Genomic DNA, 72089 nt, shown 5'->3' on the forward strand with positions numbered 1-72089 from the left:
GCACCAGTTAGCCGCCCACGCCATCATGGGCCATGGTGACAGCCTTGGCATGGTAAATGCTAGCGAGCTCTTTTTCCTGTGGTGTATGGTCACCGGGCAGCGCTGCAGCATCGGCTTCTTTTTATGTAACCACCTCTACCGCCTCTATCATCAGCCTACCAGGCACATCGTCCTTGGTGGCCTCATCACAACCATCGCCCTCCACTTTGAATTCATCCCAGGACATCATAGGCTATGCTCCATCAATGGAACATCAAGAATCGATCAAACCATCTGCATATCAATGGGGATATGTAAGAAGGTCGGCAACACTTACTACCTACTTGATTCCGAAGGGAATGCCATCCCTCAGAGGGACGAAGCACAAAAAGAATTTGGCGAGACCTCGCAGCCACAGGCAGAAGCCTAAGAGCCATTGTTTCATAAGTCCCCCACTCGAGCGCCTCCATACACACCACCACCCACAGACCCGGTCCTCGCTTACCTATAGTGTATGGAGACCACCATCAACAACAGGATGCGAGCAATCGAGAAGAGCCTCCAGGAAGCCCACAATAAGCTAGACATGCTAATGGAGAAGCTCAATGAAGAGGAGCCATCATCGCCATCATCACCATTAGAGACCTTTTAGAGCTAGGACTATAGGATAGGCTCTTTATTGTAAAATCTTACATACCTTAGTCCTAAATTGCAATCATAGGTCTCTTTTATTTGCTTTTTGTCCAACCTTTCCATGCTTAATACATAATATGCTTTCTTATTATTTTTGTATGATTTTCTCTAATTTTGCATATTATGTTGACATTGAGAAAAATGTCCGATTCGAGTTTGGAGGGATACAAGTGCATTTCATGTCTTGCATATCATTACATTCATGTCAAAGGATTCAATTTTGAGCCACCAAGAATTGAATCAGGGCATTCCTAGGTGCATTTCATTCATTTATTTTACAAGAGTTGCTGAAGGAGTACATAATCAACACTTGATCTTGAATTCCTTTCACTAGTCCCACCAATGCTCTTGACCTCCTTGATCTTCTTGCAATCCAATTACATTGTAATCCTTGGCATACCAAGGCGAATTTACAAGAATATGGACTTTAAAGTCCTCAAATAAATTAAATTACAACCCAAAATTATTACAACACTTATAATACATGTCACCAAAAATAAAATTAATTATTTTACAACCTAAAGAAAAATAAAAGAAATAATTCCAATCACATTGGTCTTTTATTGTCCATGATCATCCATCATGCATATTACCATTTAATAATTAAATAAAATATACATACTAAAATTAAATTGAATGTCTCATATTCAACTAAAAAATTCATATTTCAATCTCATTCAAATAAATTTAAAAATTCATATTTGAATCTCATTCAAACAAATTTAAAAATTTAGATTTGAATCTCATTCAAACAAATTTAATCAAAATTTAATTGTGTGATTAAAATTCTTAATTAAACAATTTAATTAAGTGTGGGCCTTAATTCATATACAACAATTGTATAAAGAATCACCAAGTAACCATGCGCACCATTGGTGCACAAAGCATACCGCCACATATATCATTCTAACCAGCAATGAATCAATCAAAATTTGGTTAAATCACACAATTAAATCTCATATTAAGCAATCTAAATGGCAAATATAGTGGCTCTGATACCAATTGAAGGAGTGGAAGCATGTAGATTTTTAGATTAGAGCATTGAATTTAAAAATTTCTTATAGGGTTTCATGCATCATGCCACATCCATTATGTACCTAATTAATTTCAATGCTCAATTGCATATTAAAACACTTTTAATATGTATTAGGATTTACATTTTCCATTTAAGATTTTTGAATTAACAAATTAATTTAATTGAACCCTAGTTTAAAAGAAGAATATGTGCACTAACCTTTTGATGCACTATTGATGTAATTGGTACCTTTAGGAAGCACCTGGGACCTCAAATGTTATCCCTCTAGCTTGTCCACACCAAGATCACCAATGGGCAGTCCCCAATCTTGCTTCTCAAGCCTTGCCAATCAATTATAAATTGCGTTTTTGCCTTTAGAGAGGTTGTATGTGTGTATAGGACACTAGAAACAATTTATAGCAATTTTAATTCAAAGAAAACAATTGATTTCTCTTTGAATTGATGAGAAAAGATGAAGTGAGGGGAGGGAGGAAGAGGTGCCACCACACATAAGAGAGAATAAGAGTGAGTGTTTCTTCTTTTCTTTTCCCTTTTATAATTAGGTAATCACTTAAACCCTATGCCACATGTCACCTCCACATTGCATCTTATTTTTAATTGACCTAATCACATTAAGCCAAGTGTCAAAGCTAAACTTAATCTTGACTTTGATCATCTTACATGATAAGAAGACAAATGGCAAGCTAATATGGTACCATGTGTCACAATCTCATGGTACCACATGTCACCCTGTGAAATGATCAAATTATCCTTATGTTTTAATTTTGAGTTCTCAACCCAAAATCATTATTTCTTCTCTTCAAATCAATTTATATCAAATATAAATTAATTAATTAATCTCTATTAATTAATTTCTCACAATTAAATTCATATTTAAACACTTTAAATATACATTTAACTTGTACTATACATTTAACTTGTACTATACATCCATTAACCTAGATTTGGTTTCAAGCCATGCTGGAGACTTTGCAATCTTATTGCAAACCAAACCTATTTAATTAATCAATTAAACTCTTTAATTAATCAATTAAATCATATTTAACTTGGTGATTAATGATAAGTGCATAATTTATTAATTTTACTCCCATCACATTTAGAATTTTTAGTGTGTTTTTATGTTTAATTCAGTTGATTAAAATATATTTATCATTTAGGCATATTTTTAGATAGTTGTGGAATAATTGTGTTAAATGAAGAAATTTTTAGCATTTGACCTTTGCAGCATTTTTTAGGTGTTTCTAAAGTTGTGGGTCTCCAAATTGAGTGTTGTTTAATCCATTGAAAAGCTAAGATAGAGCACTTCAAAAGATAAAGAGGGACTAAAGCCAAATTTGTAACACCCTCCCGGTAGCAACTCAGTACATTCTACTGTTCCGGTGACCGGTGTCGGTCCGGACAGCTAGAACGTTCGGAAAAATATTTAAACTAAAGTGAGGAACCATAAATAACTCAAATATTGATAAGAAAAATTTATTAAAAATTTTAGAAATAAAATACAAACAAGTCAAATGAGCCGGTGCCCAAGCGATGGGTAACCGGAGGGAAGTTGCGGTTCTCGCAACGAGGAGCCCTAGACCCCGGAGGAAAAATTATAAAATAATTTTTGGGACTCTAGAGAAGGGTCATTGAGGTTCCTATGACATTAGAATGCCAAGAAAATATTTAAAAAAATTTTCAATCGGTACAGACAATTTTGACCCGTTAAGCCAAACGGAGGGCATTTTGGTCATTTCACCTTCAGAGGTGATTTTTGGCCGACTTGTCCAGTTGAGTAAATAATTATTATGATCTAAAATATGAATAAATATTGCTAAAAATTAAATTGAAAATGAGTAGAGAAGAGAAGAAAAGAAAATGAAAGAAAATGCTAATTATGACATCATATGATGTCATTTAAATTTCCTCCACCAATCACAATTTGTTAAACTTATTAAAAGAGATAAAAGAGACCAAAAATATGAAAAACCAATCTGCATCTTCAACCTTGGGCAGCCTAAAAAACGTTGAGAGAGAGAGAGAGAAGAGGTTCCACCATTAAAGCTCCTTTAAGCTTCATTTCTCTCTTGTTTCCACTACTAAACCCTAACCCCTTTCATTAAACCTTGACCATATCACTTGGGGAAGCTTTTGGCAGCCAAGAAGAAGAAGGAAAGTGAAGTTTTAGCTTGAAGAAATCTGCCCTACAAGAGGTTAAAGTGAGGTTAGTGCTATCCTTTCACTCACACTCCTTTAATCCTTGTTAGAGCATCATTTTAAGTTAAGAAATTGTAAGAATTTGAAGTAAATTATATGTGTTAGGGCATCTTCAATTTTTGGCAGCCCTAAGGAAGGATGAGGTTGATTGTTTTAATGAATTTAGAATGGATAGAAATGATGTTTAAGGTATGAATATGCATGGATGTTGAATTAGTGTGCTAATTGAGGTTTATGGATAATTTAAATTGGACATTAGGGTTTTGAGAAGTGAAACTTGGATTTAGCTTATGGAATTGTGAAAGAACATTATAAGGGTCAATTAGTGACCATTTTAGGTATGTTGACCATGAATTGGACTGAAAAATAGTATAGCCAAGTGAATGTGTAGGCTGCCTTGTTAGTGCAGCAGAGGGATTGAAAATTCAGTCCACTTGCACTGCCATAACTTTGGCTGTGTAGGTCTAATTGGTGTTTGGTCAATTGGACATGAAACTAGGCTTATAATGACACATTTTTGCTGAAGAAACCATGCCCAAAAGACCAAAGCAAGTGGACCAAAACTTGGCCCCAATCCGTATACTCTGCAAACAGCCCCTGCAGAAATGACCAAATGAACAGTAACTGTTCATTTGGCCATAACTCACTGTAGATATGGTCAATTGACCTGAAAGTTTTACAGAAACAAGTTAAGACATAGACAAACAACTTTCATGAAGAAACCTGCCCCAAATTATGACCAGAACCTAACCCAAATGGCAGTCACAGTTACTGTTCAAACCTGCAACTCTGCAGATTTTCATTTGAGCAGCAATGTTTGGAGGACTATAACTCTCTCTAGAAAACTCGGATTTAGGCGATTCTTGAACCGATGGAAACCTAAGGTATGGTAGAACATTTCATAAGAAGAAAGTTAGACCAAATTATAAACTTAACTTGATCAAATTACTGACCAAAGTTGGACCAAAAATCTGTCAGACCCAAAATCTCAGCATGAACAGTGCACGTGAACAATAAACTTATTTTGGCCATAAATTGAGCTAAAAAACTCCAAATGGAGTGATTCAAAAAAGGAAATTCAACTAGACAAAATAAGGAACAACTTTCATGTTTACCATTTCCTCAAATTCCCACTGTAAAAATAACAAATGGAACAGTAAAGATGAAGCATGAAAACTGAAAATTTTGCTCAATTAGCATTAAGCTTAAAAATGGTATTGGCAACCAATACCAACAAGTTTGAAATACAAAATGTGGTATGTTTGAGGTGTTAAGACCAATACACCTATTTTCTATCCAAAAGTCAACATTTTAGTTGACTAATGAAATGAATAGTGACACCAAAACTTGAAATTCAAAATTTGAAATTAGAAATGCATCTAGGGGACTTTAAATTGCAATTGGCAATTAATACTAGTAAATGTAAAACTCAAAATGTGGGATCTTGGTGTAATTAGAATTAATATATCCACTAAGTATAAAAAAGTCAACATTTTGGTTGACTAGTAAGGTGAATAGTAATAAAAATGATTAGTAAATTAAGATGAAAACCTAGAACCAATTCTAAGCTTAAATGCTTAGAATTGTATGAAAAATGTAGACTATGCATCCTAGTCAAAATTGTTAAAAAGGAATTAAGGCCATAAATTTGAAATCCATGAAATGTTTATGGATTTCTTGAAACATGAAAAATAAGTCACCTAATTGATGTGAATAGATAGTTAGGGCTTATATGCCCATCACAAATGGAATTCATAAAATATTAGAAACTCAACTTGAAATATAAAATTTGTAATTACATAAGTAGATTCTTGAATGTATAAATGAGAAAGGAAAAATGTTTTGAATATAATGGTACATGTGAACAATTGTTTAGAATTGCGATCAATATGAATAACATAATGAATGGATAAATAAACCATATTAATGTATGAATGAGACATTAGTTCTCATTATTGTAAAGAGGAGAAGTATTTTGAGTACAATGGTATAAAAGAATAATTGATGTGAATTGTGATCATATAAATGATCCAATGAATGTATGAATTATGATTGAAATTTTTCATGAAAAAATGAAGTCATAAAGCACAATATATTAACATTTTAAAATATCAAATGCCCTAGTATACCTAACAAGATTGGTTTGGATAGTTTGGCATGCCAATAGGGTATTGTGTTAGAAGTACTGCGAAAGGCTTTATGCCTGTATTCATGGCTTTATGCCCGTATTCATGGCTTTTATGCCCGTATTCATGGCTTTTATGCCCGATTATGTGATATCATGGCTTTTTAGCCATACTGACTGCATACATGGTTGATGTTCTGCGTCCCATGGTATGACGGCGAGGCACGCGGTGTCCAAGTGCCAACGACCCGTTATCGATCGATCGCCTAGTATAGGTTACTTGGCGATCAATTAAAGTATTATTCAATTCGAGCTAAGTTAAGTTAAATATAATGAAAATCGATACAATTAAATTAAGTATTGAATGAATAAGCAAAAGAGATTAGCAAAAGAAACATAACAAAAATATAAATTGCGAGCAAATGCAGGACTTGAAATACAATACGAGATAGAATAAATTATATACCGCTAGTATTACTGAAAAGTTATAAACTAAGCACTTCCAAAGAGGAACAAACTAGTATATAAGATCGTTGATACTAGAAATACCATACCAAATTAAATTGACTCTGAGTATCTGAATTATCATTTATTTCTTTCTTTACTTGTATATATTATTTAGTTATATTATTGCACCACTAAGCGAAATGCTTAGCGCGATGGAATTGCTTCCTCATGCAGTCTTCAAGGTAAAACCAGATGGTATCGATTGAGATTTTGGAGTCGGATCTGCGAAGTGTCGTAAGAGTTCAAGATTGTCACCTCCTCAGCAATGCATGTAGATAGGGCTCATTTTATACATGTTATGTATATTGTTCATTCCTAGCACATTGTAAATTATTTGTATATCTTGTACAAAATAAACTCATGTAATTAACCTATGAATTATGGAAGCTATTCAAAGTAAGTATTTTAGTATGTGAATTGAATTTGAGTTATAATGAGATTATACTTGTGAATATTGAGATATTGAAAATCTAATGAGATTTCTGAGAAATCTGGATACTGTATTGAGATACAATATGTTTGAAATTTTTTGAGACTATTAAGTTTGAGAAATTGAGTATATATTGAAATTGTCTTTGTGAGTTCGAAGAATGTTAGTCCAAATTACAGCCGACACTTTGTCGGATTATCGTTAAAATTTTTGAAATTTCCAATTTAGTTAGATTTTGATAAAAGTAAAAATAGCCTAAATCTTCAATAAAGTTTTTGAATAAATAAATCAATGACTATAATGAAATCAGATAAAATAGAGTGCTCCGGCACACTGAGTGGCATAACTTGCTCGGCTACACTGTAGTCGGGTAAGGGGTGTCACAAAATTAGTCTCCAAAGTTGACAAAATGAGCCATTGATCTATTGCAAAAGCCTAGACTTGATGTGTCATGACTAGTTTCTGTAACACCCCTATTTGTATAGCCTGGTATATTTCACTGTTCCGGTGACCGGTGTCGGTCCGGACAATTAAGAGGATTAGAACCATACTTAAGACAACTAGAGAAACCATAAACACAAATAATTAGTAATGTTCAATTAGTTAAGTATAAATAAGAAAAACAGAACATAAGAAGTTAAACGAGCCGAGAGTCACAGCGATGGGTGACCTCCTCGGGAATGACTGCGAAGTCATTTTAAACTCAAATTTTGAACCGTAAAATGTGACGCTGCGGTCCTTAGGACCCTTATGAACACAGTGGAAAAGAGAAAATCACGAAAAAGAACTGTTAAGCCAGTCAAATAATTAGGTCAGGGAGCCAGAAGAAATATGGAATTATTTGCAAACCGGGATGAACTGGCGAGGGACAATTTGGTCAATTGACCCCTAGAGCTGACTCCTGACCTAACTCTCAAATAAAATCGGAGACAAGAAAATTTCGGAATCGAGAATTAAATTAAAGAACTAATAGAAAAAAATAAATAAAAAATAAAAAAGAAAAAATGGAAAAGTAAAAAGGTGATGACATCATGCATGACCTCATGCATGATGCCATAAAGGAATTAATTAAATTATTTATTAATTTAGATTTTGTGGTCTTCCATAAGCCAAAATTAGATAAAATAAAAGAAAAGAAAAAAAAAAAAAAACATTTAGTCATCTTCCACCTCTCTTTGCCGCCTCACTCTTCCCAAATTCCTCCATGAAAGTTCTTCATTTAAGCTTGCACTTAAGCTTAATTTTCCTCCACTCAACCTTCATAACTCCCCTAAAAACCTTACTAGAGCTTGTTATTGCAACTTAAGAAGAAGATTACAAGAAGAAAGAAGAGCAAAAGATAGAGAATTGAAGTTTTAGGAGAGGTTAGTATGTTAACTTGTTATTTTCCTTTTTAAATGCATAATTAGTTGTTGAAATGAGCTTAGAAACTAATGAAATGAAATAAAAATATGGGGAGAGGACAAAACTGAATTTTCAGCCAGCTTGAAGGGGAGTATGATTTTGTATGGTTTGATGGATTTGAATGAGTTTAAAAACCTTATTTAGTTGAATGGTTAAGATTGAAATGCTTAAATGAGATTGAATGCAACAATTTAGTGTGATTAGGGTTTGGAGGCCTAGGGTTTTGAGGAAAAAATTTGGATAAATAAGTAAATGATGTATTTGACTTATTGTGAAGTGAAAAATGGTCATTTGTGACCAAATGAGTTGTGTTTGAATTGTTGGAATTGAAGCTAAATTCGGAGAGTCAACTTTGAAGGACCAAAACTGAAATTTTACAAGTCCAATTGATATGGCACCAATTGGGGATGAAAATAGACATAAAATGACACAATTTTCATTCAGGAACCATGCTCAAAAAGTGACCAAAACCTAGTGAACAAATTGACCAAAATTGGATAAGTGCAGTCTGCCACTGTACAAACTGACCAAATGAACAGTGTTTGTTTATTTAGTCATAACTCGAGCTAGACAAGTCCAAATGACCTGAAATTTTACCAGTGGTTATATGAGATATAGACCTAAAACTTTCATGAAAAACACAAGTCCAAATTCTGCCAGAAACCAAGCCATTTGGCCACCCCAAGTTGGTGACCCAAAACTGCCAGCACCACAAATTGCCCAGAAAATCTGGGTTGTGTCCAATCCGGCAGCCCAGGTTCAAATAGCCATAACTTGAGCTACAAAACTCCAATTGGGGTGATTCAAAAATGAGAATAAACTTAAGACAATAAGGAACATTTTCTATGAAGGAAGTTTTGTCAAATTCCAACAGTAGATTGACCAATGGAACAGTGCAATTAGGGACACCAAAACTGAAATTTGACAATTTTGCCAAAAGGACTTAAGCTTTGAGAAAATGACCAAAATCAACAAATTTAATGACCAAAATGTGGTATGTGGGTGAAGTTGGAGTTCCCATACCTATTAAGCCTTAAAAAGTCAACAATTTGACTTGAATAGTGTAGTGAATAGTAACCTGAAACACAAAAACTTCGAGAACGTCGAAAAAAGCTAGGTAAAAATGAAGTGAAATTTATTTTTAGATTTATGCTAAGTTATGGTACTGAAACACTGTGAAACTGTGTGTTTCAGCTGAAAAAGACTTGGAAGCTCTGAGAGACTGAGTCAAGGCCTAGAGGCGACTCACGTCAGGTCTGTGCACAGTAATTGTTGTTTAAATATATGATTCTTGAAAATTTGATTTTTTTTGAGTTAATTATGAATTGTGTTTCCATTTATGATTGTGAATATGACTTTGAAAATTTACCAGAATTCCAATAAATTATTTGCATAAATTTTTTTGAATTGATTTTATGTTCACACTTAGCATTACAGTATCACATTATTCCTCCTCCATTTATGGGGTTGAGATCGTTTATTTTCCTCCCTCTCTGGCTTGCTAGTTGAGGTTGAGATCGGATCTAGCTAGCCACCTCCCTCATTGATTTTGATTAATGGGGTTGTAGATTGCTTTGTCGTGGTGTACAACACGGCATTGATCAGAAATTTTGTGTCATGACTTAAGTGTATATAATTTTGGCAACACTGTGTTTAATAAATTATTTGACTAAATGGTGTTGTTATGAGCTTTGATATTTGTGAAATGTGATTAAGAATTATTCAAATTGTGTTTCATCAATGAACAATTTATGTATTGCATTTTAAATTTTTATTGTGCACCACTGAGTATTTTTATACTCAGCGATAGCTTATTTTGCTGTCGCAGATAAGAGCAAGGAGAAAGCAGCAGAGTGAGCTGCTATCGAATTGTGGACCACATCGATCATTTTGTACGGGTATTATTTTATACCCTTGTAGATAATTTTGATGTAAATATAGAAATGTTGTATGTATCAATATAAGTTGAGCAGTTGTAAATAAATTGTAATAATATTATTTTGGATTTCCTTCTGTAAATTTAATATTTGTACATGTGAATTTCATGTTTTATGCCTTATGAATGAAGTATTAAATATTTTGAGATGATGAATTTTGATTTGTATTGTGGAATTACTTTGAAGTGATTTGAATTGAGTTGATTGAGATTTATTGGAGGTTGGGAGTTGTGAAAAATTTTTGGAAGTATTTTTCTCAGGTATTTGAAGAACTGTTTTCTCCAATTACAAACGGAACTCTGTCAAAATTTTTATAAAATTTGCGGCAAAATTAAAATGGACAAAAATTTTTACTAGTATTTAAACTTTGAATAAATGGTTTTTAATTCCTACCAAAATGCTCACCACTTCCAAAATGTAAGAAAATTGTTTTAAAATCCCTTGTAGGGTACTTAATGAGTTATCGGTAGGTGAAGTTCGGTAGTTCATTAAGTATTCTACGGGATCATATTATGCCTTACAGAGGGGTAAGGTGTGACAGTTTCGGTATTTATTTTATATCTAGAGTCTCAGTGTCACACCCTACCCCTCTGTAAGGCATAACATGATCCCGTAGTATACTTAATGAATTACCAACTCCGTCTACTGATAACCCATTAAATACACTACAAGGGATTTTAAAATTTTCTCTTACTTCTTTTACAGTGGTGAGCACTATTTACAGGTGTTAAAAACCTTTTTGAACTGAAGTGATAGAACTAACACATTTGAATTATTTAGAATTTCTGTAAAAATTTTGGCAGAGTGCCATCTGTATTTTGGATAAAACAGTTCTTCAGAAAAACCTGTAAAAAGCACTTCAATATATATTTCCAAATCTCAACTCCAACATGTTTCTCAACACAACATATTTCTCAACTCAAATCCATAGTAATTTTTCAAAGACTGAGATACAAGAAATATAATACAATTTTTTTTCAAGTCAAAATAACTCATAATTTATTTTACAACTTTAATGTACAATTTTATTTTACAACTGCTCAAAACTAAGAACAATATATACATACAGTGAACATACATTACAGTATAAAATGCAAAATGTGGTATACTCAATATACCCGATGATCTCTCAATGTAGTACTAGCAGCCTAGTCTGCTGCCCTGTCAGTCTGTCTACCTGCGACAGCAATGAAAAGCTATCGCTGAGTAAAATTTACTCAGTGGTGCACAATAACAATTTGAAATGCGATATATAAATCTTTTATTGACAGTTCACAAATCAAATGATTCATAATTCCATTTCACAATTTCCAAAATTCACTTAACACAAATTTGATCAAGTAATTGAATAATATCGTTTTGCAAATCAATAACACAATTCGATCAAATAACTGGATAATACCGTTTCGCAAATCATTAACACAATTCGATCAAATAACTGAATAATACCGTTTTGCAAATCAATAACACAATTCGATCAAATAACTGAATAATACCGTTTTACAAATCAATAACACCATTCGATCAAATAACTGAATAATACCGTTTTGCAAATCAATAACACAATTCGATCAAATAACTGAATAATACAATTTTGCCAATCGATAACATAATTTAGGCCATGACACAATTTTTCCACACATGTCATGTTGTACACCACGACAAGACACAGTCACCCCAATAATCGAAATCAATGAGGGAGGAAGCTAGCTGAATAATGAGTACTCATCCACACTCACCTCAGACTAGGAAGTCAAAGAGGGAGGAACATAATCACACTCACCCCAGACTGATAAGTCAAAGAGGGAGGAATATCACACTCACCCCATAAATGGAGGAGGAACATAGTAACAGTGTCATGCCAAGTGTGAATCAAAATAATTTCAAATCACAATATTTCATACAAACCATAAATCACATTTTATCTCAAAATTTCCATTTGCAAATTTGGCAACACAATAAGTTCCAAATAATATTCCCAAAAACAAAGCAATCAAAAATTATTCATAACTCATTTCTCCAAATAAATTTGCTAGTAAAAGCAGTGAATATAAAAGTATTGTGCACGGACACAATTTAAAATAATAACATACAAATAATTATAATTTACTTCAATTGAAAATTTCAAAAGAAATACTTATTATGCACAAACATAATTTAAAACAATAATGTACAATAGTCATAATTCATTTCAATTGAAAAATTCAAAAGAAATAGCTGTTGTGCACAAACACAATTTAAAATAATAACATAGAAATAATCGTAATTTATTTCAATTAAAAAATTCAAAAGAAATACTTATTATGCACAAATACAATTTAAAACAATAACATACAATTAATCATAATTTATTTCAATTGAAAAATTCAAAAGAAATAATTATTGTGTACAAACCTCTGATAACTGTCTCTTGGCTCTGACTCAGTGTTTCCTTCCCCTCCCTGAGTCTTTGCAAACTGAGAAACACAATTTGAAGTGTTTCAGTACTCATTTAAACTGTCTCTAACGATAATGCTTGATAATTAATTCACTGAATTCATTTATTCGCTTAGTCAACCTACTATGTCGACCCTTGGTACATTCTAGGTAATTTAGGTTTTAATGTCATTAATATGTCACATTCGATAGTCTTTTAGGGTTGGTACATGTTACCAAATTTATTTCCGTGTATACTGCATTTTCTTGTGATTTGCTGGATTCCGGGATACTAGTTTGACCTAGCCGGACGACCTAGTTCCCCCTGTTTTCGGGTTTTCGATCAAAACTACAAACTTGTAGATCTATGTCTTATTGCACGCGAGGCAAAATTTCAGGTCATTCCGAGTTATGTAGACCAAGTTATGGTCATTTTACTATTGCTGGTCAAATTGCACCAAAATTGGTCATTTTAGGTCACTTTAGGTCATTTTAGGTTCGGCCAGTTTTTGGACCCGAACTTGTGCAAGCTGTTTGACTTACTTATGGTCATTTCTGGGCTTTGGTGTCTTCATAAGACTTGTAGATATGGGTCTTAACTATTCATGGTTAAAATTTCAGGTCAATTGGACCTGTTTTGAGTGAGTTATGGCCTAAACACTAACTGCTGCCCAAATGGTCAGTTTTCAGGCCTCAATTGCACTTAATCCGGATTTGGTCATTTTTCAAGCTACCTTGCAAGTAGAATTTTGGCAAGCTTCCTTCATGAAAGTTGGCACATTTTGTGCTTAGTTTCACCTCCAATTGGTCTCATACCAATTGGAGCCACACACTTAAAGTTATAGGCCTAAAATGCATACTGCCCTATTGCACTTTCTTTATTACTCATCAAAGCTCACTTTTAGCATTTACCAATTCACACATTCTTACTCAATCTGGTTTGTACCATAACCTAAACATATTTTACCACATATTGTTGATCATTTTGGCTGCTTACAATCACATTCAACATACAACATAAAGTACAGAATTTACCAAGTCCAAGTTACACACAATTTAACTACATAACAAGCTCATTTACATGCCTAAACTCAAACCCTTGTACACATATACAATATGCCATAGCAAGCACCATAATTCAACCATGTAATTTCATAAACCAACCCATGAAATAACATTTTTTTGGTTCACAATGCAAGCTGCCAATTCATACATCACACTCCATTAATTTCCAAGCTTCAAATTTCAAATACACATCCACATATACTAAGTATACATCACCCAAATAATTTCCTACACACCTATACATTTAATCAATCTTTTAATCTACCATTTAGAAGCAAGAATAAGCTGTTCTCAAAGTGTTTCCATGGCTGCCAAAAATACAGCTCTCCCTTTAAACATCAAACCTCAAAATTCTTTCCACAATGCAAGTACGCATAACATCCACACAAACTTTAATGAAGCAAGTATCAAAAATATATACTTACCACTTTTGAAATTCTTCAACACCTCACCAAAACTTAAATTTCTTGCTGCCTATCTACTGCCCAAGTTGTATAGAACAACTTTAGTGAAGGACTCTTGAAGAAACTAGGGCTTGATCATGGAGGATTGGAGCTTCATGCATGAATGGCCATGGAGTTTTCTTTGGGATGCATTCGGTTGGTTCATTTGCTGGAGGTTGAAGATGATGTTTAGCTGTCCAAAGTGTCTTTTATAGGTGGTCCAAGCTGCCTTAGTGGAGCACTTAATTTATTTTAATGTTTAATTATTCAAACTTTCTCAATTTTCATTTTTATGCCCCAAACTTCCATCATTTATACTATGTACCACAATTTTAATTTTCATGACATTTTACAAATATAATATCATGTATTTTTAATGGACATTTAGGTCAAAAGACAACTCGGGGTGTCAAATGACCACAATGCCCCTGTTCGGGTTGCATTCAGATTTTTGATAACAGGGTTTTGTCCGTTTTTCGATTTCTCACTTTTCTTTGTACTAATTAATTAATTTTTCTTTGATATTTCTAATGGTATTTGTACTTCAATAGGTGTCTATTTAAGTCCTAAAAATATTTTCCAGGGTTCCCCACGGTCTAGGGCTAGTCAACGGTCCACGCCGTGACTTCCCGGTGCGGTCACCCATCGCTAAGGTTCTCGGCTCGCTTAACTTAGTTGCATTTCTTTAATATTATTTTTTCTTTATTTTTCTTGTATTTTCTTTTCTTGTATTTCATTATTTAATGTCTCCTCACTCATATCGAAGTGTAATTCTAGGCATTCTAGCTGTCCGGAAAACACTGGTCACTGGAACAGTAGAATGCACTACCGAACTTAGGGGTGTTACACTCAGACGTCCAAATGAAGCAAGCCTAAGCCCAATTGAACCTTAAGAGCCACCTCTACAACTTCTATGAAGGGCTGGACGCGAGATGAGGTCATTTTAATTGTCAAAAATGGCAATGAAGTCATCACTATGGGCTGGACTATTTGTCTGAACTAGTTCTGGTTTTTGGACCATAACTTGGGCTGTAGACCTCCGATTTGGGCAAATGAGTACCCGTTGGAAAGCTAAGAAATAGGGCTACAACTTTTCTAAAGAGGGCAGAAGCAGATTCGGAAAGAAAGTTGCTAAAAATCGGCCTTGATTCTAGAGACGTGAATGCATGCTGAAAATCTGTCTTTTGAATTTCAAAACTTTTCTTAGTTTGTTCCTATCTTTGGGATTAGGTTTTTTATTATAAATATGTCTTTCGGAAGCAGCTAAGAGCATCCCAATTCAGACCTTCATTCTCCATAGAAGACTTTTGTTCTCCATTCTCTTTTTAGATTTCTTCTTTATTTTTCCTTTATTTTTCTGTAAGCCATGAACATGAGTGGCTAAGTTTTTAATTCAGTTCAAGGGATTCAAGTTCTTATGTGTGATTTGTGATACCAGGTTCTTAATTTAATTTATGCCTTTTTGAATATCTATTGTTTTCTGATTTAATTGTTTTTGATCTGTTAAATGATTTGCTAAAAAAAGGCCTATTAATTAATTATTTGATTTGATCAATTGCTAGTTCATCTTCATAATCCGTAATTATTGTGTAAGATTGAACATGAGTAGCAATTAGGTTTTATTAATTATGATCCAAGTTTTCGATAATAACCTAAGGAAACAATAGGGTGGGTTAAATGATTTATGCTTCATAAATTGTTGTTCAGCTTAACTACTTCCTTTTCTTAAAATAGTTATTAATTTAATGAGGATTGCTTAATACCAACTCAGTTAATAATTAGAGTCAATAAGAGTGTTAGGCTCGAATTGATGAGTATAGGGAAGTCAGGGGTTTACCTCGCTGTTTGGTAAATCTACATTAAGTATTCAATAAGATATAATTGTATTTCTTTTGTCTATGATCAAATCAATACTGCGAATTACCTTGGATTGAAGTTTGTTTAATTGGAGAGTTTCTTATTTTTAGATCTTAATTTTGGATTTTTGATTTTTTCTTTTGATTGTGAATTAACACCCCCCCCCCTTCCCCCCCGCCAACCTTTGTTTCTTTTTCCATTACATAAGTGCATGAAATTTAATAATTCAGTCTCTAAGGTTCGACCTGGATTTACCACTTACTGCAGAAAATATTTCATTATTGGTGATTTCAGTTAATTTAATTTCTGGTGGATTTGACACCCATCAAAAATTTTAGTGCCGTTGCCGGGGACTGAAATTTATTTATTTTTTTATTTTTGGTGTTAGGGTATTCTATTATTAATTTTGCTTGTAAAGTGTTGCTATTTTCAGGTTTTTGAAAAAAATATATATATATTACGGTGTTACTATTCATTAAGAATTTTGGTTGAATTTGGAGGGCGGCCCATACCTGTTTTGAAGGAAACGACGCTCTGATCAAGACCAATGAATCCATAGGATTCTTTGGCACCACCCTCTTGAGGCTAAATTCAATTGTTTTCTAGGGTTTTGAGACATTTTTCTATTTTTACTTTGATTTCTTTTTGTTTATGACAAGAACTTCTCAATCTTGTGAGTTGATCTTTGATCCAGAAGTAGAAAAAATAGCTAAACTATTGAGAAAATTGGCTAAGCAAGCTAGGCAGATTCCGAATACATCTGAAGGAGTCAAATCTCCACAGGAGTTAAGCTCGGATTCGGAGTCAGAGTCAGATTCTAAAAACGAAACCATGGCTGCTAGAACCTTGAAAGAGTTGGCTACTCCTGATCTAAACCAATAACCTTTGTGTATCCAATACTCTACTTTAAATGTTGCTTTTAAGTTAAAATTTGGACTAATCCATTTGTTGCCTAAATTTCATGGTCTTGCAGGTGAGGATCCACATAAGCATCTAAAGGAATTTCATGTTGTGTGTCCCAGCATGAAACCTCAAGGAGTTTCAGAGGATCAAATCAAGCTTCGAGCTTTTCCCTTCTCACTAGAAGGCACAACTAAGGATTGGTTATATTACCTTCCTTCCGGATCTGTCAACTCATGGAATGGGATGAAGTAGATATTTCTGGAGAAGTATTTTCCTACTTCCCATGCTACCAACATAAGAAAGAAATTTGTGGCATCTGGCAGCATAATGGAGAGAGTTTGTTTCAGTATTGGGAGAGATTTAAGAAACTATGTGCAAGCTGTCCCCATCATCAAATAAGTGAGCAGCTTTTGATTCAGTATTTCTATAAGTGACTTCTACCAATGGACCGCAGTATGATATATGCTCCTAATAGAGGACCTTTGGTTGACAAGACACCAGAAGAGGCAAAGAGGCTGATTACTAAAATGGTAGTAAATTCTCAGCAGTTTGGAATGAGAATGGATCACACACCTATGAAGTTTAATAAGGTACGTGCATCTAACCTTGAGAAACATATTTCTGATTTAACTTCTTTGGTGAGGCAATTGGCTGTAGGGAAAATGCAAACTATTAAGGTATGTGGGATTTGTTCGGGTTCGGGTCATGCTACTGACATGTGTCCTGCATTACAAGAGGATGAATCAATGCAACATATTAATACAGTAGGAAATTATGGACAGCCACAACACAAGTATGATCCCTATTCGAATACTTATAATCCAGGATGACGAGATCATCCCAATCTGAGTTATGGGAATCAACCGGTGCAAAACCGATACCAATAGCAAAGACCACAAGTGAATCAACCACCTTCACCTCCGCCTCCCTCAAATCAAAGTATGTCACTTGATGAAATTGTTAAGCTTTGGCTAACAATACCCAATAGTTTCAATAGGAGACCAGAAATAGCATTCAAAACATAGAGAGGCAGATTGGTCAGTTGGCCTCATCTATGAGTAAGCTGGAAGCTCAAGGTTCTGGAAAGCTCCCATCACAAATAGTCATGAATCCTAGAGAAAATGCAAGTTCGATACTGTTGCTGAGTGGGAAAGAAGTTGATAATCAGATTCCACATGAGTCAACGAAAAAGAAGAAGCAAGGAGAAAAAGAGTCTGGAGTTGAGGTAAATACTGAACCTAAACTGAATAAGGTTAATAATTCTATTCTTCCTCCATTCCCCTGCAGGTTGGCCAAGACAAAGAAAGAAGAACAAGAGAAAGAAATTTTGGAAACTTTCAGAAAGGTGGAGGTGAATATACCTTTACTTGATGCGATCAAACAAGTTTCCAAGTATGCTAAATTCCTTAAGGAACTATGCACTACAAAGCTCAAGTTGAGGAATAATGAGAAGATCAGTGTGGGGGAAAATGTGTCAACATTAATTCAGCGAAAATTATCCCCTAAGTGTAAGGATCCAAGTTCATTTTCTGTTCCCTGCAGAATAGGTGATTCTAAATTTGAAAATGCAATGGCAGATTTAGGAGCATCTATTAATGTTATGTCAAATTCAGTTTTTCAAACTTTAAATTTGGGTCCTTTGAAAGAAACCAGTGTCATTATTCAGTTAGCTGATCATTCTAATGCTTACCCATTGGGAGTAGTTGAGGATGTGTTGGTGCAGGTTGGAGGATTGATTTTTCCTGTCGATTTTTACATTCTAGATATGGAGGATGATAGTGCTCTCTCATCAAATTCAGTTTTGATTTTGTTTGGAAGACCTTTCCTAAAAACTGCCAAGATAAAAATTGATGTGGATGAGAGTACCTTGACTATGGAGTTTGATGGAGAGATTGTCAAATTTAATATCTTTGATGCCATGAAGTATCCTGCTGATAATCATTCTGTCTTTTTTATTGATATTGTTGATACATTTGTGCAGGATAATTTTGAGTTAATCATCGAGGATGAGTTAGAAAGAAAATCACATTTGCATGAATTAGAGGAAATTCACCTTAAAGCTTATGAAAATTCTAGGATCTGTAAAGAAAAGACAAAGGCATTCCATGACAAAATAAGGAAGCAGTTTGTGATTGGGCAAAAAGTTTTATTGTATAATTCCATATTGAAGCTAATGCTTGGTAAGTTGTGCTCTCATTGGATTGGAGCCTTTGTTGTTACTAATGTGTTTCCTTATGGTGCAGTTGAAATTCAAAGTTTAGGAACTAATAAGGTGTTCAAGGTCAATGATCATAGACTCAAGCCATTTTATGAAGGGTTTCAGGAGCATACAGTAGAGGAACTCAATTTGAGTAACCCAATTTATGTGGATTAAGGAGCTTTGCCATGTCGAGCTAACGATAATAAACAAAAGTGCTTCTTGGAAGGCAACCCATGGGTGGCTTGTTAGCCACAATCAGATTTATTTTCTTTCCCTTATTTTATTTTATTTCTTTTCTTTTACATTTGGGCGTTACATTGGGGACAATGTAAGTTTTAAGTGTGGAGGAGGAGAAATTTGTTGCTGCAATCTTTTTAATTGTTAAAAAATAATAATAATAAAAATTAAAAATTAAAAAAAAATAAAATAAAATAAAATAAAATTTGTTCTCATAAGCTTGATTCATGATTCTATATTAACTCTCGGAGAGAAGTGCTTTGTCCTTGAAATGACTTTTTTATTTTAGATTGAATTTTTGAGATTTTAGGCAAAGTAATAGTAACTTTAATGATGGATTTTCCCTCTTCTCCATACCATAGAGCAAATTTTTTTTTCCTGCATAAATCATTTAGGCTTGATTTAATGGTAAAATGATTAGTTATGTGTGCTTTAAACTAGTGCCATGCATATTTCAAAACTTTGTTTAATCTATCAGGGCACTTTATAATATGTAGATGGATAAATTGGGGGAAATAAAATGTTGAACTTGAAAATTGCTCCGCTATTTTAGTTAAGCAAACTAAACAAGGGTCTCCATGAACCCCATGTCAATTTTCAGGCCAAAAGCTAGCTAGGATATGAGCAAGGTACTTTTCTGAAGGTGACAGTTGAAATAAAAAAAATAAATAACTGTGGCAGGAGAGAAGTACCAATTTCAAATATATATATATATATATATATATATATATATATATATATATATATATATATATATATATATATATATATAAAGGCATTTCTATCTCCCCTAAGATTTGCAAAGAGCTATGATTGTTGTGCCTTGATAAATTAGCCTTGTGTTTTGGTGTGTATTGACTTAAAATTTTATGAAACTTTAATTGTGTGAGCTTAATTGATTTCAAGCCTTTTGTTTTATGTTGGAAAATTGTTGATATATTGGTATGGTGTTGATGGAATTTGTTGTGATGGTTATTACCTTACTTGCCTCTTTTTTCAAACTTTTAATCTTTTGTTAGAGAATGTTGTGATAGGGTGAAGTTAGGGAATTTCTAAGTGGAGTTGATTGAGAGTTTAAGTCATGCTTGAAGACAAGCATGGAATAAGTGTGGGGGAATTTGATAAGTGCATAATTTATTAATTTTACTCCCATCACATTTAGTGTTTTTAGTGTATTTTTATGTTTAATTTAGTTGATTAAAATATATTTATCATTTAGGCATATTTTTAGATAGTTGTAGAATAATTGTGTTAAATGGAGAAATTTTCAACATTTGACCTTTGCTATATTTTTTAGGAGTTTCTAAAGTTGTGGGTCTCCAAATTGAGTTCCGTTTAATCCATTGAAAAGCTAAGATAGAGTACTTCAAAAGATAAAGAGGGACCAAAGCCCAAATCAGTCTCCAAGGTTGACAAAATGAGCTATGGAGCTTTTGCAAAAGCCCAGACTTGATGTGTCACGACCAGTTTCGGTATTTATTTTGTATCTGGAGTTTTAGACGTCCAAATGAAGCAAGCCCAAGCCCAATTGAACCTTAAGAGCCTCTACAACTTCTATGAAGGGCTGGATACGAGATGAGGTCATTTTAATTGTCAAAAATGGCAATGAAGTCGTCACTATGGGCTGGACCGTCTATCTGAACCAATCTCGGTTTTTGGACCATAACTTGGGCTGTAGACCTCGGATTTGGGCAAATGAGTACCTGTTGGAAAGCTAAGAAATAGGGTTACAACTTTTCTGAAGAGGGCAGAGGCAGATTCGAAAAGAAAGTTGCTGAAAATCGGCCTTGATTCTAAAGACATGAATGCAGGCTGAAAATCTGTCTTTTGAATTTCAAAACTTTTCCTAGTTTGGTTCCTATCTTTGGGATTATGTTTTTTTATTATAAATACGTCTTTGGGCAGCAGCTAAGAGCATCCCAATTTAGACCTTCATTCTCCATAGAAGACCTTCATTCTCCATTCTCATTTTAAATTTCTTCTTTATTTTTCCTTTATTTTTCTGTAAGCCATGAACATGAGTGGCTAAGTTTTTAATTCAGTTCAAGGGATTCAAGTTCTTATGTGTGATTTGTGAGATCAGGTTCTTAATTTAATTTATGTCTTTTTGAATATCTATTATTTTTTTATTTAATTATTTTTTATCTGTTAAATGATTTGCTAAAAAAAGGCCTATTAGTTAATTGTTTGATTTGATCAATTGCTAGTTCATCTTCATAATCCGTAATTATTGTGTAAGATTAAACATGAGTAGCAATTAGGTTTTATTGATTATGATCCAAGTTTTCGATAGTAACCTAAGGAAATAATAGGGTGGATTAAATGATTTATGCTTCATAAATTGTTATTCAGCTTAACTACTTCCTTTTCTTAAAACAGTTATTAATTTGATGAGGATTGCTTAATACCAACTTAGTTAATAATTAGAGTCAATAAGAGTGTTGGGCTCAAATTGATGAGTATAGGGAAGTCAGGGGTTACCTGTTTGGTAAATCTATGTTAAGTATTCAATAAGATATAATTGTATTTCTTTTGTCTATGATCAAATCAATGCATTGGAATGCGAATTACCTTGGACTGAAGTTTGTTTAATTGGAGAGTTTCTTGTTTTTAGATCTTAATTTTGGATTTTTGATTTCTTATTTGGATTGTGAATTAACCCCTCCCCCCCAACCTTTGTTTCTTTCCATTACACAAGTGCACGAAATTTAATAATTCAGTCTCTAGGGATCGACCTGGATTTACCACTTACTGAATAAAATATTTCATAACTGGTGATTTCAGTTAATTTAATTTCAGGTGGATTCGACACCCATCAATTAACTTGTGTATGTGTGCGACTCACTAGGCTCATCACTAATTGGCAATGAGATATGATATTAACTCTTAATATCATCAGAACTCTTTCTTACCATAAATGATTTATCTAAATCATTTTAGACACCTCATAGACCATGGTTAACACCTAGCATAGCATGCCATGGCCACCCAATCAGTAATAAGGAATACCTTAAATGAACCTTTAATCATTTGTTACCATGCACTAAAATTTCTCTGTTCTAAATTCCCAATTCTAGTTGGAGTCATGGTTTATGTCAAACCCCATTCGCTATGAATATTATGTTCTCTTTTAATTTCAGTTCTTGATTAATTAGATTTCCTTGTCAGAAACTCTTTTCTTACTAAATCTGTCTGTCCTGGCCAGGAACTTGAAACATCAAGAACAATTAAATGAACATAGGATTTTATCCCTATTTACTTAGGGTAACAGATTCCATCTTGATCAACACCTATCTCCATATATAACTAGTAGGAGCCAACACATGCCCACATGCCCATACACAGTACAAGTATGAAAAGCAGTATCAAACTCAAACCACCTATGTACAAGATAACTGTGTTATCTTAGGTCTAAAGATTATATGCACTAATATGATAAATGACAATGCATTGACAAGAGTAAACTCCATGTGCTTGTCAAACTCCATGTGCTTGTCATATGCGTCACTGATTCGGCCTACTTATCATGTATAAGTGTCTATCATGTTTGTTATATGGCATGAGACTCACCATTCCATCTTATTTATATCTCATATAAATACCTTGGGAACAAACATGATTACAATCTTTCTGGATAAGTCATGTCCTTATTGTGAAGTATCCTCAATTGTGAACTAATTTATGATACTTTGTGCTAGAAATACTGTCACTCATATTCTTAACAACCTAAGTGTAACACCCCTAAGTTCGGTAGTGCGTTCTACTGTTCCGGTGACCAGTGTTGTCCGGACAGCTAGGATGCCTAGAATTACACTTCAATATGAGTGAGAAGACATAAAATAATGAAGTACAAGAAAAGAAAATACAAGAAAAACAAAGGAAAGATAATAGCAAAGAAATGTGATCAAGTTAAGCGAGCCGGGAATCCTAGTATTCCCTAGCGATGGGTGACCGCACCGGGAAGTCACGGCATGGATCGTTGACTAGCCCTGGACTGCGGGGAACCCTAGAAAACATTTTTAGGACTTAAATAGACCCTTATTGAAGAATAAATCTCATTAGAAAGATCAAAGAAAAATTAAATAATTAGTACAAAGAAAAGTGAGAAATCGAAAAACAGACAAAACCCGGTGTTACCGAAAAATCGGGAATGCAACCCGAACAGGGGCATTATGGTCATTTGACATCCCGAATTGTCTTTTGACCTAAATGTCCACTAAAAATAAATAATATTACACTTAGAAAATAAAATGAAAAATTAAATTGGGGGTACCTAATACAAATAGCCAAAAATGGAGTGAAAATGTGTAAATAACACATGTAAGCTTATTATATAATTAAATTTGAGTGAGTGGGCCACTAAAGGAATAAATTAGAAACATAGTGGGGCAGATGTAAGTCCACTATACCAAGCAGAAACTTCATCTTCTTCATTTCACTAAACCTAGCCGAATTGAAGGAAAGGAGAAACCACCATTGCCGTTTCTTCAAGCTTCATCTAACCCATTCACTTCACTTCCAAACACTTAGATTTCTTCATTAAAGTTTGTCTACACATCATAAGGAAGAGCTTGATACCAAAATCAAGAAGTTTAATCAAGGTTTGGCAAGTTCCAACCATAAGGTATTTTTGAAGATTGTTTTGTTAAACTTTGTGTACATGTTATGGGTGTTGGATTTGTGAAGAAAATTTTAAGTTTGAAGAGTTAGTGAGATGTTCATTTTGGACAGCCATGGAGTTATGTATTTGATGAAATATTTGTGCATATATTTGATGAGAAATTATGTTAGTTATGGTGATTTAATATCCTAGTAAATTATTCCATATGTATATGGTGATTTTTGCACTTGGATGGAAATTGATGAATTGTAGGACACTTTGGTGTTGAGGAAGCTTTTCGGCAGCCTTGGGATTCTTGGATAAATGTATGTGTTCATGAAGGTGTTGGCAGAAATATTGACATTAAGGTTGATGGATATGTATATAGATTGATTGTGTAAAGTGTATGTAAGAACTAGTAAGGTTTAGGTGTATATGTGATTGTACTTAGACTTTGTAAATGTGAGTTTTAATTGGTGTATTAAGGATGTTTGTAAACTGCCCAAAGTGATGTTAATGTAAAGTGGAATATGGTTTTGGTAATGAACCAAAACAGAATTGGTAAGGGAAGTGGACATATAGTAATGTAAGTGTGTAATTGATGTATGTTTAAGTAAGGTAGTTAAGGGCAGTATGCATTTTAGTCAATAACTTTAAATGTGTAACCTCAATTGGTATGAGACCAATTGGAGGTGAAACTAGGCACAAAATGTGCCAACTTTCATTGAGAAAGCATACCAAAATTCTGCTTGCAAGGTGATATGAAAAATGACCAATTCGGATTAGGTGCAATTGAAACCTGAAAACTGACCAATTGGGCAGCAGTTAGTGTTTAGGCCATAACTCACTCAAAACAGGTCCAATTGACCTGAAATTTTAACCATGAATAGTTAAGACCCATACCTAAAAGTCTTATGAAGACACAAAAACCCAGAAATGACCAGAAGTAAGTCAAACAACTTGCACAAGTTCGGGTCCAAAAACTGGCCGAACCAAAGTTGACCAAATTGACCTAAAATTGACCTAATTTGATGCCATTTGACCAGCAATAGTATAATGACCATAACTTGGTCTACTTAACTCGGATTGACCTAAAATTTTGCCCCGCGTTCCATAAGACATAGATCTACAAGTTTGTAGTTTTGACCGAAACCCGAAAACCGAGGGAACTAGATCATCCAGCTAGGTCAAACTAGTATCCCGGAATCCAGCAATTTGCAATAAAATTCAAGGAAACGCAGTATACATAGAAATGAGTTTGGTAAAACGTACTAACCCTAAAACCCTATCGAATGTGACATATTAATGACACTAAAACCTAATTTACCTAAAACGCATCGAGGGTCGGTATATTAGGTGATTGAACAAATAATAGCCTTTAGTGAATTACTTATCGAACATTATCGTTAGAGACAATTTAATTTAGTACTGAAACACTTCAAATTGTGTTTCTCAGTTACCAAAGACTCAGGAAAAGGGAAGGAAATACTGAGTCCAGACCCGGAGACAGTTATCAGAGGTTTGTGCACAACAGCTATTTCTTTTGAATTGTTTTCAATTGAAATAAATTTTGAATATTTGTATATTATTGTTTTAAGTTGTGAAATTGTGAAAAATGGTTTGAATGATATTTGATGGATACTTATTGATTGAAAAGCACTGTAATTGGTTTGAAACCACAGCTATCATGTACATGGATTGTATTCCTCACTAGCTTGTCTAGTGGGATGAATTGAATTCCCTCTCTGGCTGAAGTGTTGAGGTGTGTGCCTGTTGAGGACGAATAGAATGAGGACTCATATTTTTGCTAGCTAGCTATGTTATTCCTCATTAGTCATTGACTTTTGGGATGAATTGAATGCCTCATTAGCCATCGACTTTTGGGATGAATTGAACTTGGGAACATGATTAAAGCTGTGTGTGATTTATTGATATGTATTGTGAGATTGTGAAATGAATTTAAACTCTTATTGACATATACTGTCTTTTGAATTCAACCATGATCTGACTTATTGAAATTTATTATGATATTGAGAAATGGAGTTTAAATTCTGGTTGACAATTATTGTCTTGAAATTAACTATGGTTTTAAGTATCCACTATTTACATGACTTATGAATTGTGATTTAAATTGTATTTGGTTAATGTTGTGCACCACTGAGACATTGTCTCAGCGATAGCTTTTTATTGCTGTCGCAGGTAGACAGACAGACAGGGCAGCAGACTAGGCTGCTAGTACCTCCAGCGAGAGACTACCGGGTATAATGAGTATACCAATATTTTGTATTTTGTAATGTAATGTATGTTCACTGTATGTACATATTATTGTTGGTTTTGAGCAGTTGTAAATTAAAATTGTACATTGGAGTTGTAAAGTAAATTATGAGATATTTTGACTTGTAAAAATTGTATTATATTTTCTCTATCTCAGTCCTTGAAAAATTACTGTGAATTTGACTTGAGAAATGTGTTGGGTTGAGAAAAATGTTGAAGTTGAGATTTGGAAATTTATTGAAGTGTTTTTTACAGATTTTCTAAAGAACTGTTTTATCCAAAATACAGATGGCACTCTGCCAAAATTTTTACAGAAATTCCAGATAATTCAAATGTGTTAGTTCTATCACTTCAGTTCAAAAAGGTTTTTAACACCTGTAAATAATGCTCACCACTGTAAAAGAAGTAAGAAAAGTTTTTAAAATCCCTTGTAGTGTATTTAATGGATTATCAGTAGACAGAGTTGGTAATTCATTAGGTATACTACGGGATCATGTTATGCCTTATAGAGGGGTAGGGTGTGACATTAAGAATAGAATTTCTAACAAAATATCAATGGACATTTTCTATTACACATAAATACATTATATAAACAGAAAAGTGAAATTTCCTTTTATTAATAAAATATATACAAGATACATGCTACATGATATGCTCTAGGGCATACCACTAACAAAATTTTATCTTAGGACTTGAGGTAGTCTACATCATTAGCAAGCCACTGAGAATTCATTGTGATAATTTCGTAATAGTATTTTCTCCATAAACGACAAATATGCCAAAGGTGCCAAGTGTATGGAATTAAAGTATTTTGTCTTAAGGAGAAAGTTCAGAAATGAAGAGTGTCTATTGAGTATAATATAATTGATCTCATGATAGCAGATCTGTTAATTAAGGATTCACAACCTAAGACATTTAAAGAATATTTTCTTATAATGGGTCTTACTTGTATTAATGTATAATATATTGACTTTGACACTCTGATCTCATTGATGTGTTTCTGATATTCATTATGTACCAGCTATGGTAAGTTTATAGTGTTATGGTAAATGGAAGAAAGTATGTGATTAAATAATGTGCAACCGCCATAATCCACACTTAGCAATTTATTATAGAAAGGTAATTATAAAGTACATTATGGAAAGGATTTGTTTATTCCATATGAGCCTAATGTTTATGTTACTAAAGTTTATATCACTTAATTATCGTGCCAAGTGAGAGAATATAAGATTTTTTCCCAGTAATTAATATTACTATATGGGCCAAAATCAATTTCTTTAACATGGTCTAATATTAATTGATATTTACTTTAATTAATACAAATCCTAATTATACAAGGATTACTTTAATTAAAGTAAATCCTAATTCTAATTGTATAAGGATGCATGATGGATGTATTAGAATAAGTCTTGGATAAGTATATATATAAGTTGGTCCTCTCTCTACCCATAAGGTTACACACATTCTCTTTCATAAAGTCACAGATACTAAGGTCATCTTAAGAAAGTCTTTCATCACTAAAGTTTTGTGTATGAATCAATAAGGGTTAAGAGGGAGATATCAGTTTGTTGAATCAAAGGGTCTCTCTCAATTATTGCCATAGCTCAATTAAAACTTCACATCAGGTACGCTTTCTAAAACTGTGAAAATTTATTTATTCAAGATCTATTATTAGGGTGATAGTTGAATCTTATGTTTATGATTCGCATTATGGTTATGATTGTTATGATCTATTAAGAATTTTTTACATTTGAGACTTGCATTTTTTTTTAAGCTTCACATGATGCATAGAGTAGTAACATAAATTTAATTTTTCTATAAACTTATGCAAGTGAGACGTGAAAAAATTCTTACCTATAATCAATTTATTATGAATTTAATAAGTAAAAATGAACTTAATTAAATTTAATAAATTTTAATCATAAAAATACTAAAATAATTACCTTTTTCAATAATATTTTAAAAAGTATTTTTTTAAAAAAAATAATTTTGACCTCTCAAATTTAATGTCAAGTAGACATTATATGAGATTCATATATTTAATATGTATATCTTACTATATATTTTATATTTTAAATTTATAATAAATCTTATCTAAATATAAATAAGAACAATTCTCAATATAAATAATAATGTACTTACACCGTAAATGAACAATAATTTTCTAATAGCACTTGTCATAAATAAAGGTGAACACAATTTAATTATAATAAAACAATTCAACCGAACCAATTCGATTTTTTAATTTTTCTTTTAATTTTCGATCCGATTAGCATTTTAAAAGATTTTCAACTCTTCGGTTCAATTTGATTTTCAAAAAAAAAAAAATCATTTAAATCGAAGCAATCGAAATAAAAGTCATTTTAGAAAGCCTTATATTGCATACAACATATCTTGGTTGATGGTGGAGAGTTGTGAAATCTATTAAAAGCTCAGGTCTTCAACGCTCACTAATTGCATGTTACATGAGTTGTATGCTTTTAGCATCTGGGTCTCCCATAGCGCTTCAATTAACCTCTTATTTGCGTGTTTTTCATCTTCATGCAAACAAATAGCTTCATTTGTTTCTATTTATATTTTTTTGACTATATAAATTTTGATTTGAAAGTGTCCATTCCTTGTGCTTTTGATCTCTATTTGTTTGTATTTTATAATGGATTGAATGATTTTAGTTTTTGTTTTAATAAATGATTAATTGATGTTTAAGTTATTTAATTTGCTGATGTTTAATTTATTTAATTTGTGCTTTGTGTTTTGTTGATTTTGGAGACTTGAGCTGGGTTACTTGGACTAGTATGCCTCTGAAAAACTAAGAATGCGCCTTGATGGGAAGATCCCATTGCATGCAATTTTCACACTCTCAATTGTAAGGAAAATGATTCTAATGAATTGATTTCTCAATTCTTAACCGGCCGTAACCCCACTGTCAAAAATGAAAATCTTCTCTTCATGCTTGTGTAAAAGAATTAAATATTGACATAACGCCCACCATTGAGTCAGTCCTTTTTTTTTTCTTTATGTGAAAAAGATCGATTCAATATTTATCGATTTAATTTAATTTAATTATTTTACATTACCAGTTTAATTACAATTTTTTATTAAGTTTAATTTTTTATTTTTCAATTCAATTCAAATCAAATCCTCTAATTTCATACCCCCGGTCTAAAATTCTTTTCCTAAAATTTTTAATTAGATCTATTTTGTAGATAAATTTTTTTGTCTTTTCCATCACTTAATTACCACATTAAGTAAAAGACTATATATTTTTAAATTTTTTTATACGTAATTAATAAAGAAACATACTTTAAATATTTAAATAAATTTTTAGATGATTTTTATAGTTCCTTTATTTAAATAAAATAAAATTATTTAGATTCACAAATAAATTAAATTTCATACAGTATTTATTTTTTATAACACAATCATTATATATATATATATATATATTAAATGCTTTTAAATATTTTAATTATTATTTATTTTAATAAATTCATGTACAGTAATATATTTTTTATAAATTAATTATTTTAAAAAAATTATTAAATTAATAAAATAACAATACTTTATAAAAATATAAAGAATAAAGTGACACTTTTAAAAATATAGTATTTTTTTAAATAATATAATAAAATAATATTTTAAATTAATATAGTATTACATTTTTATATATTTTTTAGTAAAATAACTTTTTTTTAAAGGATCACTTTATGAAATTTGAGAATAAAAAAAATAAGAATTTTGTAAAATTTAAAATTACTTTCGTAAAACAAAGTAGAACATACTTTATTTTAAACAATAATTATCAAAATTATATATAATTAATATATAACAGTTATTTATTTAATATATTATTTCAAATAGTAAAATCCACAAGGATAAATATCTGAAAAATATCACATAAAAATAATTCTTGTTATGAGTTAAAGTAAAATCAATTTATATATATATATATATATATATATATATATATATATATATATATATATATTAAATAAGATCCTTATATAAATTGAATTAGACAAATTTATAATTTTTATTCCATATGTTATTTATAATATAAACTTGTATAAATATCACTAAAATATAGAAAAAGAAAAATATTATAAATTCTTTTTAGTTGGAGGACACAAATTTAACAAGTGAACTCATCATATAAGTTTAGTACATCAAGTATATATCCCACCTACCGACACTTTAATTTTAATGTCGTACAAAGTAAGTGTTAGCATCATCCCATTTTGCTTGATTTAATTTAAAAAAAATTATTTAAATTGACATTTATAATAAAGTAAATTAAGTTTTTTGAGGGGTAATAAAGTAAATAAAGTTAAATTAAATTAAATTAAAAAATTAATCAAATTAAATTAAATTAATTCAGTTTTATTCGACTCTGATTTGAATTTCATTTTAAATTTATTTTTTCATTTATTTTAAAACTTATTTTAAATATAATTTCAGTTACATATTTTATTTTAGTTAATTTTAAACTTAATTTGCAAAATAACTAAATTAAATAATGAGACACTTTATTGACAATTAACACGTCTGCATGCATTCAACGCGTATCAAATATACGTATTGAATTTTTATTATTTGAGTTTGGCGCGGCATGAATTCGGCGGAGACACATCTCGAACACAACACAAAGTTAAAACTCAGGAAAAAAAAAAAAAAAGTTAAAACTTAGATAGAACTTTTCTTTAATTATCATTCTTCATTTTTAGATATAAAGAGGTTACATATTTATAAAAGTTTACTTGATTAAATTAAAATATATAAAAAATTAAATTTTGAATCTTAAATATATGTTATTAAAAATTAAAAATACATTCTGTAGTCCTAATTAAACATATGAATACTTATCCAACTATCCAACTATAGTAAAGTTTGTAAAGTGTATCATTATGCTTTAATGTGTCAAAGGATGGTGTTCAGGCAGTATAAAAATATGGTTGATAGAATGGTTCTTAGAGAGATAGAACACAAAGAAACTTTCTCTTTTTTTTTTTTTTCTTTTAAGAAGCTCATTTTCTCCCGTGTTTTCTTTATTGATGGATTCCTCTATTGAAGCGTAAATATGCTTTATACTTACCTCACCTAAAAGATTCAGTGTATTAGAGAATGTTAAATCAATTTTTAATCTAATTTTATATAACAATATAAAATGGCATAGCCTTGAGTTGTCGTAGCTTTGGTGGCTTGTATCTCAGCATAACATGAATATTACTATGTTTGGTCATATTAGAATAATCTTGGCTAGCGTTGGTATCAGAGCCTGGTTACTGAAGATAGGCATATGAATAAGGCTTAGTTGAAAATGGGCAAGAAAAAACTACTCACATAATGAATGCTCTTACTGCACACACTTCATCCATAGCTTCTAAAATAAACAACCTTGATGAAAACTTTAGCTTCTAAAATAAACAACCTTGTAGAAATCTCTCACATTTCAAAAATAGCTCAGCTAATAAAACAATTGCTTCTTCCACTTCTCAGCTCCTATATCATCTATAGAAGATGTGGATCTCTCACTTGAAGCACCCAATCTCTCATCTCCACCAGAAGATTCATGATAAAAGAGTATATTCAAACTTTTTGGTTAGATCAGTGTGCTCTTCATTCAATAGTTGCGGAATAGTTTGAAACGCTTGAAATCTTTCCAAATTTCATTTCCCAATAGAGAAGACGGATATTCTCATCTTCATTTTGGAGTTGTTCGATTGGTTTTGATGCTCAAAGGAAGAAGATGCCCCCCAGTGATCTCCAAACTCTCCCTACTAGACATTATATTAGTATGAATATATTGTAATAGGGACCAACATAATCACTTCTCATGTTGGAAGTGTGGTCCTTATATTTTTCCCTAATTACAATATTTTTTTCTAAGATTCTAATTTCTAACAATTTTAAAGGTTTAGTTTCAACTTGTAGGAGCTAAACAAATAGGTAGCCACTTTGCACCACCAGATTATTTATAGACTACAAAATCATGCTGTTGATTTGTCATAGCAGAAGTATCTTCTAATGCTCTATATATTATGCTAACATAAAGACGACTCCAACCATGATACAGATCCATAGACAATGGTCAAGGGAAGAATTAGTAAAGCTTATCCCTATAAAATGACTTAATAATTTTGAAAAGCTCCAAATTCCCATCTTGTTCAAGCAACAAATCCTACTTTTCATAGACAATCTGATGAAACTATCAAGGCAGTCTTTAAAAGTTTAGAAAGTTCCTCAAGTCCTGGGATATTTCACTTGTGTATGATTCCTCCTATTCCACAGAAGCAAGAAAAGAAGATTCCCATCCATGCATTTATGGCAAATGGAACTTGTATCTACACTGATAAGATTACAAGGTGTGGAATTCATCATAATTTTATGAGTATCAATATTAATGAATCTAATTACAAGAGTTCATCTGTCATATTTGAAAAGTAAGAAATAGATTTGCACCATTGGAATAGTAGGTTGAGCTAGAAAACAAGACTATAGAATATGAATAGTGAAGTGTTCCGTATCTCTTTCTTCTGAAGAATATTCACTATCTATTGACATTTCTTCAAGAGCAAAAATTGTCTCATGAATAGCATTTTCTTGTTCTTGGAATAAGGATTAAACATCTGTATCTTCTAGGTATAAGTGAGTGCTTTTGGTGAATTTGCTGAGTCAGCTTTGCAACCTTCTTTGATATTAAGGTCATTCTTTTCAAAAATATCCCTTTTTTTTCCACAAATGTAATGTCTATCTCACTTAGATGTTTTTCCATGAACAGATTTCTTCTTAAAAAATTTGAATTTTTTTCTTTCACATTTTGAACTCATTATGGATTTATTTTAGTCAGCAAATGCAATTCTTGTCTTTACATTTGATGGTGACATAAGACTCTTCAAACGCCTTCTATATAGGCTTAATATTATTTATCATATCTTTGAGAAACTCTTCTAGTTAAAAAAAATTATCCAAAGCGGTGAGAGTCATTTGATGGATTTCACCTAAAGAGATCTGAAACATATCCCTCTAGGTTGCTAAGATAGCTCTTTGCAGTTTAGGCTGAAGTCGTTCAAGAAGAGATGCAAAGTACATATGCCTCAAGTTTTGAACATTATAGCCATTCAATATGTAGTACAGCTGAGACATTTTTTGACAATGAAATTTGATGTCTTTCCCTTTAATGAACAGCCTTTCATCTCAAAATATTCCAATCTCAATTTTTTTTGCTTATTAATGAGGCAGAAATTCTCAATGAACTTTGCATCAATTATATCAAAGGAAATATTAGCTCTTGTTGCTTGGAAAAATTGGATATACTTTTGTTCTCTTAAACTGAGAATCCTATTATTCTTACAATAAATTCTTTTAAAAATTTTTTATAATTCTACATCAAACTTAGTCATTTAAAGATCAATCAATGCACTAAATTCAAATGGAGGTTGTCATAAGTAGATTTGTGATATCCACTAGGTTTTTTTTCGAAATCAAAAGTCAAATGAAGGTTCTTCTTCTTCATCTGTAGCTTCACTCTCAAATTGTCTAACTTGGATAGCCATCTATTGTGAAGGAGGATTTGGATGGTAAAACTTGTAATGGTGTGTCATAATGATTTAATGTGTTAGTATATTTGTTCGCACTATATTTTTTTTTATCAATTAGTGTGCCAACTGTATTAAAGGTCAAAAGGTGGAGGATTTTGTGTTATCTTTTTTAAGGTTTGTATAGCTATAAATTGCTCAATTACTTGCTTCTTTTCTTTAGCATCTTATAGAGAAGACTTGTGGATTTAGACACATGGTGCTCATAAATGTATGATGAATCTCGTTGTCTTCTCTAATGAAGCTTAGATTCCTCATTTAGAATATTTAAAGCACTAGACATGAAAGTTTTCAAGACAATCTTGGCTTAGATAACCAATAACCATTTGTTATGGAGGAAAAAGGATTTTTGCTTTAAAATAAATTTTTTATGAGTGACAATATTACTTTCATAATAGTACTAATAAAACAAATGCAACATTTACTTTTAATCATTTTATTTAAGGGTAAATTATATGTTAATTATGAGATATGTGTTAAAAAATTATAAGTCCAACAAAATGATTATTTCGTCTAAATTCACTATTAGCAAAATACCCTTACTTTATTTTTAATTTAAATAATTACATCTTTCGCTTTTGTTAAAAAAAAATTATATAATTAAAATATATAATTTTTGAAATATAAAATATTTAAATATTCTTTATAACATATAATTACATATTATAAAGAATATTTTCATATTTTTATTGTAAAGATATTATTATATTTAATAACAATATAATATACACTTATTTAAGTATAAAATACTGTAAAAATAATTAATTAGAAAAAAAATAATTAATTAGAAAATGATAATTCTTTATTACTAAACAAACAATATATTTTTCTAAATAAATGAATCAATTTTATTTAAAGTGATATTTTAGTAAAGTAATTTTTAAATAATTACATAGATTTATTTTTTAATGGAGGAACTTTTTCATTAATAAAATAAAATTTGAAAGATGTAATTATTTAAAATTAAAAATAGAGTAAGAGTACTTTAATCATTTAATTTATAATTAATGATAAATATAAATTCAAATGAAATGACATTTTCCTAAGAGAAACTAACTTATAATTTATCTTATATTTAATTAAATCAAATATTTTATTTTTTATATCTTTTGTTTTATAAATATTTTACCATCAGTACAACAAATAACAAATGCAAGCTTAAACATTACTTTTTTAACATCATTTTGTACATAATATTAAAATAATAAATAACATCAATGTAATATATTTAAGCATCAAAATAATATATAGTAATAAGTAATATATAATATTATATAGAATAGTATTGTAAATTAGTAGGAAAATGTTGTTAAAAGCTTTAAATTATGAGATTTATACAAATTAATATATGCTTACTAGTAATTTTCATTAATAATAAGTTTTAATTTTTTAACGGCATGATAAAATATGCTATTAAAATTATTTTTTTAAATAAGAAATAATTACAAATATTTTTATATTAATATTTTTATTAATTAATAATATAAATTATATATTAAAATTTTTAATTAATTTAATTATAATTAATGAATATTTTCAATTTCAGTTAAATTTAATTTTCCATATTTTATTCTAATTTAATTATTATCTTTAATGACAAAAATTTCTATTAATTAAAATTTCAATTCGATTACACAATCTAGTTACACAATCTAGTCCCACCTATAAATAAGCTCTCACAAATGAAACAATTATCTGACCAACATATGAAACCAAAAGTCTTCGCCATCACAAGACTATTTATTTTTTCAGCCTTCTACATTTAATGACAATAATTGATTTTTCCCCTCCTCCAATCCTTAACTTGCTCATGACTTGAGCACATTAATATTTCCACCATCTAACTTGATGCAAAAAAATATTTACAGTTTGCTCTTTAGCTAGGGACTGTTTTGTTAGGTAGAACAAGTTTGCTATTTATGGAAGCAAATGCAATAATATTTTTATGGAAATAAAAAAATAAATAGAAAAAATTATTATTTATCTTAATAATTTATCAAAATTAGCTATTTAAACTTTTTATTTTGAAAAATATACTATTTAATACTCTACTTTTAGCTTAATTTTAAAATAAAATTTTTTTCTAACTCCACTATTCAATCCATGTAATTTGAATAATATAACTATTTAATCCCTACAATTTTAAGTAAATTCAGTCATTGTTAACAACCATTCTATCTTCTTTGACTTATTTGACTCATAAAAAAATTAATGAAAGAGACTAAACAATTCATAAACTAAATGAGAGACTAAGTATTATATTTTTCAAAATAAAAAGAATAAATATTTACTAAATAATAATTTTAATTTAATCAATTTTAATTAAAAAAAATTATTTTGTTTTTGTTTCTTATTAAGATGACTGCTTTCTATAGTGTGTTGCAATTGTATTTTATGGTTAGAAATCTTAGCATTTCTTACACACGAATGCTCTCAGATTTACAATTTAAGAGTAAAAAATGAAGAAGATCTAAAGAACATAGAACTGTAGAAGGTGACCTCCAGTGTGCAGTGGTCAGGTTTGAAAAGGGTAAGAATAGGAAAATATCACCAACCGAATTCATGGGACAACAAAACAATTCAAATCATGGGACCCGTTCCAATACTCGTTGCAGTGCCTTCTTGATACCTTCCTGATCGAGTGTGGTGGTCAATTGAATTTCCTGCACCTGAATCATACAATTACAAAGCCATGAGAGACAAACGGCTAGTTAAGTTGACCGGCTGCGATAAGTTGTTGGCAATTAATATTCGACTTCCAAAAACTCAACACAAACACATGTAGAGAGAGTCCAAAAGAAATACTTGCCTGCCGTCCAGCACGAGCAAGAAGGGTGAACTTCCTATCGACGGGTGGCGCCTGAGGATTTTTGCATAACAACAATGTCAAAATTCGGAAGTTGAGATGAGAAAATAAATAATAGCAAGAACAATACATTAGGCATGAAACCAAAGCAACTCACATTTGAAAGCCAAAGTTGTAGGTCTTGTGAAACAACACGTTTCTCAAACCCTTGTCTATTGATTCTAACACCATCTACACTGTATATGAATGTAACCAAAAAGAGGAATAAGTTCCTGCTCTGGAACATGATAAGAAATATTGAATTGAGACTCAACACCCATCTAATGAAGAATCTCAAATGATTTGGTGGAAGATGCATTGGGTGTGGTGAACTCAGACAAAATGCAAAAAAAATGGAAGGGCAATTCTCGTGAGAAATGAACATAAGAATTTTTGCTATGTGATTTCAAATAAAGCCTAAGAATCTTCAGAACAGAAACTTCACAAATGCAATGATTCATACCCTTCTTCAATTAGTAGTTCTTGAATTATTGCTTCCAGCCCTGGAAGAGGTTCAATCGTACTGCTGCTATTCATGGCCAAAGGATCAGGATCAACTGAACCATCCTGTAAATTAACGACTGAAATTTCACAATGTTGCATGTGGAAGAATGACACTTGAAAGATCACGTAAGATCTTATCATTTTACAAACCTGAGCAATTACTTTATCCAAAGTTTCCAGCAATGGATCTTCTTCCAACTGCTTGATTGACAATGTAATCCTTGACTTTTGCCTGTAACCTCATGATTGCTAAGAATAAGGAGAAGCAAAAAATGGGGTAAAAAAAGCTCAGGTGAATATCATACCATCAAACTGATTGTACTTGGGGAGCCTAACACATGAAGAAAATTTGATTTCCCTTATCAGAACAAAGCCAAATTTTAGAAATTTTAACTCCAATATATTGTGTGGAAAGTTAATCTTGTTGCTCATACAGACATATTTGAATGCTAGCTGTTTTTCATATCATAGCATTTTTTTTTTTCACTTGCAAATGACCCATTTCAAAGAAAATACTAAAGAACATATCAATCTTCCACATGCAAAGTTAAGCAGATTTGTTTGTGTAGCGTGAAGTGCTTCATGGGACAGACACTGAATTTTTAGAGTTCAAATTGACCTTTTCAGGCTGTTCTCTGCTCCAACCTTAATTAGATGATCCACACACAGTCTAACCCCCGAGTTTTTCTTCCCCATCCTTTCTTCTTCTTTTTTGTCTCCTTATTTTTCTTCTTTTCTTAATATAGGACTCCGATCAACAGAATCTTTTTATCTCATTTTTTTTTTTTTTTTTTTGTGTGTGTCTGTGTTTGTGTGTGTGTGCTTTGAGCATTTTGTGTTACTGAAATTCTGGATTACAGAACTGGTCAAAACAAGAAATACCGGAAGACGGAAGCAAAATAGACGAACCGATCAATATTAATAATTTTGACCTTCACTTCATCACCCTCGCTAAGGATGTCTCTAATGTCTTGAACTAAATCCCAAGAAACCTCTGAGACATGTACTAATCCGGTGAGATGATATAAACCTGTATCGCAATTTTGAAGTCACTGATAATTCTCGCAAATCAAAAATTTCATTTGATAGAAGAGAAAGGCAAAATGTCACAGATGGATACCATCAGGGAAGAGCAAGTGAACGAAGGCACCATAATCCTCAACAGAACCCACTCTTCCTGCTAAAATATCCCCTACATTAACTCTTTTAGAAAACTTGGACCAGGCAGCTTCCCGCTCAGAGAATATCAATTTTCTGTTCTCCTCTTCCACTTGGATTATCTAGAATATAGAGTAAAAAAAAGAAAAATTATTTAAGTCAAATGAATTAATTTAGTTTCACATAAAAGCAAAAATAACATAGAGTTGTTACCACATGCCCCATAGAATAACTGAATTTTGTAAGAATAGTATTTTCTTTTTTTGATATGGATGGCAGTAGCATTTTCAGAAAAGAAACTAACAGAATACTCCATATGATATTTCAGAACAAGGAAAAAATATAAATCAGTACTAAAAAGGGGAACATTCAGATTAGTCCCTAAAACTTTAAAGGTGGGGGCACTGTTGTCAACCAAGTACAGATAAAAACATAATTGTGTGGCTGCAAGATAAAGAACGTGAGCCTGTTAGCCAAACACATGAAATGGATCAATCCTAAATAAAAAAGGGAGTCCCTATTCTTCCCCAAACTAAGTCTTCTCAAACCCTTCATTGAAACCTAAACCAAACCAACTGAATGAAATCTAAATTCAAAGAAAAGAATTTAATCCTGAACTTGAGTAACCACCTAATCCTACATTCATAAGCTCTCACAGACATCAATGCAAAGACTATCACATAAAAGCAGAACCCTGTTGCAATTTTAACATTTTGTCAGAGAATCTTAAATCATAGCAGAATGACCTAATAATGTTATAGTTAACAAAAAAAGAAATAGTTCATAAACAGGTTGTTCAAAGTAACCTCTATTAGGCTTCTGTTTCCACAGTTAATTTCTTTATCACAAATTAATTTGCACACACCCAACAAAATGCTAAAAGGTATTATCTGAGACAAATTATATGACTTACTGAACCCATCAAGTCTAATTAATACATGAGAAGCAAAAAATAAAGTTGAAAAAAAAAAAAAAAAAAACTTAAAAGGTAACATAATGGAGAAGGCATTCAGTACCTTGACAGAAATACGCGAACCAATTAAACCTTTTGCAATATCATGGATAGTTTTTTGTGGTTCTACAAAAAAAGAACATAAAATTAAAAATAACAGTTCAAAGGCTAGCACTAGCAATCACAAGTCCAGTGATCCAAATCAGTTTTCCTTTATTATGAATAATGTATTGTGGACAGTAATAAACCTTTAAGCGGAAAAATAAGAATGAAATTTATAGTTATCTCCCTCTTTCCCCTACTAACCTATCACAATTCCATACTAGGTCCTTTAATTCTCTGCGTTGTACATTATCAAACTATCTTAAACGTCACTCTCTCATTTTATTTCCAATATATGTTTTATGGATTCTTTGGCGGATTTGATCATTCTAATCTTATCCATTATCGTATTACCCGACATCCATCTTAACATTTGCATTCTTGCCATTCTTGGCTTGCCACACTTATTTTATTTTATGGGTGTTGCACCGTAAATGCCTAAAACATATAGTTGATGTAACTACAGTCCTATAGAACTTACTTTCACTTTATTAGGATATTCCGATCAATTCATTACACTCCTTCATTTCATCGTCTTGATTGATCATATAATTTACATTCTCATCTAAAACTCCATTCTTTAGTAGTTCAGTTTGATAACCTAGTTACTTGAATTGATTCCATTTTGGCATATTAAACAATAGAAATTGAAGAAAATTATGGGAAGTTCGCGAGCTCATAGGGGTGGCGCCAATTGTTTTATAGATATACTAACCAATATTTGAGAGTTATTCACCTTATTGAATTTTATCATACGCTTTCATAACGAGATAACAGGAGAAAAAAAAATGAAGTAAGCATTGAGACCAAGTACAACCAGAAACTATGTAAAAGATACCTTTACAAGAATGCGATGGACTCAACTGAGGGAAAGGAAGAAAACCCAGAAGAGAATAAAACCGAATTAGCAAGCCTCCATTATTAAATCCTTCAATCCTGCCCTCATAGATGGATCCACTATCATTATAAGCCCTTGCTGCCTTCCAATCAGCGGACCTCTACTTCTTTGCAGAAAAAGTTTGTTAGATCATTATTGTCAAGAACATTAAAGTTCAACAATAAATAAAGCAAATGAAGAACAGTGTTAGTAATGCAATTTCACCAACGGATAGGAAAAAGAAACTGACTTTAAGCCAATCTAGAAAGACACGCAACTCATCTGGGCTTTTCTCAAATGACAGGAAAAAGGTCATCCTTGCGAAAACAAGAACTAAAGTCCTCTCTCACATGCACCAACTTGAGTGCATTAATCCTACCAAGGTTATATAATCATCCATGCAAATCAGAATGATTTCTTCCAATTCGGAATAAATTACGCAAAAGGGTCGTCATTAAACTAAGGCTCTTTCCAAAATTTGATTGAAATAAATAGCGAAGAAAAGGAAAAACGAAGTACTTATGATGCACGCAGAAGTAAAAGAATAATAATAGGAACGCACCCGAGCTTGTCGAATAGAATCAGGTGATGCTTCAAAAACTCCGGTGGAGAAGGGGGTGGTGGTGGTGGCTGATTGATTCGGATTTTCAGAAACAGAGACTTTGAGAGTGGAAATTGAATGTCTAGACCTGTGGGAAATTTTAGAACAACTACAATGGCCAGTGTGAAAAGCCGGTAGAGAAGAAGCATAAGCATCGTTGGCGGAGAAGAGTTGAGAAAGGAAGGAAGGGGCCGTGACGGACCCCAGTATAGCTGTGAAAATTCGCATTTCCGTTTTGGTCGATGGGAAGAGTGGGAAGAACTGGATTGGGATCAGTCATAAACTGCCAACAAGTAGCAGTGGTTGTAGTTAATGATGCGAAGTTTCAGTTGGAGACTGAGCCTCCAAGTGTCAAATCCACGTCCACTATTATAAAAAAAATTACTTGCAAATGAAAAAAATATCTCCACAAGGCCAAATTCTTCCACATATTTCAATAATTTACTGTTTATCATATATGTCATTTAATATAATATTTTGCACTTGCGAATGTCAACTTGTTGGTTACAATGTTACCTTATGTTTCTCAAATTTCGTCAATTTGTGTTATGTGTAGATGAAGAGGTGATGAAAGGGTGCAGTTTTAAATGCTTTAGCTAACAGAATGATGCTTTTTTAACTTATTTATTTTTAGACTAGTCCTGTATCAAATTAAACAAATGAAATAAATAGGACTTATGAAATTAGTTGAACAAGATTGAGGAAGAGAATTCTCCGACGCTGACCTTCTCACTATCTGGGGAAGAGGAGGATCAAGTGCACAAAAAGTAACAAAAGTGTGAAAATTCAAAGATTGACTGACAATTTGAGATATTGTATCGGATGTGAAGATTACTGTGTATGAATTATTTAAAAATAAATATTAAAAACAGTTCATTCTCGTAATTAAGTTGTGTTTGTGATTTATTGATAAAAAAAAAAAAAGGCTCTAGTGGAAATTGTTTTGCTTTTTTTGATATTGGTAATAATGTAAATGGATAAACTCGTCGTTACGTCTTCTTTTGAGATACGTTTATCTTTTTTTCTTTTTTTTTTTATTGAATCAAGATGCGTTTCTCAGTGGTATTAACGCGTAAAGAAAATTGAATTTTATTCAATTTAGAAGGTAAATTTATATATTTACAATATAAGATATTTATACAAGAGAGACCTGGGCTAGGTCAAATTTTTTTATATAGAAACTAATCTCTAAATTAAAGATTAATCCCTTAATATTAGCAAATCTGATTTCCTTAAGCAAGGAAAGACAATTATTACTTTTCCACCAAATCAAAATTCCTTATGTAACGCCCTCACTTTAGATAGTCCGTACGTTCTACTGTTCCAATGACCAATGTATGTCCGGACACCTAGAATGTCTAAAACTATATTTAAACTAGAGTGAGGAGTTATAAATAACTTAAACAATGATAAGAAAAATTAAGAAAAAATTTTAGAAATGAAATGCAATAAGGTTAAATGAGCCGGAGCTCCAGCGATGGGTTACCTCACGGGAAGCTACTATAAAAATAGTTGTCGACCTTATGCCCATGGGGAAACCTTGTGAAATAATTTCTGGGACTTCAGAGAAAAGTTATTGAGGTTTCGATGGCAATAGAATACCAAGAAAATGTTAAAAGAAATTTTTTTATTGGTACAGATAATTTTAGTCTGTTAAGCTAAACGAAGGGTAATTTTGTCATTTTGTATTCAGAGACTATTTTTGCGGTTGTGCATTGACTACCGGGCACTGAATAAAATTACCGTGAAAAATACTGTCACGGTGGGACAGTTTCTCTACCCAAAACAATCCCCAAACCGTGCGGCACTTGCTCCTTCCAAGCAAGTCAGCCTCTCCTTGTCCCAAGGACCCAAACAGCAACACTCCCCACTTCAAGGAAACCAACCAAGATCAAGCAAACAACAAGAACACAAGGCAATCCCAAACATACAACAACACATGCACGTAAAGAAAGGTAAAAGGGAGAGACAAAAACTAGTGCCAAAAGGCTACTTCTTGTATTCCAAGCTTTACAATTACAAAAGCAATCTGCTCACTACTCTCACAAATGTAAACTCTCTCATGTGTACAAAGAAATGGGAACAAAGCCCTTATATACACTACAAGGCTGTCTCCTAATGATGGCCAACATGTGGCTGACTTCAAATGAATTTGAATCACACTAATTGAGAGTTCATTGGGCGACAATTCTGGTTAGTGGCCATGAGGAAGCTGCTGCCCATGACACCTAGCATTTCCATGGGCGGGAGCAAATGTGAGCCAAGTGATTGGGCGCCTTAGTGCCCGGGTCCCACCAAGCTGGCCCCTTGATTGGGTGGCACATTTCCCTCCTTCAATCTTCACGCTGCATGGTAGGAAGCTGGCCATGCACGTTGGCCCCTTGTTCCACCTGCCGTGCCACTCTCAAGCCACCTAGCAAGTCCCATGCAATTGTCCACTTGGCAAGGCCCATGTGCGCTGCACCATGCTAGTTCCCAATCTCACAATACGTGCCCCGTGTACAAGGGAAGTGGACATCCCACTTTGCCGCTGTAGGTGCTGACCATCTTGGCCCTTTAGTGCGCCACTAAGTCCCCAAACCTGCACTCACAATATTTCCCACGTGATCCTTCATGGCCCATGCAGTTTACGTGCCTCCTAATGAGATCAAAGCACACTTGTTGGATTCATTTGGGCAGCCCTTATGCAGAAAATTTTTGGACAGTGCGGGAGCAACTTCTTCGGGGTAACACTCTCCCCCACTCATTCCGGCAACGTCCCCGTTGCCTCAAGCTCATACCTCCTCACTACATCCTCATACTGCCACAGTTTCAACTCATGTTCCCAGCTAGTCTCTTCAGCTCCACGGCCCTTCCATTTTACTAAATACTCTACATAACCAGGGTGGGTGCCTCATGGAGGAACAACCCGATGTACTATCACCTCTTCGGGCTCATGTTCTAATGTGCTTATCACTGCAACTGGTGCCCGTTTTGATTTATTTCTTGCTGGATCCTCTTTAAAAGACTAACGTGGAATACCAGATGGCACTCCAATTATGCGAGCAGTCTCACACGATAAGCCACTTTCCCAAATCTTTGCTCCACTGGAAACGGTCCCTCATATTTTCTCAACAACGCTTTGTGCCTCTTGCCATAAGTTCTAGGGAACATTCTCACTAGCACCAAGTCTCCCACATCAAATTCTAAGTGTCTTCGTTTAGCATCGGCCCATTTCTTCATTTTTCGTGAAGCTCTAGCCAAGGAAGCTTTTGCTATACACAACAATGTCATCCAAATACACAACAACAAAATTGTCACGGAAAGAGTGAAATACCCCGGGGCATTGGTGCGTCCAAATGGCATAACTCGAAACTCGTAGGATCCGTAAAGGGTAACACAAGCTGTCTTCGGTTCGTCACCCTCGGCAATATGAACTTGATAATACCCGGACCTCAAATCCAGTTTGGAGAACCACCGCTCTTCACCCAACCTATCAAACAAATCACCGATGTGCGGAATTGGATACTTATTCTTTATAGTGACTTTGTTCAATGCCCAATAATCAATACACATCCGCAAACTACCATCCTTCTTCCTTTGGAACAGAACAGGCACACCAAAAGGAGCCTTAGAGGGTTGAATAAATCCTGCGTCCAGCAGGTCCCTCAATTGCCGCTTCAATTCATCCAGTTCCGAGGGTGCCATCCTGTATGGCACGCCACTTGGTGGCTTGGCGCCAGGCAGCAGCTCAATTACATGGTCAACTTCCCTCTTGGGAGGCAATTGTCTCGGCAATTCACTGGGCATTACATCTCCAAACTCACACAACACACACTGCACTGCACTAGGCACCTCCACAGCTTGCTTGACTTCTTCAGCATGTAACGCAACAAAGGCAGAATGTTTGCACAGCTTCGGGTTGGGCAGAACGAGGTTCAGGCCCTGGTGGATACTGGAGCTACGGAGATCAACTTGTCCAGTCGAGTAAGTGAAATTTATGACATAAAATATGAATTAATATTGATGAGAAATTAATTAGAAATGAGTAAAGAAAGAAGAAAGGAAAAAAAAACAAATGAAAATTTAAAAATTCCATTTATGACATAATGCATGATGTCATTAAAAACCTCTCCCACCAATCATAATTAAACAAATCTAGTATAAGAGATAAATTAGAGATAAATAACCATAAAAAAATCACTTATAATCATCCTTATTCCTCCATGGCCGAACCTCATCCCATTAGCCATCCTCCATTGATGAGCTTAGTGAGCTCATGAAACCCTAAATTCCCACCATATTTCCCCAAGTTTCCAACACAAAAATTTATCCTAGAAGCTTGCTAAGGTGTTTGGGAGAAAAAAGAAGAGAAGAATTTGAAGTTAGCAAGCTTGGAGATTTCACCTAAGAGAGGTTAGTGCATATTAATCTTCTAGTCTTGTTTATTTCTTGGAAACTAGGTTAAATATGATCAAATAATTAAGAAATTGAAAGAAAATATGTGTGAAATTGAGAAGTGAAATTCGGTCAGCAATTGTAGGAGGAAGAATTGATGTGTTTTATGAAATTAAACTTTGAGTACAAGTTTGGATAATGGTATATGTAACATCCTCACTATAGCAATTCCGTACATTCTACTATTCAGGTGACTGGTGTCGGTCCGGACAGCTAGAACGTCTGAAAAAATATTTAGACTAGAGTGAGGAGTCATAAATAATTTAAATATTAATAATAAAAATTTAGAAAAAATTTTAGAAATAAAATACAACCAAATTAAATGAGACAGTGCCCTAGCGATGGGTGACCGTACGTGTCACACTTTACCCCTCTGTAAGGCATAACATGATCCCGTAGAATACCTAATAAACTACCGAACTTCATCTACTGATAACTCATTAAGCACCCTACAATGGATTTTAAAACAATTTTCTTATTTATAATAAGTGGTGAGCATTTTCTAATAGGTATTTAAAACATTTAGTTAAAATTAAAACTAGTTAATATTTTTTGCCCATTTTATTTCTATGCAAATTTTATAAAAATTTTGACAGAGTTTCGTCTGTATTTTGAGAAAACAGTTCTTCAAATACCTGAAAAAAAACACTTCCAAAAATTTTCTCAACTACTACTTCAATTTCACAATCAATCTCAACAATTTCTCAAATCTCAAAATTCAACAGTCAACATTTCTCAATTTCCAAAATTCAATCTTCAGTAAAATAATATCTATCAATCTCATTCAAATTAAAATAAAACATTTCCATTCATTAAAGATAACAATCTATATATATACATCATACCAAAATCTACAGTATGAAAATTCAAACTAAAATTTATTACAACTTTATACAAACTTTGTACAAACTGCTCATGACCGATTTACATGTTCATACATTTATGTGCAATATATACATCAAAATAAATATTTACAGTTAGGGTATAAATTATACCCGATAACTTTAAGCTGATAGATCCCCAATCCTCAGCAGCTCAGTCTGCTGCTCCTCTAGTTTCTAAATCTGCGACAGCAATAACAGCTATCGCTGAGTACTAGGACTCAGTGATGCACAACATACTAAAATAATCTTTATACAAAATTTAAATCACATTTATTCAAAAATTTAACTGAACACGAGAATTAAATACAAATCATGCATTATGAGATTTTAATCCCAAACAATTTCATTTTGAAGTATTAAATCACATTTCATAAAACCCATAGTTAGATCATGCCATTCGAAACAAATAGAATCTCAATAGCCAGAGGCTAAAAAGAAATCACATCACAAGGCTAGCTAGCTCAAATATATGGATATCCATTCACATCCTCTTCTACTGGCACACCTCAACACTTCTCCAGAGAAAGAATTAAAATTCAAAACTAATTACCCCTACTAGTCGTGCTAGTGAGGTGTTCAAATATATGGTCATGACACTGTGGTTTCAAAACTTATCTTAACAATTTGTTAAATATTTTCATTTCAAATATACACCATAACTTTCACAATTTAAATCAAAACATCATAAATAAGGTCACAATAAACTTTCAACAATTCAAAGCAAAAGTAAAATGCATATTTCATTCACTTTATCAATGAATTTTAAAGCATAGTGATGTTGTGCACAAACCTCAAGCGAGTCGCCTCTTGGCCTTGACTCGGTTCCTCGAGTTCTTTCCCGGTATTCTTTTCAACTGAAACATACAATTTTATAGTGTTTCAGTACCATAACTTAGCATAAATCCAAAAATAAATTTAACTTCACTTTTACCTAGCTCTAACGTGCTAAACTCGATGTTCCTTAAATTTTTATGTTTCGGGGTTACTATTCACTATACTATTCAAGTCAAATTGTTGACTTTCTAAGGCTTAATAGGTATGGAAATTCTAACTTCACTCACATACCACATTTTGGTCACTAAATTTGTTGGTTTTGGTTGTTTATTCAAATTCTAAGTCTTTTAGGCAAATTTGATAAATTTTCAGTTTTGGTGTCTAAGGTTGCACTGTTTTATTGGTCACTTTACTGTTGGAATTTGATCAAACTTCCTTCATAGAAAATGTTTCCTAATGTCTTAAGTTTATTCTCCTTTTTGAATCACCCCAATTGGAGTTTTGTAGCTCTAGTTATAGCCATTTGAACCATAGCTACCGGATTAGACACAACCCAGAATTCTGGGCAATTTTTTTCTGCTGGCAGTTTTAGGTCACCAAATTGGGGTTGCCAAATGACTTGGTTAATGGTATAATTTGGGTTTGTGTTCTTCATGAAATTTTAGGTCTATATATCATCTAACAACTGGTAAAATTTCAGGTCATTTAGACCTGCCTAGATCAAGTTATGACCAAATGAACAAACACTGTTCATTTGGTCAGTTTGTACAGGGAAACCTGCAATTTTCTAACTTTGGTCAATTTGTTCACTAGGTTTTGGTCACTTTTTGGGCATGCTTCCTAAATGAAAATTGTGTCATTTAGTGTCTATTTTCATTTCCAATTGGTCCCATACCAATTGGACTTGTAAAATTTCATTTTTGGTCCCTCAAAGTTGACTTGGTCATGCTGCCAACAGCATGACCACACTCCCTCCGAATTTAACTTTAATTCAAACACTTCTAACACACTTAATTAGGTCACAAATGACCATTTCTCACTTCACATTAGGTCAAAGACACCATTTACAAGTTCCTCACATTTTTGTCTCTAACCCTAAGTGTCCCAAAACTCTAACTACACAAACTCTTTGCATTTAACTAATTCAAAGCATATAAACACAATCTTTCAACTCATTCAAGCATCCTAACATGTTTAACTCAATCAAACTCATGCAAAACACACCCCTACATAGATAGGCCGAAATTCACATATAATCCTCCAAAAATTATTTTCTTTTCCATTTTTCATAATTTCTAAGTTCACTTAAACTAAGAACACATGTATTAACTAAAATTTTAAATAAAAGAACTAACCTCATTTTGATGTTCAATCTTCAATTTTCTTCTTCTTTTCTTCTTTTTTTTCTTGATCAATCTTCTTCTCAAGTGAGGTTAACAAGGTTTAACTAAGAGGATTACACTTTTATGGCTGAATTTGTGGTTCCTTCAAGCTAAAAAATGAGCTTTCATGGAGGACTAGTGAGGGAGAGAGGGAAGAGAGAGGTGGACGGATAACTTGAAGAAGATAGACTTTTGTTTTATTTTTTTTTTCTTTCTTTTTTTTTTTATCCTTATGGAAGACCCAAAAATCTAATTAATTAAATATATTAATTATCATTTTTATAGCATCATGCATGATGTCATGCATGATGTCATCACCTTTTTAACTTTTTCATTTTCTCTTTTTTTTTTATTTATTTTTCTATTAGTTCTTTAATTTAATTCTCGACTCTGAAATTTTCTTTTCTTCGATTTTATTTGACAGTTAGGTCAGGAGTCAGCTCTCGGGGTCAATTGACCAAATTGCCCCTCGCTGGTTCATCTCGGTTTGTAATTAATTCAATATTTCTTCCGGCTCCCTGACCTAATTATTTGACTGGCTTAACAGTTCTTTTTCATGATTTTCTCTTTTCCACTGTGTTTATAATAGTGCTAAGGACCGCAGCGTCACATTTTATGGTTCGAAATTTGAGTTTAAAATGACTTCACAGTCCTTCCTGAGAAGGTCACCCATTGCTGTGACTCTTGGCTCGTTTAACTTCTTATGTTCTATTTTTCTTATTTATACTTAACTAATTGAACATTACTAATTATATGTGTTTATGGCTTCTCTAGTTTTCTTAAGTGTGGTTCTAATCCCCTTGACTGTCCGGACCGACACTGGTCACCGGAACAGTGAAATATACCAGGCTATACAATTAGGGGTGTTACAATTCTCCTCGCCCCCCCCCCCCCTTAAAATAAATTTCGTCTCAAAATTTTACCTGGTATTAATCTCTGAACAGCTGTGGGTGCTGTCTCCTCATGTCCTCCTCTCGTTCCTAAGTAGCCTCCTGGCCCGAATGATGGCTCCACAGCACTTTTACCAACGGTATCTGCTTGTTCCGTAGCTGCTTCACCTTATAAGCCAGAATCACTATGGGTTCTTCCTCATATGTGAGGTCTGGATTCACTTCCATTTCTTCCACTGGTAGTACATGAGATGAGTCTGATCGATACCTTCTCAACATAGACACATGGAAGACATTATGTATCTTCTCCAACTCTAGAGGTAATGCCAAACGATATGCCAAAGGACCCACTCTTTCCAGAACCTCATATGGCCCAATGAAACGAGGACTCAGTTTCCCCTTTCTGCTGAATCTCATAATCCTCTTCCATGGGGAAACCTTGAGGAATACTTTCTCACCCACTGCATACTCAATATCCCTTCTCTTCAAATCAATATAGGACTTCTGACGGTCTGATGCAATTTTAAGTCGATCTCTGATTACCCTGATTTTCTCTTCAGTTTGCTGAACAATTTCGAGTCCAATCATCTTTCTTTCACCCACGTCATCCCAACACAACGGGGTTCTACATTTTTTGCCATAAAAAGCTTCATATAGAGGCATCCCAATACTTGATTGATAGCTGTTGTTGTAAGCAAACTCAATCAAAGGCAAGTGGGTATCCCAACTGCCCTCAAATTCAATCACACAAGCCCGTAGCATGTCCTTCAAGATCTGAATTACCCTTTCAGACTGGCCATCTGTCTGTGGGTGGAATACAGTACTGAAGTTCAATCTAGTTCCTAGGGCTCTCTGAAGACTACCCCAGAATCTAGAAGTGAACCTAGGATCTCTATCTGATACAATGGATACTGGTACTCCATGTAGTCTCACAATCTCATCAATGTACAACTTGGCCAATCTTTCTAAATTGTAGTCCATCCTGACTGGCAGAAAATGAGCAGACTTGGTCAACCTGTCAACAATGACCCATACTGCATTATGACTCTTTTGTGTCCTCGGAAGTCCCATCACAAAATCCATCGTTATTCTCTCCCATTTCCATTTTGGTACTGGTAGTGGATGTAACAACCCGGCGGGTACTTGATGCTCTGCCTTCACTTGCTAACAAGTTAGGCATTTGGAAACAAACTTTGCCACATCTCTTTTCATACCTATCCACCAATAATGCTCCTTTAGCCCTCTATACATTTTTGTGCCACCAGGGTGCATGGCAAAAGGAGACTCATGTGCTTCCTTCAAAATGATTTGCCTCAAATCAACATCATTAGGAACACACATTCTGCCCTAGTGTAGCAATATACCATCATCTCTGATTGAGAATTCTGGTTTCTTGCCCTACTGGACTTCTTTCAATAGCTTCTGATACCTTCATCACTCCGAGCAGCCATTCTGATCTGATCAATCAACACTGGCTGTACATACTATGCAACTGCTGTCTGCCCTCATCATTAATCTCTAAGCTGGCATGTAATGATCTAAACTCATGTACCATAGACAAAGGAGTAACCCGTAGACTTGCCATAGTCTTGCGACTTAAGGCATCAGCCATAACATTAGCTTTCCCTAGCTGATAGTCTATCAGACAATCATAGTCTTTTATCAACTCTAACCATCTCCTCTATCTCAAATTCAGCTTTTTCTAGGTGCCCAAATACTTCAAACTCTTATGATCTGTGTAGATGTAACACTTTTCCCCATACAAATAGTATCTCTAGATCTTAAGAGCGAACACAATGGCTGCAAGCTCCAAGTCATGTGTAGGATAATTCCTCTCATGCGGTTTTTGCTGGCGCGATGCATAGGAAATGACATTTCGATCTTGCATCAATACACAGCCTAACCCATTTTAAGAAGCATCACTGTAAACTGTGTATTCTTTACCCGGGGTAGGTAAAGTCAGGACTGGAGCTTTAGTCAAACATTTCTTCAATTCATCAAAACTTTGTTGGCATTTATTCGTCCACTGAAATTTTACATCTTTTCTAAGCAGCTTGGTCAATGGTGATGCCAACATGGAGAATCCTTTCACAAACCGACATAGTATCCAGCTAAACCCAGAAAACTACGAATCTCTGTGACATTTCTGGGTGGCCTCCAATTAAGGACAACTTCAATCTTACTTGGATCTACCTTGATGCCCTCTTCTGATACTACATGCCCCAAAAAGGATATCTCCTTTAGCCAAAATTCACACTTCGACAATTTGGCATATAGCTGTTTCTCCCTCAAAGTTTGCAATACAATCCGTAGATGTCTATCATGCTCTTCTACATTCCTCGAATAAACCAATATATCATCTATGAATACCACAACAAACTAGTCGAGGTATGGTCTGAAGATAGTGTTCATCAGATCCATAAAAGCAGCCGGAGCATTAGTTAACCCAAATGGCATAACTAGGAACTCATAATGGCCATAGCGGGTTCTGAAGGCAGTTTTAGGAATACTCTGCTCTTGTACTTTTAGCTGATAATAACCTGATCTCAGGTCAATTATGGAGAGCACAGCTGCACCCCTCAACTGATCAAACAAGTCATCAATGTGGGGCAATGGATATCTATTCTTTATTATCACCTTATTCAACTGCCGATAGTCAATGCATAACCGGAGAGTGCCATCTTTCTTCTTTACAAACAACACTGGCACTCCCCAAGGTGACACACTAGGGCGGATAAAGCCCTTGTCAAGTAGCTCTTGCAACTAAACTTTCAACTCTTTCAATTCTGCAGGTGCCATTCTATATGGCGTTATGGAGATTGGATCCACACCAGGCATAACATCAATCTTAAACTGCACCTCTCTTTCTAGAGGTAATCCTAGCAATTCATCAGGAAACACATCCGAAAAGTCACATACAGTAGGGATGTCCCTTATTGCTGGACTCCCCACTTAGGTGTCTGCCACATATGCCAAGTATGCTTCACACCCCTTTCTGATCATTCTTTTGGCTAGTGCAGCTGAAATGATGTTTGATGGTAATAAATGCCTCTCCCCATGTATTACCACATCATCGTACAGAGGGAGACCAAAAGTGGATCTTGATCTCTGATCCAATCATGGCGTGATGCCTAGCTAACCAATCCATGCCCAAGATAATATCATACTCTCTGAAGGGCATTTCAATCAAATCTGATAGAAAAACATGTCCTTGGATCACCAAAGGATAGTCTCTATAAATTCTGTTGACCCGGACCTCTTGTCCTAACGGACTAGTTACTAGCACTTTAAAACCCATTTGCACACATGGAACAGCAAGTGAACAGACAATGCTAGCACTAACATATGAATGGGTTGAACTCGGATTAAACAATACAAAAACTTCTTGATCAGAGATAGAGAATGTACCAACTACCACATCGGAAGTCTCAGCCTCTTCTCGCTATCTCATGGTGTAAACTCTGGCTGAAGCACTTCCTTGTGCTGATTGACCAACTGTGCCCTGACTGCCTAAAGCAGTGCCTCTGCCTCTGCCTCTTCCTCTGCCAATAGACTGTGAACCTCTGGGAGCAGACTCTGAATAGATCCCTCGGCAGTAGTAGGAGCTGGACCATATCTCGAAAACGGAGCACTAGTGCAGTCTTTAGCTATATGGCCCTTGCCTCCACAGTTAAAACAGGCTCCAGTGGCCCAATAGCATTCCCCCCCATGAATCTTGCCACAAGTCTCACAGGGGCTGGCAGAATGTGAACCCCTTTTCGATTGCTGACCAGACCTAGGGGGTCTCTGTCCAGAAAATCTGCCCCTACCAAATCTTCCACCTCGACCCCTGCTGGGTCCACTACACTTCTTCTTCTTCCTAGAAGTCCCACCAGAACTCTGTTCTACTGACTTTTCCCCCTTATCTTTTTCTGATTTCTCAGCTTTCTCTGATTTTTCTTTCACTGAGGTTGCTTCTAATTCTATTCTTTCCAAATCAAGTGCTTGACATATGAGCTCTGAGAAGTTGCTGTGCCTGAATCCCACAACTTGCATCCGCAAACTGGGCTTCAAACTAGTCTCAAATCTCTTGCATCTTGCCTTGCTGGAGGAAAGGAGACTCCCTGTATAGTGACTTAAGTGGGAGAACTCCCTCTCATACTCTGCCACAGATTGGTTCCCTTGTTTCAAACTCAAAAATTCTTGCAATTTCTGATCAACATATGTATCTGGGATGTATTTCTGTCTGAATTCTCTGATGAAGTCATCCCAGGTCAAGATCGTGGTTCAGCCGGTGTGGGGATGGTCTTCCACCAATCATATGCATCCCCTTGCAGTAGCGACACAGAATATTCAAACTTCAGTTCATCTTGGCAGTGCAGCTTCTTAAATGCTCTGTCCATTCTTTCAAGCCATTGCTCTGCCTCTAAAGGGTCCACTGTACCCTTAAAATCTGCAGCCCCATACTTCAGTAATTTATCATACTGTCTGGCTGGAGGCAGTGGTTGTGCCACAGGTGTCTGGGGTGGAGCTTGAGTAGGCATACCCCCAGCCATTTATTGAAACATCGCAGCCATCTGCTGTGCAAACTGTGCAGGAAACTGCGGCATTTGTGGGGCTGGTGCTACAGATCCACTAACATTCTGCAAAGCTGGGGCTTCCCCTTGTGCCTCAGCTTCAACAGACTGCTCAACTGAGCGATCCCCTTCTTCCATCTGAGTCGGAAGTTAGGGTATCTCCTGAACAAGTAACACAAGGAGATTTCCCTTCATTAGTTCATATTCATGATGTAATGCACTATATGTAACAATTATGGACATTGAGCAGTTGTACTTAATAAGAAAGACACAAATTCTCAAGTTAAAACATACTTCAAAAAATTTTGCTCTGATACCACTTAAACATGTCACACCTTACCCCTCTGTAAGGCATAACATGATCCCGTAGAATACCTAATGAACTACCGAACTTCATCTACCGATAACTCATTAAGTACCCTACAAGGGATTTTAAAACAATTTTCTTATTTATAACAAGTGGTGAGCATTTTCTAATAGGTATTTAAAACATTTAGTTAAAATTAAAACTAGTTAATATATTTTGCCCATTTTATTTCTACGCAAATTTTATAAAAATTTTGACAGAGTTCCATCTGTATTTTGAGAAAACAGTTCTTCAAATACCTGAAAAAAAGCACTTCTAAAAATTTTCTCAACCACTACTTCAATTTCACAATCAATCTCAATAATTTCTCAAATCTCAAAATTCAACAGTCAACATTTCTCAATTTCCAAAATTCAATCATCAGTAAAATAATATCTATCAATCTCATTCAAATTAAAATAAAACATTTCCATTCATTAAAGACAACAATCTATATATATAAATCATACCAAAATCTACAGTATGAAATTCAAACTAAATTTTATTACAACTTTATATAAACTTTGTACAAACTGCTCAAGACCGATTTACATGTCCATACATTTATGTGCATACATACATCAGAATAAATATTTACAGGTAGGGTATAAATTATGCCCAATAACTTCAAGCTGATAGATCCCCAATCCTCAGTAGCTCAGTCTGCTGCTCCTCTAGTCTCTAAATCTGTGACAGCAATAACAGTTATCGCTGAGTACTAGGACTCAGTGGTGCACAACATACTAAAATAATCTTTATACAGAATTTAAATCACATTTATTCAAAAATTTGACTAAACACGAGAATTAAATACAAATCATGCATTATGAGATTTTAATCCCAAATAATTTCATTTTGAATTATCAAATCACATTTCATAAAACCCACAGTTAGATCATGCCATTCGAAACAAATAGAATCTCAATAGCCAGAGGCTAAAGAGAAATCACATCACAAGGCTAGCTAGCTCAAATATATGGATATCCATTCACATCCTCTTCTACTGGCACACCTCAACACTTCTCCAGAGAAGGAATCAAAATTTGAAACTAATTACCCCTACTAGTCATACTAGTGAGGTGTTCAAATATATGGTCATGACACTGTGGTTTCAAAACTTATCTTAACAATTTGTTAAACATTTTCATTTCAAATATACACCATAACTTTCACAATTTAAATCAAAACATCATAAATAAGGTCACAATAAACTTTCAACAATTCAAAGTAAAAGTAAAATGCATATTTCATTCACTTTATCAATGAATTTTAAAGCATAGTGATGTTGTGCACAAACCTCAAGCGAGTCGCCTCTTGGCCTTGACTCGGTTCCTTGGGTTCTTTCCCGGTAGTCTTTTCAACTGAAATACACAATTTTATAGTGTTTCAGTACCATAACTTAGCATAAATCCAAAAATAAATTTAACTTCACTTTTACCTAGCTCTAACGTGCTAAACTCAATGTTCCTTAAATTTTTGTGTTTCGGGGTTACTATTCACTATACTATTCAAGTCAAATTATTGACTTTCTAAGGCTTAATAGGTATGGGAATTCCAACTTCACCCACATACCACATTTTGGTTACTAAAGTTTTTGGTTTTGGTCGTTTATTCAAATTCTAAGTTTTTTAGGCAAATTTGATAAATTTTCAGTTTTTGTGTATAAGGTTGCACTGTTCCATTGGTCACTTTACTGTTGGAATTTGACCAAACTTCCTTCATAGAAAATGTTTCCTAATGTCTTAAGCTTATTCTCCTTTTTGAATCACCCCAATTGGAGTTTTGCAGCTCCAGCTATAGCCATTTGAACCATAGCTGTCGGATTGGATACTACCCAGAATTCTGGGTAATTTTTTTGTGCTGGCAGTTTTAGGTCACCAAATTGGGGTGGCCAAATGACTTGGTTAATGGTATAATTTGGGTATGTGTTCTTCATGAAAGTTTTAGGTCTATATCGCATCTAACCACTGGTAAAATTTCAGGTCATTTAGACCTACCTAGCTCAAGTTATGACCAAATGAACTAACACTGTTCATTTGGTCAGTTTATACAGGGCAGCCTGCAATTTTCTAACTTTGGTCAATTTGTTCACTAGGTTTTGGTCACTTTTTAGGCATGCTTCCTAAATGAAAATTGTGTCATTTAGTGTCTATTTTCATTCCCAATTGGTCCCATACCAATTGGACTTGTAAAATTTCATTTTTGGTCCCTCAAAGTTGACTTGGTCATGCTGCTAGCAGCATGACCACACTCCCTCCGAATTTGACTTTAATTCAAACACTTCTAACACACTTAATTAGGTCACAAATGACCATTTCTAACTTCACATTAGGTCAAAGACACCATTTACAAGTTTCTCACATTTTTGTCTCTAACCCTAGGTGTCCCAAAACCCTAACTACATAAACTCTTTGCATTTAACTAATTCAAAGTATATAAACACAATCTTTCAACTCATTCAAGCATCCTAACATGTTTAACTCAATCAAACTCATGCAAAACACACCCCTACATAGGCAGGCCGAAATTCACATATAATCCTCCAAAAATTATTTTCTTTTTCATTTTTCATAATTTCTAAGTTCACTTAAACTAAGAACACATGTATTAACTAAAATTTTAATTAAAAGAACTAACCTCACTTTGATGTTCAATCTTCAATTTTTTTCTTCTTTTCTTCTTTTTTTTCTTGATCAATCTTCTTCTCAAGTGAGGTTAACAAGGTTTAACTAAGAGGATTACACTTCTATTGCTGAATTTGTGGTTCCTTCAAGCTCAAAAATGAGCTTTCATGGAGGACTAGTGAGGGAGAGCTGGAAGAGAGAGGTGGACGGCTAACTTGAAGAAGATAGACTTTTGCTTTATTTTTTTTTCTTTTCTTTTTTGTTTTTATCCTTATGGAAGACCCAAAAATCTAATTAATTAAATATATTAATTATCATTTTTATAGCATCATGCATGATGTCATGATGATGTCATCACCTTTTTAACTTTTTCATTTTCTCTTTTTTCTATTTATTTTTCTATTAGTTCTTTAATTTAATTCTCGACTCCGAAATTTTATTTGACAGTTAGGTCAGGAGTCAGCTCTCGGGGTCAATTGACCAAATTGCCCCTCGTCGGTTTATCCCGGTTTGCAATTAATTCAATATTTCTTCCGGCTCCCTGACCTAATTATTTGACTGGCTTAACAGTTCTTTTTCATGATTTTCTCTTTTCTCCTGTGTTTATAATAGTCCTAAGGACCGCAGCGTCACATTTTACGGTTTGAAATTTGAGTTTAAAATGACTTCGCAGTCCTTCCCGAGAAGGTCACCCATCGCTGTGACTCTCGGCTCGTTTAACTTCTTATGTTCTATTTTTCTTATTTATGCTTAACTAATTGAACATTACTAATTATATGTGTTTATGGCTTCTCTAGTTGTCTTAAGTGTGATTCTAATCCCCTTAATTGTCCGGACCGACACTGGTCATCGGAACAGTGAAATATACCAGGCTATACAATTAGGGGTGTTACAGTACGGGGAAGTATCGGTAAAGACAGTTATCGACCCCAGACCCAGGAGAAAATTCATAAAAAATTTTTGGGACTCCAGAGAAGAGTCATTGAGGTTTCTATGACATTAGAATGCTAAGAAAAGGCTTAGAAAAATTTTTCAATCGGTACAGACAATTTTAATCTGTTAAGCCAAACGGAGGGCATTTTGGTCATTTCGTCTTCGGAGATGATTTTTGGCCGACTTGTCCAGTTAAGTAAATAATTATTATGACATAAAATATGAATAAATATTATTGAAAATTAAATTGGAAATGAGTAGAGAAGAGAAGAAAAGAAAATGAAAGAAAATGCTAATTATGACATCATATGATGTCATTTAAATTTCCTCCACTAATCATAATTTATTAAACTCATTAAAAGGGATAAGGAAGACCAAAAATTGACAAATAATCTGCATCTTCAACCTTTGGGCAGCCAAAAACATAGGGAGAGAGAGGAAAGAAAACTCCATGGAAGCTTGAGCTAACCCACCCAAATCACCCCAAAACCTTAGCCTCCCTTCATAAAAACTCATCCTCACACCTAGAGCAAGCTTTGGACAGTAAAAAGAAAGGAAGAAAGTGAAGTTTTGAAGCCTTGGAAAGTGCCTAAGTCAAGGTTAGTGCCAATTTCTTCTAAAAATTTTGTGTATGGCTGCCATTGAACATGATTTTGGTGTTGTAAACCATGGATTGTATGTGTATGAAAATTTTAGTCGTTGGAGTTAGGGTTTGAGGCACAAAACTTGGATTTTGTTCATGTGTTGGTGAATGAAAGTTTAAATGGTCAATTAGTGACCATTTGGCTGTGTATGATGAGGAAATGAAGAGAGTTGTGGCTTGGTATTTGAGATTTGGTATGCTGCCCTTACTGACCTGCAGGACTGAGTATGAGTCCAGCAGGTTTAGGCAGTTATAAATGGAGTTGTAGAGGTTCAATTGGTGCAAGGCCAATTAGAAATGAAATTTGACATATAATGTCACAACTTTGGTGAAGAAACTCTGCCCAGAAAACCAAACAAAGTTGACCAAAAAATTGCCCTAATCCTGGTGACTTGCATTCTGCCTGGGAAAAATGACCAAATAAATAGTATCTATTCATTTGGTCATAACTCAGTGTAGAAAGGTCCAATTGACCTAAAAATTTACTAGGAAATAGTTGAGACATAGACCTACAACTTTCATGAAGAACACAAATCCAAGTTCTGATCATAACCTAGTCAAATTGCTAACCAAACTTAGGTTACCAAATCTGGTAGAACCAAATTGCCCAGAAATTCTGGGTATAGGTCAATCCGGCAAGTTATGGTAAAATGACCATAACTTAAGCTACAAAACTCCAAATGGAGTGATTCAAAAAAAGAAATGTAACTAGACACAATAAGGAACAGCTTTCATGAAGACAATTTTATCAAATTCCTACTGTACAAATGATCAATGGAACAATAAATCTAGGGTATGAAATCTGAAAATTTTGAATAACATAAGATAAGCTTTGAAATAGTATTGGAAATCAATACCAACAAAAATGAAATGCAAAATGTGGTATCTTGGAGAACTTAGGTTCAATAAATTTATTATGTATTAAAAAGTCAATAATTTGAGTGAATAATAATGTGAATAGTAGTACAAAGACACAAAGTGTAAGAACTATACTATTAATGGGAAATGAAGGCCATAAATTTGAAATCCATGAAATGTTCATGGATTGCTTGAACCATGAAAAGTAAGCCACCTAATTAATGTGAATAGGTAGTTAGGGCTTATATGCCCATCACAAATAGAATTCATAAAATGAATAAATGAGAAAGGAAAAATGTTTTGAATACAATGGTACATGTGAACCATTGTTTTGAATTATGATCAATATGAATAACATTATGAATGAATAAATGAAACATATTAATGTATGAATGAGATATTAGTTTTCATTATTGTAGAAAGGAAAAGTACTTTGAGTACAATGGTATGAAAGGATAATTGATGTGAATTGTGATCATATAAATGATCAAATGAATGTATAAATTATAATTGAAATTATTATGAAATAATGAAGTCATAAAACACAATATAGTAATATATAATGATATTATGTGCCCTTGTATTACCTAGACATGTGTATCAGATTAGATAGTTTGGCATGCCAATAGGGTATTGTTTTAGCAGTACTGCGAAAGGCTTTATGTCTGTATTCATGGCTTTATGCCCGCATTCATGGCTTTATGCCAGCATTCATGGCTTTTATGCTCGATTATGTGTTATCATCGTTTTTTAGCCATACTGACTGCATACGTGGTTGATGTTCTACGTCCCATGGTATGACGGCCCGAGGCACTGTGGTGTACAGTGCCAACGACCCATTATCCAGTTTAGTCAGCCTGTTGTAGGTTACTTGGGCAGTCTAATTTATTAAAATAAGTTATGAATATTAGCAATTAAAAATGCTAAAAAGTAAATAAATGAGAAGAAGTTCTGAAATAAATTAGATTAGCTCCAAAAATTTGTTCCTTAGAATGATCTGAAGTAAATTAAACTAGTTCTAAAAATTCTAAATATTACGAAATGATTGTAAACAATTTAGAAAGTATCAAGGAAGTGATAAAAAGACTAGTAGAAGAATTATAATTTAAATAACATTACAAATGTGATTTTCATAAGAATATAAGTATAAGTATAAATTTTAGATTTATTTGTACATTATATAAATGATTATTGTAAACTTATGAAAGAAGTGATTCTAGAGAGCAACATAAATGATGAAATATATATTGTATGGAAAATTTCATATGAACCCAGTAAAATTCTTGAGTATAGAAAATATGCTTCAATTATTTTTACTTTTTATATTATTTCCTTGTTATATTATTGTACCACTAAGCAGCAATGCTTAGCGCTCGCGCAGGTACTGAAGTTAAAGCCCAGCGAATACCAAATAAAGATTTTGGAGTTCTAATCTGCAGAGTGTTCAAGGTTGTCACCTCCTCAGTAATGCATGTAGATAGGGCCCATATAGATCATATTATGTATTTTGTACATTATAATTAGTTATTATTTGTAATGTAAACTATGAATGGTATGTTGAAATATAGATTATGGAACTGTAATTAATTTGTAGATCATGTAAATCATGAATTTATGTAATCAGTCTATAAATCATGTAAATTAATGAAACTTGAGAATTTATATATATAAATTGTGCATGAATGGAAATGCATGGAAATGAATATGAAATTGAGATATATGAATGAGTATGTTAATTACAAGAATTGAATGTGAGATGAATATAATGAGCATGAATGATATTTTTATTATAAAATATTATTGAAAATTTCAAGCAGGTGAATAGTAAAATACGTCAACTGATAATAAAATAGGGGAAACTCCGTTGGTTTCTTTCTGTTAAAAAAATAATTGATATTAAAATATAACGAGATCAAATTATTAAAATAATAAAGTAAGACAAGATAGGGTGCTCCGACACCGAATGTAGCACACTTCACTTGGCTACACTGTAGTCGGGTGAGGGGTGTCACAGTATGTCTATGATTGGTAACTTTAATTAGCATGTGTTGTATGATTTAGGAAATGAAAGTTAGGGTTTTTGAACTAAATTAGCGATTTTGTGATTTGAGGGTGAATTAGTGTTTTAATGGTAAACTAGTGACCATTAATGGTAAATTGAACTTGAATTAGAGTGAGTTGTGGCATTAAGAATTGAATTGGTATGCTGCCCTTAAGGTGCTAGAATTACTGGACTTGAGTCCAGTGTGGTTAGATTGTAATAACTTGATTTATGTAACTTTAATTGGTGCAAGGCCAATTTGAGGTTAAACTAAACACATAATGACACAACTTTGATGAAGAAACCCTGCATAGAAAACCAACTTAGGATGACCTAAAAATTGGCCAAATCCTGGTAACCAATTCTGGACCTGGAAAAATTGACCAACTGTTCATTTGACCATAACTTTGTGTAGAAAGGTCTAAATGACCTGATTTTTATGGCCATGGAAAGCTAAGACAATTTAGAACAACTTTCATGAAGAATAGAAATCTAAATTATGATCATAACTAATTCAAATTGTTAGCCAAAATTAGGACACCAAAACTACCAGAACCAAGATTTGCCCAGAATTTCTGGAGAATGGCCAATCCAGCCAATTATGATGATTTTGCCATAACTTGAGCTACAAAACTCTAAATGGAGTGATTCAAAAACGAAATTAAAGAAGACACATAAAGGAACAACTTTGATGAAGAAAAGTTTGCCAAATTCTCACTATAGCTTAGACCAATGGAATAGTAAACATAGGACACAAAAACTAAATTTTTGAAAATACTTCTAGGAGACTTTGAATTGTAATTGGCAATCAATGCTAACAAATTTTAAACCCAAAATGTGGTATAATTATGTATCTAAAATTTGTATACATATTATGCATGAAGAAGTCAACAATTTGAGTGAATAGTAATGTCGGAATAGTAACCACTAAATTATGTGAAATAGTAAAATAAACTAGAAAAACCATTGTAATTGTTAAATATAGGATGTGATAGGTAATTTGTGATTGGTGAATTTGAATGTGACCCCAATGACATAGAAAATAGTATCATAAATTAGAAAAACTATTATAATAGTTAATATAGATAATGAGATTAGTGAATTTAAATTCTTATATATTAGTGACTCTAGGATATAAGAGAAATTAAGGCTAAAAATTTGAAATCCATGAAATGTTCATGGATTACTTGAACAATGAATGATAATTCACCTAAATCATGTGAATAAGTAGTTAGGGCTTATATGCCCACCACATATAGAATTTATAATACATTAGTAATTCAACTCGAAATATGAAATTATAATTAAAATAAGTAGATTGTCAAATATATGGATGAGACGAAGTCATTATGAGGATATATGTTTCATCATAACTAGAATAATAATAATAATAATACCTTACCCCATAAAAAGCATATGAGAGGAAATAAGGAGAATTATAAATACTTAGAAAGTAAAAATATTTCTTGAATTGCAAATGATAATTCATATAAATTTTGTAATGAATAAATGAATCACATGAATGTGTGAATAGGATATTAGTTCTCATTAGGAGAGAAAGGAATAATATTTTAAGTACAATGGTACATAAGAACCATTTTTGTGAATTATGATTAATATGAATGATATAATGAATGTATAAATTATGATGAAATGTAGAATTGTATTTTAGAAATTTATACTTCTGCTACGAATATAATTGAAATGTTATAAATTATAATTAGAAAATAAAATGAAATAGTAAAACCTAGGAACATTTAATGGTAATAATGTACCCATATATTGCCTAGACATGTGTGTCAGATTGGATAGATTGGCATGCCAATAAGGTATTATTTTAGCAGTACTGCGTAAAGCTTTATACCTGTATTTATGACTTTATGCCTGCATTCATGGCTTGTATGCCCGATTATCTGATTATCTGTTACCATGGCTTTTTAGCCATATCGAGTACATACGTGGTTGACGTTCTGCATTTCACGTCTTATGGTATGATGGCCTGAGACTCCACGGTGTCCAGTGCCCAGTGACCCGCTTATCCAGTTTAGTCAGCTTGTCATAGGTTACTTGGACAGTGAAATAAATTAAGAATATTAAAAATTAAAAATATTAGAACTTAAATACTTGAGTTAGAAAGACTTGAAAGAATTTGTTAGAATTAAGAATATTAGTTATTATGAAATGATATAACCACATAAAAATTATTAAGTAAAGTGATGAAAAATTGGTAAAAATAGGTATAATTTAAATGAATATTACAAAGGTACTTTCCATAACCATATGAATATAAACTTAGAATTTTTATTAATTTTGTATATTATATATTATTACTGTAAATTTATGAACTAAGCACGTTTGAAAGGAATAAATTAGGATAAAAGATAGTAAATATTAGAAGTTTCATACGGATTAAATTAGCTCTTAATTATCCAAATTAGACTTTATTGCTATCTTTATTTGTATATTATTTCTTTGTTATATTATTGTACCATTAAGCAGCAATGCTTAGCGCGATGGATTTATTTCCTCACGCAGGTACTGAAGATAAAGCCCAGTGGACATTAAACTGGAATTTTGGGGTCCAGATCTGCAAAGTGTCCAAGGTTGTCACCTCCTCAATAATGCATGTAGATAGGGCCCATATAGATCATACTAATATATTTTGTATTTTATAAATAGTTATCATGTTATACTGTAATATAAGTTATGGAAATGTATTTAATATGTATGTGATGTAAATTAATAGATTAGCTTTTTCATATATAATTAATTTTTATATCATGTAAATTATGAATTTATGTAATTAGTTTGTAAATTATGTAAATTAATAAAGTTGAGAATTTTGATATATTAATTGAATATTTCTTCAAATAAATATGAATATTTATTTATGCTTGGAATGAATGGAAATTTTGAGTTTGAGAAATTGAGATTTGATGAGATTATGTTAAATATATTTAGAGTTGGAGATATCATAAATATAATTGGGAGTGTTTTTAACAGGTTCCGAAGAACTGTTTTTTCTAAATTACAGCCGGTACTCTGTCGGATTTTCTATTAAATTTGCGGAGATTCAAATTAATCTAAAATTTTAAATAAAGACTAAAAATGATATGAATTTCACATAAAAGCCTATTTAATCAATGAAATGAGTATTTAAAAAATAAAATAAGATAAGATAAGGTACTCCGGCACTCAGTGTGATATGCCTTGCTCGACTACACTATAAATGGGTGAGGAGTGTCACATTTAGTGGTATCAGAGTACGGTTTAGGCGTTCCTAGGCATAGATAGATAGAAAGAGATAGTGTGCATAACATGCATTGCATTCATAAGAGTTGAGGTGACACTAATACAAATCTGTTTGTTTTTTGTTATTCTAGGTTAAGATATGGACTCAGAGTCGCAAAGGGTAGTAGAGAAAGAAGTAAAAAGCCGTAATCCTATTGGGAGTGATGTTGGAGACAGGGGAGATCCTGCTCCACTAGTGCCCAAGGGGCCTGCACAACCCCAACAAGCTTTATTGGAGCAAATGACCGAGTTCTTTCAACAGATGACTGGGGCAGTTCCACTACCACAACCTCAATAGAAGTTACCTTTGGGAAAAATTAGAAAGTATGGGGCTGTAGATTTCAAAGGAAGAAAGGAAGACGATTCTACAGCTGTAGAGTATTGGTTAAAAAGGACTGACAGCAGCTTCATTGTACCCTAGAACAGAGTTTGGAGTGTGTAGTTTCATTGCTACAACAAGTTGCCTATCGGTGGTGGGATGCTATAACTAAAATAGTGCCGCCAGCCAAGGTGACTTGGAATTTCTTTATAATAGAGTTCAGAAAGAAATATATTAGTTTTGTCCATGAAGAGGAACAGAATAGGAGTGGCAATCAACAGAAAGGAGATTTTCGTCAGTCTAGTAATAAGAGGATTAGAGAACAGTTAAGTCTGACACCTGATCCAAGTAGGAGACAAAGGCCTAGGCCCATGTCCAAAACTTGTGTAGGTGTGTGACTTAATAGGCTCATTACTAATTGGCAATGAGAAATAATACTAACTCTTAATAGCATTGGAACTCTTCCAGACCATAAATGATTTTTCTAAATCATTTTAGGCATCTCATAGACCATGGTTGACACTTAGCATAGCATGCCATGGCCACCGAATTAGCAACAAGAAATATCTTAAAATGAACCTTTAATCATACATCACCATGCACTAAAATCCTTCTGTATTATATTCCAATCCCATTAAGGGTCATGGTTGAGTCAAACCCCTTATTGTCGAATCTTATGCACTTATTTGAAATCTAATTCTTGACATATAAGACTTTACCATTAGGAAACACCTTTCCTGACAAAGTCATCTGTCCTAGCCAGGAGCTTAATCTTGTCAAGAACAACTCAAATCCGCATAGGACTGTTAACCCTGTTTTCTAAAGGCTACATATCCCCTCTTGACTGAACACTTGTCCCAACATATGACTAATCTAAGCTAACACACACTGAAGTTTCCATACATAGTACAGATATGTAAGTGGTATCAAACTCAAACCACCCATATAAGAGACAACCGTGTCATCTTAGGTTTAAGAATTATATGCACTAGTATGACACAGATAACATTTTATTGACTCGAGTAAATGCCATATTCATGTTATCTGAATGTCACAAGTTTGACTTCCTTATCTCATAAGTTCTCACTGTATTTATCCCGATATCTCATATCAGATGGCATGAGGCTCACCATTCCATATTCATCAGTATCTCATACTGATCAATGGAGATAAAAAGAGGTGATAGCTCTTTGGATATAATGTGCCCACCAAAATATCCTTTAGCTATGAACTCTGATTTATAACTAATGTCCCATGTATTCTGCCACTCATATTCTTATCTCATAAGAATAGAACACATAACATATTGCTAATGGACAATTTCAAATAAATATGGTATTAAACACATGTAACATTTAAATGAAACGTTCATTGTCATTATAATATTTACAATGTTATTTACAAGTTACAAAATTAGTGCATGCTCTAGAGCACACATAACTAACAATCTCCCACTTGGCTTAGAGCCATTCATTATAGTATCTAAGACCCATTTTCTCAAGATGTTTGTCTAATTGTTACTGTGTCATGGCCTTAGTTAGTGGATTAGCCGGATTGTCAGCTGAAGCTACTTTTTGCATGGTGATATCGCCTCTTTCAACTATCTCTCTAATAATATGAAATCTCTCTAATAATATGAAATTGCTGCTCTATGTGTTTGGATCGCTGATGAGACCTAGGCTCCTTTGCCTGAGCAATGGCTCCATTGTTGTCATAATAGAGAGGAACTGCTGACTCAATGGAAGGAACGACTTCTAGTTCTGAAATGAACTTCTTGATCTAAATAGTCTCTTTTGCAGCATCACATGCAGCAACATACTAGGCTTCGGTCGTGGTGGCTACTGTAGTTGTCTGTTTAGAACTCTTCCAACAGACAGCTCCTCCATTGCACAAAAACATAAACCCTGAGATAGACTTTCTATCATTAATATCTAATTGAAAATCAGAGTCTATAAATGCTTCTAGTTGAAGTTCACCTCCTCCATATATCAAGAATAAATGTTTAGTCCTTCTCAAGTATTTAAGGATATTCTTGACAGCTATCCAGTGTTTCAAACCTGGATTCGATTGAAACCTGCTAGTTACACTAACAGCGTAGGCAATATCAGGCCTAGTACACAGCATAGCATACATTAGGCTTCCTATAACTGAAGCATAAGGAACCTTGGCCATCTTTTCCCTTTCTTCAGGAATCTTGGGAAACTGTTCCTTAGAAAGGTGAATCCCATGCCTAACTGGTAACAATCCGCTCTTGGAATCAAGCATGTTAAACCTCTTCAACACTTTTTTCAAGTAAAGCCTTTGGGATAAACCTATTATTCTTTTTGGTCTATCTCTATAGATTCGAATTCCCAGAATATAGGTAGCTTCTCCAAGGTATTTCATAGAGAAAGTACTGGACAACTAAGTTTTTACAGATGTTAGCACACCAATATCATTGCTTATCAGTAATATATCATCCACATATAACACTAGAAAGGTAGTCATACTCCCACTAGTCTTCTTATACACACACGGTTCATCAATGTTTTGAATAAAACCAAAAGTTTTAACGGCTTCATCAAAACGTTTATTCCATCTTCTAAAAGCTTGCTTAAAACCATAAATAGATCTCTTAAGCTTGCACGCCTTAGAACCTTTCTTGAATTGAAAACCCTTGGGTTGTTTCATGTATATGTTTTCCTCAATAACACCATTGAGAAAAGCGATTTTGACATCCATTTGCTAAACCTCATAATCATAGTGTGCTACAATAGCTAGAAGAATTCTTATGGATTTAAGCATGGCTACGGGAGAGAATGTTTCTTCATAATCAATTCCTTCCCTTTAGTGAAACCCTTTCACTTCAAGCCTAGCTTTGAAGGTCTTTACCTTCCCATCAGGACCAATCTTTCTCTTGAAAACCCATTTACATCCTATGGGTACAATACCCTCAGGTGGGTTTACAAGATCCCAAACTTGGTTCTTATGCATGGAATCCATTTCAGATTTCATTGCTTCTAGCCATTTTGAAGAATCTATATCTGATATAGCTTCCTCATAACTAATAGGATCATCTCCATGATCAACTTCTTCATGAATAAACAACTCTTGTTCATTCTCATAAAGAAATCCATATCTCTCTGGTGGATGAGATATTCTACTAGATTTATGAAGAACCGGTGTTGTGGATGTATTATCTATAGGCATAGGCTCTCCCATTGGATCCACATCCATAGGTGTAGGTTATTGGTTATTTGTGGAATTCTCTAATTCTGATTCTATCTTCCTTCCTTTTCCACCTTCTTGAAGAAACTCTTTCTCCAAGAAAATTGCATCTCTACTTATCACAACTCTTTGTGATTGTGGAAGATAAAAATAATATCCAAAACTGTCTTTTGGATATCCAATAAATCTACCTTTTTCGGACCTTATTTCCAATTTATCAGTTTTCAGCTTCTTGATAAAAGCTGGACAACCCCATACCTTAACATGTTTAAGGGATGGTTATCTTCCATGCCATATCTCATAAGGTATGGAAGAAAATTGTTAGTAGTATGCCCTAGAGCATATCATTTAGTATGTATCTTATACATGTTTTATTAATAAAAGGTATTTTCATTTTTCTGTTCACATAATATATTTATGTGTAATAGAAAAGGTCCATTGATATTTTATTAGAAATTCTATTCTTAAGTTATTAAGAATATGAGTGACAGTATTTCTAGCATAAAGTATCATAAATAGGTTCACAATCGAGGATATTTCACAATAAGGACATGACTTATCCAGAAAGATTGTAATAATGTTTGTTCCCAAGTTATTTATATGAGATGTAAATAAGATGGAATGGTGAGTCTCATGCCATATAACAAACATGATAGGCACTTATACATGATAAGTAGGCCGAACCAGTGACATTTATGACAAGCATATGGAGTTTACTCTTATCAATGCATTGTCATAAATCATATCAGTGCATATAATCTTTAGACTTGAGATAGCACAGTTATCTTGTATATAGGTGGTTTGAGTTTGATACTGCTTTCATACTTATACTGTGTATGGGTATATGGGCATGTGTTGGCTCCTACTAGTTATATATGGAGGTAGGTGTTGATCAAGATGGAATCTGTTACCTTAAGTAAATAGGGATAAAATCCTATATTCATTTAATTGTTCTTGATGTTTCAAGTTCCTGGTCAGGACAGATAAATTTAATCAGAAAAGAGTTTCTGATGAGAAAATCTTTTTAATCAAGAACTAGAATTAAAAGAGAATATAATATTCATAGCAAATGGGGTTTGACATAAATCATGACTCCTGCTTGAGTTGGGATTTTATAATAGAGATATTCTAGTGCATGGTAACATATGATTATAGGTTCATTTAAGGTAAACCTTATTACTATTTGGGTGGTCATGACATGCTATGCTAGGTGTTAACCATGGTCTATGAGGTGCATAAAATGATTTAGAGAAATCATTTATGGTAAGAAAGAGTTCTGATGATATTAAGAGTTAATATTATGTCTCATTGCTAATTAGTGATGAGCCTAGTAAGTCACACACATACACAAGTAATTACCAAATTAAATATGATTTAATTAATTAATTAAAGAGTTTAATTGATTAATTAAATAGGTTTGGTTTGCAATTAAATTGCAAAGTCCCTAGCATGGCTTGAAACAAAATCTAGGTTATTGGATGTATTGTATAAGTTAAATTTATATCTAAAGTGTTTAAATATGAATTTAATTAATGAGAAATTAATTAATAGAGATTAATTAATTAATTTATATTTGATATAAATTGATTAGAAGAAGAGAAATAATTATTTTGGGTTGAGAACTTAAAATTAAGACACAGAAGTATTTCCATCATTTTATAGGGTGACATGTGGCACCATGAGATTGTGACACATGGCACTACACATAAGCTTGCCATATGTCTTTTAATCATGTAAGATGATTAAAGTCAAGATTAAATATAAGTTTGACACTTGGCATAATGTGATTGGGTCAATTAAACCTAGAGCCAATCAGAATGTGACATGTGGCAAGGGTTTTAAGTGGTGACCTAGCTATATAAGTGTAAGGATGAAAGAGTAAAACACACAGGCTGCTATTATCTCTTTATGCTGCCACCCTTGGCTGCTTTCTCCTTCTCTTTTCTTCATCTCTCATCAATTCAAAGAGATTAGCAAACAATCTCTTGAATTAAAAATACTAGAAATTGTTTCTAGTGTCCTGTTTCCATCTGTAATCTCTCAAAAGGCAAAACTTGATTTTCTAATTCATAGAAAAAGCTTTAGAAGCTGTTGAAGGGCTGCCATAGGTGATCTTGGTGTGGACAAGTTAGAGGGACAACATCTGGTGTCCTAAAGACGCATCCCAAAGGTGCCAAACACACTGCAGTGCATCAAAAGGTTAGTGCACTTATTCTTGATCTAATCTAGGGTTCTAATGAATTAAGCTATTAATTCTAAAATCTTAAAGGGCAAATGTAGATCCAAAAATATATTAAAAGAGTTTTAATATGTTATTTATCATTGAAATCAAATAGATAAAAATAATTCTTGCATGATGCATGTGACCCTAGATGAAAAATTTTGAATTTCAATGATCTAAACTTGTGTTTTTCATGCTTCCGCTCCTTCAGAAACTGATTTAGTTGGAATCTTATTAAGAATATACAGTGCAGTTTCTAATGCATATCCCCATAAGGAAACAAGCAAATTAGTAAAGCTCATCATACTGCGTACCATGTCCAACAAAGTATGATTTCTTCTCTCTAACACACCATTCAACTGTGGTGTATCAGAAGGGGTCAATTGTGAAATTATGCCCTGTTCCCTAAGGAACTCATCAAACTCTATAATTAAGTATTCATCACCTCGATCAGATTAAAGGATTTTAATACTTTTTCCTGTTTGATTTTCAACTTCAGCCTTGAATTCTTTGAACTTTTCAAAGGATTCAGACTTGTTTTTTATTAAATACAAATACCCAAACTGAGATTTATCATCAGTGAAGGTAATGAAGTAGTAATATCCACCTCTAGCCATTTCTCTAAATGGCCCACACTATGAGTTCCAAAATATCTTTAGCTCTTTGCCCTTATCCCATAAAGGGAGATATGGTCATTTTGCCCTGAAGGCAGGACTCATAAGTTGGTGATGGTTCATTTCTTAAAGTGGACAAAATCCCCATCCTTTACAACTTAGTGATCCTATCTTCTGCTACATGACCTAATCTCAAGTGCCAAAGTTGTTTTAGATTAAGGTTGATATTTTCTATTGCATTAATTTCATATTTGGTGCTTGGAGCTGTTTTGCATTCATTATCAAAATAATAAAGTCCATTTGGCAAGTAACCCACACATAAAATTTTATTACCATAATAAACTGTACATACATCATTTATGAATCTAAATTCATAACCGTCTCTAGTCAAACTAGATACAAAAATGATGTTTTTATACATGTTGGGTATGTACAAAACATCCTTTAAATACAAAATATTATCATTAAAATGACTATGTACAATAAGAGAAGTAGATCCGATGGCTTTGGCATCAACACTTGATCCATCACCAATCTTCAGCCTCATTTCTCCATGATCCAAGCTTTTATGATTTACTAGTTCCTGCACATAAGAAATTATATGTGAATTAGAACCAGTATCAATGACCCAAGCAGAATTAGTATGATAAGTAATACTAGAATCTAAGAAATAAGAAACTACTATACCTTTAGAAGGTTTTGCCTTCTTGCTCTTTACCAACTCTAGGTATTCTGGGCAATTTCTCTTCCAATGCCTTTCCTTTTGACAGTGGAAACACTTTTCCTTGTCAGCAGGATCTGCTTTTGCCTTCTTCTTCACAGTTTAGCTCTTTTTGCCCATTCTACCATAAGGGCTAGGGGCAGAAGACAGCTTCTTCTTGTTGCTTTTCTTCTTCTTCTTGGTCTTACTAAAAGAAGAAGAAGCAACAAGTGCTACTTCCTTTCCCTTCCTGCTAGGTATATTGCCTTGAGCAATTACAAGAATGTTCAGTAGACCAGCCAAAGTGCATTCTTGTTTAGTCATAAGGAAGTTTGTGATAAAGCTTTCAAAAGACTCCAACAAAGATTGAAGGATCAAATCCATTTGAAGAGAAAAGTCCATAGAGAAATCCAATGCCTCCAGCTGCTCTATAA

At 33.3% G+C, this 72089-nt stretch overlaps 1 protein-coding gene and 1 non-coding gene across 2 annotated transcripts; both read right to left on the reverse strand.

Annotated features, from left to right (window-relative positions):
• Nucleotides 1–17281: 17281 nt before the first annotated feature.
• Nucleotides 17282–17387, reverse strand: LOC131178200 (small nucleolar RNA R71). Its single transcript, XR_009147334.1, has one exon. It is a non-coding gene; the product is annotated as a small nucleolar RNA R71 (small nucleolar RNA).
• An 18886-nt stretch (nucleotides 17388–36273) lies between these two features.
• On the reverse strand, nucleotides 36274–41225 carry LOC110654855 (uncharacterized). Its single transcript, XM_021810983.2, has 10 exons — nucleotides 40897–41225; nucleotides 40296–40455; nucleotides 39420–39481; nucleotides 38366–38525; nucleotides 38155–38275; nucleotides 37396–37477; nucleotides 37205–37308; nucleotides 36860–36938; nucleotides 36706–36756; nucleotides 36274–36565 (listed from the first exon to the last, which is right to left on the reverse strand). The coding sequence occupies exons 1-10, from the start codon at nucleotides 41161–41163 to the stop codon at nucleotides 36482–36484; spliced, it is 1170 nt and encodes a 389-aa protein (XP_021666675.2). The 5' UTR covers nucleotides 41164–41225; the 3' UTR covers nucleotides 36274–36481.
• Between the last annotated feature and the right edge of the window lie 30864 nt (nucleotides 41226–72089).

The sequence above is a fragment of the Hevea brasiliensis genome, chromosome 2, assembly GCF_030052815.1.
Source record: "Hevea brasiliensis isolate MT/VB/25A 57/8 chromosome 2, ASM3005281v1, whole genome shotgun sequence".
NCBI classification, from domain to species: Eukaryota; Viridiplantae; Streptophyta; class Magnoliopsida; order Malpighiales; family Euphorbiaceae; genus Hevea; species Hevea brasiliensis.

Bases quoted from the DNA above. Each gene is read 5' to 3' on its own strand.
- LOC110654855 (XM_021810983.2), bottom strand. From the start codon at position 41,163: ATGCGAATTTTCACAGCTATACTGGGGTCCGTCACGGCCCCTTCCTTC. The intron at 39,482-40,295 runs GTATCTTTTACA...CTTTTTTTGTAG, and splicing joins TCCATCGCATTCTTGTAAAG to AACCACAAAAAACTATCCAT. The intron at 36,939-37,204 runs GTATGAATCATT...ATTCATATACAG, and splicing joins GAACTACTAATTGAAGAAGG to TGTAGATGGTGTTAGAATCA.